The following is a 72,089-nucleotide window of genomic DNA, read 5'->3' on the forward strand; positions in this document are numbered from 1 at the left end:
CTACAAGGAGGGTTTCAAATCATCAGTCTGATTCATAATGAGCATAACAAAAGCATAACCCACAACAATAACCACAAGAACACCACCACAAAATCCACTATGATCAAAAACTTTTTAGTACAATGCAACAGAAAAGGGAAAAACAATGTAACAAAAGAAACAAAACTCCAGAAGCTCGGCTGCATGCTCCAACTACGGCGAGACTATGGCTGCGACTGCGTCCTGGCGTCACCTGCACGCATCAATCATGCACAAGCTTATAGAAAGCTTAGAGGGTGGTGTAAGTGTGTGTGCAATGTAAGTATGCTCAGAACGCAAGGTCAGAGGAATGCGGAATCATGGTGATGAGTACATGAATGCAATCAGCCGTACCAAGGCTATGCGGTGCAAGATATGAATGCTATCGGTCATAACACGGCCATGCGATGCGAGATGCAACTTAAGCATGCCAAACCTCATCATTTATCAGTACAGTTCTCATTCTGGATAATCACCGGGGTTCAATACACTCCAAATGGCACTGTCGCTCTCCTAGCCGCACAGTCCAAGTGAGCGTAAGAAACCTCACTATCCGCCTGGCCAATAGTCTGCCAATACCTATCCGGCACGTCGATAGCGGACCCATTCGCGAGCTGGTCAAACTCAGCCTAGTATTGCCCCCTACCCTCGGGCGAGTAAGGCCACACCCCTTTCCAACCGACCACGACACAGTGGGAGACGCGGCCTCCTGGTATTCGGCCCTCGTGCGCTCATATATCTACTCGGTCTTGACGTTGGAGTCATCCTCTAGTACCATCGGGTTTAGAAATTTTCACCCAGGGACGTCTATGGCGCCCGTATGCTAGAACCAAATATTTTCGGTATCCAATCCTGCCATCCACGATGTGTCTGTGGAGGCTATGGCCCTGATGTCGCTAGGGCATACAGTAACTACAATCACACAAATGCAAGTGCATGAGTCACACTATCAGTCATGCAACAGTCCTGTATATACCATGCACTTATATGAGGTAACTCCGCCTATCAGGGAGCCCATAAACAGTCTGTCCAAAGGCATATGCTATGATCGGTCACTCCTCACATCAGGCATACATATGGTGCGAATGATCATGAATCATGGATCTATACTAAACATGTATAAAGAGATGGGCTCGGTATAATGGAGATGGCCCTAGACGGCCTACTTACCACAAATATGGGCCTATCAGTGGGCCTTAGGGAGAGTTATAATGCAGACATTTAACCAACATTATCCATTCCCAGCATTGCTCCCAAGGCGTGGCCTGCTACAAAATCAATACAAATACCATGGTGGAATTACACTACATTGGGCCTTATGTACATCCTAGTGGGCCTTGATCCATGGGCCTCCAGTACCACAAATGGGCCTCATAATATGGGCCTAATACAAATCAAGGTGGGCCTCAACAAGGACCACCAATACATGAAGATAGGCCTCCACAATGGGCCTTAAATTATCTCCAAAACGGTTGGACAGTCGAATGAAACACATGCATCCTGATGGAGCCCATACTAATGGAGGGTGTGGTTTACAATACTTACATAAGTGGGGCCCACCATAATGCTTATTTTCCACCCAGCCTAAGGCCCAATATAATGTTTATTTTCCACCCAACTTAAGGCCTGACATAATGTTTATTTTCCAACCAATTGTTCATAAGGTCATGTGGACCAGGGTAAGGCCCACTGTAATATTTATTTATCATCCAATCTATTCATAAAGTCACTTGGGCCTGGATAGGGCCCATTGTAATATTTATTTTCCGTCCAAAATGGGCCCACTGTAATGTTTATTTTCCATACAACCTGTTGGTGAGGTCACGTGGGCAGGGAACCCACCGTGGCACTTTTTTTTTTTTTTTCTTCTTACGTCCAACCTATTTATAAGGTCACCTGGACCTGGCGGTAGGTGTGGGGCCCACCGAAATGGAATTCACAAATCCAGTCCACCCATTATGTGGGTCCCACTTGGCTGACCGTTCAGACCAAGTTTCAGCTGCATCCAAATTTCAGGTAGGCCCCACCAATTGATTTTATATGTTTCAGCATGTCCTCACATGATTTTAAATGGTATGGCCCACCTGAGTTCGGCTGATTTTTGGGATGGACGGCTAGTCCGTGGGGACCCATCAAATGCACGGTGCTGATGGTCGAACGCATCAAAGTGGGGCCCACAGCTGGGGCCGTGAGCCCCAGCTCGTCCGTTCGTCAGCGGCTAGCACGCAGTGGCAGCAGTAGCATCAGCGCTGCTGCCTCCCTTGTCTGTTTTTTTTTTTTGAAAAACTGTTTTTTTGTGAATTTTCTATGGTAGGGCCCACATCAGTCCGATCCGACCCGGCCATAGGATTCTACGACTCATGATCGACGAAATGAGACCAATATGCAATGTGTTGTTGGCGAATGGAAGGGTCAAAGTGGGTTTCAATGGTGATATGTCTATTTCTTATGGTATGGCCCGCTCGAGAACCGGATTGATTCCAAAATTTGGCTCAACGCCTAAAATAATCCGAGGAAGAGGATAGATGGGTTGGATTTGACTTATACATCAAGGTAGGGCTTGCATGAGAGGCCCACCACTTCTTTCTCCTTTTTTCTTTTAAAAGTACACACCCATGCCAGTTAACACTTCACTGTTTGCAACGTCCAGCGTCCAAGGACGCTGGACGACTTACATATTCACATCATTGTGGTGGGTCCCACGTGGATGTGGCCCACCAATATATATATATATATACATATACATATAATATATATCTTATATATATAATACATATTATATATATATATATATAAATACATATATTATATAAAATATAACATATATATATACATATAAAAAGATGCATTGGGCCCATCCAAACAGTGGATGGTGTAGATCATCACCTGTAATAGAGTGGGCCACACCATCTGATGCAGATGGACGGGGTAGATGTAACACATATTGGTGGGATCCACACCATTACAAAGAAAGAGAGAGAGAGAGAGAGAGAGAGAGATAGGGAGAGATATATACGGTGAGATAGAGGAACCCCGCCACTATGGGCCCTCTTGATTAAATCACATACATCCAAATGGGTCCCACCAACAAGTGAGCCCTAAAATTTAAAATAATGGCAAATCACCCACCTCGTTGGCCTCCTTCTTGATCCCTTGGCTTCAAATGCACCTTGCCTATGCCTTGGATGGTGGATGATGGGAGATTAATGGTGTGGATGAGAGATGGGAGGGTGTAGATGGAAGATGGAAGGTGGACCACACTTGAGAGGGAGAGGAAAGCTTGGACGTTTGAGAGGCTTGAGTTGCTTGGAGATTTTGAGAAATGAGAGAGAGAGAGGGGTGATATGGATGGGTGATGGTTTGGGTTGAAAAATTGTAAAAGGGGTATGGTTGTTGTTGAAAATGGGAAAAAGAGGAGTGGTGAGGTGGAAAGAGGGTAGACTTTTGAAAAAGGAGGGAATGGGTTGTAGTACTTGAGGTATGGGATGCATTTATGGTTGATTGATGGGACTAATTGTGTAGAGATTCCCTCGAAATCCGCAACGCGTGGTGTTTCTTCGGAATAAATGCAGATCGACATCTTCTTGCTAGGGTATCGGTTCGGTGCGCGAGTCGCGACGTTAGAACCGCGGCGACGACACGGTTGCCAAGACATAGGTTTCGGATCGAGCCGACGTCGGTGTGCGGGACCTGGCTTAAGATCGCGCGCAAACGTCGGATATGGTGCGAAGGTTGCCGAAATTTGACCGGAAGAACCGCGGAAGCCAACGGAACGGTACGGATTAGGACACGGGTCTTACACACCGGATCGAGTCAGATGTGCCTAACTATAGCTATATCTATTTTCAAGGAGAAATTTACAACTGTACGACCCATTTATGGCCCATTTATATTTTTAAGCCCACTTCTTTTTACCTCGCAAGAATAACCCCCCATATGTACGGATGACTTGCCAAAGGTCGAAAATGCCCTTGCTTTTTCCATAATGTGATTTCTAAAAGCTGAGGTTTCCTATGGCTACGGATTATAACCGTAGCCATAACCACAGCCCCTGCTTTTTCAATATGTCCTTTGATATGTATCGAAGATCTTTTGACATGTACTTTAATATGTATCGAAGGTCTTTCAATATGATAAAAAAAGGTCAACTGTCAAGCGAGTTTGCCTCAAAAATCCTGTAAATTTCAAAGGTGATTTTCCTTATGGCTACAGATTATAACCGTAGCCATAAATGTAGTCGGTTACAATTTGTGCATTTTTTTAATTTTTATTTATTTATTATTATTATTTTTTTTACATGGAGAACTTTATTCTACCTAAAATTTTCTCTAATACATATTTATATAAATATGTATATATAAGCATATAAAAAAAAATTTCTCTTTTTTTTTTTCATTTATTTCTTTATTCATTTAACAAGAATATCTTCTAAACCAAAATTAGTTACTTGACGTACCATATATGATTTTGGGGTAGGAGAAGCTACTTTAGCCAACTAACCTAGTCATTTTCATAGATTCCATCAGGTCGATGGTCGAAAATCCATTTCATTCACTTCGTGATCAACTTCAATCAGTTTGTGGTCAATTTCATTCATTCCATTCACTTCACGGTCAATTTCATTCACTTCGTGGTCAATTTCAATCAGTTCGCGGTGAATTTCATTAACTTCGTGGTCAATTTCATTCACTTCGTGGTCAATTTCAATCACTTCACGGTCAATTCCCTTCATTTCATAGTCAATTCCATGCATTTCACGATCAATCCCGTCAATTCCCCTTCACTTCACGGCCAATTCCATACATTTCACAGTCAATTCCCTTCACTTCATGGTCAATTCCATGCATTTCACGGTCAATTCCGGCGATTCCCCTTCACTTTATGGTCATTTCAATTCATTTCACGGTCAATTCTCTTCACTTCATGGTCAATTCAATTCATTTCACAGTTAATTCCCTTCACTTCACGGTCAATTCCATGCATTTCATGATCAATTCTTGTGATTCCCCTTCACTTCACGATCAATTCACTTCATTTCACGGTCAATTCCCTTCACTTCACGGTCAATTCCATGCATTTCACGGTCAATTCTAGTGATTCCCCTTCACTTCACGGTCAATTCAATTCATTTCACAGTCAATTCCCTTCACTTCACGGTCAATTCCGTGCATTTCACAGTTAATTCCCTTCACTTCACGGTTAATTCCATGCATTTCACTCCATTCACTCCCTTACAATCAAATACACGTCCGAACTTATCTCTGCCATCCCTATGGAGATTTAATGAAGAAAATGGGTGAAAAGAAGGAATAAGGATGGCAGAGATGAGTTCGGACGTGTATTTGAGTGTAAGGGAGTGAATGAAGTGAAATTGATAAAGCACCGGCATTTTTAACCTGTGAAAAGCTGTCTGGGAGTGGATGCGTCGTAGAGAAAGAAGAAAATAGAGTGGACGCGCCGTGCTATAAATACACGCGTTTCTTCGACCGTGAAGTAAAGGGAATTGACCGGGTCGACTGGGTCCAGATGGGGTCGACCCCGTTCCCCCTCAAAGCTCTTTGGGCCATACCTGAGTTATAGATTTATTCTGTGATTATGGTTTCTACCCAAACTTGTTGAGGAAACTATAGATTCTTAATTTACGGCGATTCCAAGAATTTAACATTAGACCCTCCGAAATTATCTCACATACATCCTCTGCATTGACCTTCACGCCAATTGCTTTCAATGGGTCCCGGTATAAAGAAGAAGTGGAGCCCAAACAGCTTTCAGCCGAACGGGGTCGACCCCATCTAGACTTGGTTGGCCCCGCGAAATGCATGGAATTGACCATGAAATGCATTGGAATGACCGTGAAGTAAAGGGAATTGATTGTGAAATGCATTGAATTGACCGTTAAGTAAAGGGAATTGACCATGAAATGCATGGAATTGATCGTGAAGTGAAGGGGAATCGCCAAAATTGACCGTGAAATGCATGAAAATGACTGTGAAGTGAAGGGAATTGATCGTGAAATGCATTGAATTGATTGTGAAGTAAAGGGAATTGACCGTGAAATGCATGGAATTGACCGTGAAGTGAAGGGGAATCACCGGAATTGACCATGAAATGCATGGAAATGACCGTGAAGTGAAGGGAATTGACCGTGAAATGCATTGAATTGACCGTGAAGTAAAGGGAATTGACCGTGAAATGCATGGAATTGACCGTGAAGTGAAGGGGAATCGCCGGAATTGACCGTGAAATGCATGGAATTGACCGTGAAATGAAGGGAATTGACCGTGAAATGCATGAAATTGACCGTGAAGTGAAGGGAGTTTGACCGTGAAATGCATGGAATGACCATGAAGTGAAGCAAATTGATCGTGAAATGCATGGAAATGATCGTGAAGTGAAGCGAATTGACCGTGAAATGCATTGAGTTGACCGTGAAGTAAAGGGAATTAACCGTGAAATGCATGGAATTGACCATGAAGTGAAGGAGAATTGTCGGAATTGACCGTGAAATGCATGGAAATGACCGTGAAGTGAAGGGAATTGACCGTGAAATGCATTGAATTGACCGCGAAGTAAAGGGAATTGACCGTGAAATGCATGGAATTGACCATGAAATGAAGGGAATTGACCATGAAATGCATTGAATTGACCGTGAAGTAAGGGACTTGGCCGTGAAATGCATGGAATTGACTGTGAAGTGAAGGGGAATCGCCAAAATTGATTGTGAAATGCATGGAATTGACCGTGAAATGCATGAAATTGACCGTGAAGTGAAGGGGAATCACCAGAATTGACCGTGAAGTGCATGAAATTGATCGTGAAATGATGAGAATTGACCATGAAATGCACGGAATTGGTCGTGAAGTGGAGGGAATTGACCGTGAAATGCATGGAATTGACCATGAAGTAAAGGGGAATTGCCGGGATTGACCGTGAAATGCATGGAATTGATCGCGAAGTAAATGAAATTGACCGCGAACTGATTGAAATTGACCGCGAAGTGAATGAAATGGATTTTCAACCATCGACCTGATGGAATCTTGGAGAATAACCAAATTGGTTGGCTAAAGTAGCTTCTCCTACCCCAAAATCATATACGGTACGTCGAATAACTAATTTTGGTTTGGAAGATATTCTTGTTAAATGAATAAAGAAAGAAATGAAAAAAAGAGAGAGAAAATTTTATATACTTATATTTACATATTTATATAAATATGTATTAGAGAAAACTGTAGGTATAATAAAGTTCTCCATGCAAAAAAAAATAAAATAAAATAAAATTGCACAGACTGCCACAGACTACATTTATGGCTACGGTTATAATCCGTAACCATAGGGAACATTGCAGGATTTTTGAGGCAAACTCGCTGGACAGTCCTGGACCTTTTTCGATCATATCGAAAGACCTTCGATACATATCGAAGTACATATCGAAAGACCTTCACATATCGAAGGACATATCGAAAAAGCAAGAGCTACTATTATAATCCGTAGCGATAGGAAACCCCCAGCTTTCATGTCACGCCCCAAACCCGGAAATCGGATTCACAGGAATCCCGATCGCCGATTCCGGTGTCGACAACCTCCGTAGTACCCCATTCTCTGCTCCTAACGTTCATATGCCAGATTCCGATCCTGGGATTCTACAAGGAGAATTATTTTTTTGTACAATTAATTCATAATTAGCATAACCACAAGATTACCCAATTCATAAAGGCAACATCATCATCACATATCCACTGATATAATCATTTGAGTACAATGCTGAAAGAGAAATACATAAATCGAAAATCAAGCTCCAGAAGACTGTTGTACGCTCCAAGCTCAAAACTACTGCAACCTAACATCACTTGCATGCATCTATCATGCATAAGCTTATAGAATGCTTAGAAGGTGGTGTAAGTGTGTGCACAAGGTAAGTGTTAAGTATTCAATACAATGCCATAATCATACAATATCGGAAATACTGGTAATCCATAAATCGTATAATGTCGGAATAAATAGAAATGATAAGATCATGAATTATCAGAGTAAATAGAAGTACTGACAAGATCATAAATCATACGATAATAGAGTAAGCGGAAATACTTACAAGTCTATGAGTCATACAATATTAGAATACGCAATACAAATCAACAATGCAAATGAGGAATCATAGAGAGCCAAATATCAGATGCAGAGGATGTAACGCGATATACATTTCTGATGAGTAACACAAATAGCATCAACCATACCTAGACCATGTAAATGTAAAAACACAATAACCCTAATTGCCATATGCCGCGGATGTAATGCAACATGCTGTGCTAATGGAATGACCATGCTAGGGTGTGAAGTCGGGATGGTAGTATGTAGTATCGCAGGCTATGGGGTCCATCACAATGGACTTCTATCCAAACTAGTCCCATACCTAATTTGGATAGTCAGAATCAATGTGGTAAACTCTTGATCTCAGGTTAGTCGCACGCCCCAACCGAAATCCTGGCCATTGCGAAGGTACACATAACAAATCGTTGCGCATCACCAGCCCGAGTGGATAGTGAATGAATGAGTATGCAACTCCTGCTCAATAAGTCCACATATCAGTACAATTAATCTCTGGGATCACCACCGGGGTCTAGTACACTCTCCACCAGCTTACTGCCCCATCAAGTGCACAACTGGGTAAGTGGAATAGACCTCACTATCCGCCTGGTTAGCAGTCAGCCAATATCTACTCGGCACGTCGATAGCGGACACATTCACAAGCTGGTCAAACTCAGCCTAGCTATGCCTACTCCCTTAGGCGGGTGAGGCCACACCCCCTCCCAACCGACAACGATATAGTGGGAGACGCGGCCTACTGGTATACAGCCCTCATGCGCTCATATATATCCACTCGGTCTCGACGTTGGGGCGTCCTCTGGTACTAAGAGGGTTTACGGATTTTCACCTAGGGCCATCTATGGCAGTCCGATGCTAATAACATATTTTCAGTGTCCCATCTAACCATCCATGATATGCCTATGGAGGCTATGGCCCTGATGTCGCTAGGGCGTATAGTAATCATAATGCAAGATGCATAAGTCATACAATCCAGTTATGCATTAATCCTGCACATACCGTGCACTCATGTGAGATAACCTTCACCTATCAGGGAGTCTCATAGCAACCTGCTCAATGATATATGCAATGGTCAACCACATCTCATATCGAATATGCAAATGATGCATATGGGCATGCATCATGATGCTATGCTGTCACATACTCATAATCGGTATCGGTAACCAACATTGATAATCAACATCAATAATCGGCCTAACAAAGGGCCTAAGGGAAGGTCACAATGAGGACTTCTAACCATCATTGCCCATCAATGTGGACATTTAACCAACATTACTCCCAAGGAGTGGCCCATACAAGGGATTCATACATAGGGTAACGGTTCATACATACATCGCATTGGGCCTCAACCATGGGCCTTGAATACATCACAATGGGCCTCATCATATGGGCCGAAAAATACATCACAACGGGCCTCATCATATAGGCCTCGAATACATCACAATGGGCCTCATCATATGGGCCTCGAATACATCACAATGAGCCTCATCATATGGGCTGGAAATACAGCATAATGGGCCTCGTCCATGGGTTTCAAATACACAATAGGTGGGCCCTACACATGGGTCTAATATATATAATAGGTGAGCCCTGTACACATGTCAAATGAGCCCCAACAGATGGACAGCGTGTGTCACGCCCCAAACTCAGAAATCGGGCTCACAAAATTTTCGATCGCCGAATCCGGCGCCGATAGCCTCCGTAGAACCCCATTCTCGGCTCCCAGCGCCCATTCGCCAGGTTCCGATCTTGGGATGCTACAAGGAGGATTTTCAACATCAGTTTGATTCGTAATAAGCATAATCAAAGGCATAACCCACAAACAATAACCAAAAACTCCATCACATTTCCACTATGATCAAAAACTTTACAAGTACAATGAACATAAAGGGAAATACAATGAAGATGAACAAAAACTCTAAAATGATCTGCCACGCATCTAAGCCTCAGCGCTGCTGCGATCCAACGTCACCTACACGCAACGGTCGTGCATAAGCTTATAGAAAGCTTAGAGGGTGGTGAAAGTGTATGCTCAAGGTGGTAATGCAGTTATGCAGTATCAAAGTAATGCGGAACATGCTGATGAATGCCAAGAATACCATTAGCCGTACCAAGGCTATGCGGTGCAAAGGATGATGTCGGCCATACCAAGGCCATGCAATGCGAAATGCAACTCAAGCATACAAATCCTCATCTAAGTCCACATATCGATACAGCTCAAAATCTGAAATATCACCGGGGTCTAGTACACTCCAAGCCAGATTGCCGCCTCATCACGCGCAATAAGGTGAGTGAAAAAGACCTCACTATCCGCCTGCCAATATCGGGCTCGGCTCGTCAATAGTGGACCCATTGCTTGAGCTGGTTAGACTCAGCCTAGTTTTGCCCCCTCCTCTCGGGCGAGTAAGGCCGCACCCCCTTCCAACCGACCACGACATAGCGGAAAGCGCAACCGTCTGGTAATCGGCACTCAGCGCTCATGCACCCACTCGGTCTAGACGTTGGAGCAACCTCTTGGTACCATAAGGGTTTAGGGACTTTCACCCAGGGATATCTATCGCATCCCATGTAGAACAGTATTTTCGGTATCCAATCCTGCCAACCACGATACGTCTGTGGAGGCTACGGCCCTGATGTCGCTAGGGCGTACAGTAACCATATCACACAATGCGAATGCATGAATCACACTATCCAGTTATGCAACAATCCTGCGCGTATCGTGCGCTCATGTAGGGCAACACCCCCTATACGGGAGCCCCTAAATAATCTGCCCAAAGGCATATGCTATGATCGATCATTTCTCATATCAAGCATACATATGATGCATATGATCATGAATCATGAAACTAAACATGTTATATGGGATGGATGATGTTCATAACAAAGATGGGCCTAGATGGCCTACACATAACACGTACGGCTTATAATGAGCCTAAGGGTGAGTCATAATGCGGACATTTAACCAACACTATACTTGCAATATGGACATCAAACCACCATTGCTCCCAAGGCATAGCCCGACGTAAACATCATTACATAACCCATGTTGGGATCACACATTGTAATGGACCTTAGGTACATCCCATTGGGCCATAAATACATCAAATGGGCCAAATCACATGGGCCTTATATTCATTAAGTGGGCCACATCAATGGGCCGCACCAATAGGCCTTATGTACATTGCAATGGGCTATAACCCGTGGGCCTTAGAGTACATCAAATGGGCCTACTCACATGGGCTCTATATGTATCAAATGGGCCTTGCCAATTGGGCCCCATACGTGCATCAAATGGGCCTCAACCCATAGGTCCTAATGCACCTTAATGGGCCTTAACCCATGGGTCCCAATGCACCTTAATGGGCCTTAACCCATGGGCCCCTAATACGCCAAATGGGCCTCAACCCATGGGCCGTACATATAAATCCAAGTGGGCCTCAACCATGGGCCATAAGTAAACTGCGATGGGCCTCCCATCACCAATAAATTATATACAATCAAATATAATATATATATATATATATACATTACATAAAATATTATATATAATATAATATTTTATATATATATATATATATATACATATATATACACACACGCACGCACACACCCACCGTCCAGGACGGTGGGGTAAAATACAAACATCACAGTGGGCTCCACCGTCAGGCGGACGGTGGAAATAAAACATATACATCACTGTAGGCTCCATGTGGGGCCCACCACAATGTTGATATGCCATCCAACCCATTGATAAGGCCACGTGGGCCTAGATGAAGGGTGAGAACAAATTTCACGCTGATCCAAAACTTCTGTGGACCCAAAAAGGGTTTCAAAGGTAGAGGTTCAATCCCACTGTTTCCTATGGTGTGGGCCACCTGAGTCTTGGATCAGGCTGATTTTTGGAGTGGGCCCACGTCAGGGAGTGGCCCACCCTATGAACGGATTAGATGGCAGATAAACATCAAGGTGGGGCCCACGGCTACAGCCGTGGGTGGCTGCCCGACCGCCCGTCCGCTGGACGCTGTGCGCAGGCAGCGCCTGCTGCCGTCTGACACAGCAGCAGCAGCTGCTGTGTTATGTTTTAATTATTATTTTTTTTTATTTTTCCGTGGTTTTCGCAGGAGGGGTCCACATCTAGGCGATCCACTTTGTCCAATGGCCCTCCATGGCTCCAGACAAACAAAACAAGCCCGATATTGGGCATATTTCGGTGTATAGAAGCAATATGAGATATTTCAATGGTAAACCCACTGTTTGCCATGTTATGGCCCGTCTAAAAATCTGATCAGTCCCATCTTTTGGCTCAACGCCTAAAACAAGCTTAGAAAGGGAATGGACGGCGTGGATTAAATACCTACATCAAGGTGGGGCCTACATGAGTGGGCCACCCCAAAGCTTGGGAACAAGCTGATATACAGTTTGGGTCTATCACAGGCATTAAGGTGGGCCCTGCTTAGGTGGGCCACCCAATGGAGTATGGTGGGGTACATTACACACAAAGTGGGCCTCACTTGTAGATGGCTTGGATAGAGTACATACCTCGTGGTGGGGTCCATTCAAGTGGGCCACACAACCTCATTATCATCACAAAAAAAATAAAAATAAATAAAAGAGAGAGGGATAGAGAGTGGGACCCGCGTGATGGAGGGACCCCGGCACTATGGGCCCTCCCTTGTACTAAATCATACATCAAGTGGGTCCCATTTCATGTGGGCCCATTAAATTAAAATCCAACGGTGGAGATCCCTTCTCCATTAAATTAGACGATCTAGATGACCCTAAATATGCAAGAAAATAAACATCGTGATGGGGTCCATGGAGAACGGCCCCATCATGGAATGATCATGATGATCCAAGTGGGCCATTGGCCACATCTTAGGATCCAAAGTGAGATCCAAACCATTGATCGGTTGGCCTCACTTAGCCCATCTTAAAAACATCAAAAACTATCCTATCAAAGCACCCACCGCTTGATCTTCTTGCTTCCTTGGCTTCCTTAGCTCCTTGTGCTTCTCTTTGATGGAGCAAGATGAGAAATGAATGGTTGAGATGAGAGATGAAGGGGGAGGAAAGGTGGGCCTCACAAATGCATTTTTCTCTCCATGGAAAATGCTTGGACGTAAGGAGCTCTTGCTTGGATTGGATTTGAAAAAAAGAAGGAGAGAGAGAGTTGTAAAGGGAGAGAGAGAGAGAGTGATGGTGATGGAGTGATGGATGTGGTGGTGATGGGTGTAAGAGCCCCTTTTTGACTTTTGTGGCTAATGGTGTAAGAAAAGCATGGGTTGTGTAAGAGCTTTTTGACTTTGGGGCTTGCTTGGGAAAAGGTGAAAGGTGATGTGTACTTGACATGATGGGATTGATGGGATTGATTGATTGATGTGACACCTTGTAGAGATTCCCTCAGAATTCGCACGCGCGGCGTTTTCCTCGCACTGAACGCTGGCTCACATCTCCCAACCAGGGTATTGCCTCGGTGCGTAAGTCACGGCATCGGAACCGCGGCGACGATGCGGTTGCTAAGGTATAAGTCCTGGGTTGAATCGACTCGGGTTAACGGCATGAGAATCAGGGTCGCGCGCAAATACCGGTTAAGGGTCGAAGGTTGCCAGAATTCGACCGGGAAGACTGCGGAAGCCTATGGAATAGTACGGTTTAGGATGCGAGGCTTACAGCGTGCCTACTATACACCCATCAAGGTGGGCCACATAAGTGGATGGCATGGATAACCATCCGCTGCCAAAATAGACGAATGGTACAGATATAAACTACATGCATCATAGTGGTGGGGTCCACATCCTAGCTAGACAAGATGGCATGGTTAAAACACAAGCATTAAGGTGGGTCATATGTCCATCAAAATGGACAGACGATGTGGCTACAGAATACATGCAATCAAGGTGAGCCCGTCTTAAAATGATCTGGAAAACTGGATGGACGGCATAGATGCAAAACAGGTGGGTGGCATGGAATACACCACATAATTCAAGTGGGCCCCACGGAACTTACTAACGTCAATACCTCAGCTATCAAGTTGGTGTGAGGTACTCCAGCCAATCCGCATCCACTGTCCACAGATTGGACGGTGCGGATGCAATACATTAAATCAAGGTGGGCCTCAACAACGGGCCACAAACACATCATGGTGGGCCTAGTCACATGGGCCTCATATATATCAAAGTAGACCCAACAACGGGCCACAAATGCATCAAATGGGCCTAGTCACATGGGCCTCATATATCAAAGTGGGACCATCCTTATGTATGTTTGAGACCCGACCTATCCACAAGTTAACATAGAGATGAAGTGAAAACCAAGATATAGGCTTGATTGGGAACTACTGTGGCCCTTAGAAGTTTCAACGGTGGACGTCACTGTCCACAACTCTAAATGGTGAGGTCCACTTGAACATTAGATCTGACTTATTTTTAGTCTCCAGCCCATAAGACAAGTTTGCCAAATGGTGGACGGTTTGGATGCAACACATGCATCATGGTGGGTCCCATAGATAGACCGTGAGGATGACACTGGTGGGACCCATGGAACTTGGTGACGCCACTCCAGACGCCACTACAGCAGCTATGTGGTGAGGTACACTAGCCATTCCACCTCTCCATACGTGGGGAGGTGTGGTATACAATACATATATCAGTGGGTCCCATGTGAGGCCCACCATAATGCTTGTTTTCCATCCAATCTGTTAATAACGTCACATAGATCGGAATGAAGGGAAAAAAATAAATTTCATAACAATACAAAACCTCTGTGAACTAAAAAGGGTTTCAATGGTAGATGTTCAACCCACACTGTTTGTTATGACATGGGCCACCTGAGTTCCCCCAACAGCTGATTTTTGGGGTGGCCCATGGTCAAAGGGGGCCCGTCGAAATGCACGGGGTTGATGTTCTAACACATCATGGTGGGGCCCACGGCTGGGACCTGTGGTCCAACAGCGTCAGCGTTGCCTATATATATATACTATTTGGGTTTTCTTAAGGTTTTGTATAGGTGGGGGCCCGCATTAGGGAAATCGGACCCGGCCATTAGTTTCCATGGCTCTAAACAAACCTATCAAGCCCAATATTGGGTATATTTTGGTCTTTAGAAAGGTCAAAGTGGATTTTAACGGTGAAATCTACTGTTTTCTATGCTATGGCCCGCCAAATAATCGATTGGGTTCATTTTTCAGCTCAACGCCTAAAATGAACTTAGAAATGGAATGGACGACGTGGATTAAATTAATACATCGTGGTGGGGCCTACATGAGTAGTGCACTCAAAAGCTTTATTTTAATAGTTTATTTTATTTTTTTGTTTTTGTCACTATAGCCAACACACCACATCGCCAGTTCATTCTTCACGCCCCGGGCCACGTCCAGTGTCCCTGGACGCTGGACGGTTTGCATGCACACAAGCCTCATGTTGGGTCCTACATGGACGTGGCCCACCATGCATGGATATATATTAATATATATATATATATATTAATATAATGTACTATATATATTATATAGACGGAAGATCTCCTCTAAAATGCGGTGGGCCACACCATTTGATGGATGGAGTGGATTTAACACAAATCGGTGGGGCCCACTTCATTCTAGGTGAGGATAAAGAGAGAGAGAAATAGAGAAAGAGAGACGTGAAAGGGGAGGGGCCCCGCCACTAATGGGCCCTCCCTTATATAATGCATACATTATGTGGGTCCCACTACAAGTGGGCCCTTAAAATAAAAAACAACGGTAGATCACCCACCTTATTGGCCTCCTTCTTGCTCCCTTAGGCTTGTATGCACCTATGCTCAATGTTTAACGGTGGATGATGAAGTCTTGATGGTGGAGATGAGAGATGAGAGGGTGGGCCACACTTGTTGATTTGGGAAAGCTTGGGAGGGCTTAGACGTTTGATACTTTGTTGCTTGGGAGAGAGTTTTTAAGAAATGAGAGAAATGGAGAATTAATGGATGAAAGGGATGGATGGAGTGGTGGGTGTAAGGAAGGTGATGGGAGATATGGGTGAGATTTTTTTGTAAAAGAGGAATGGTGAGGGGAGAGAGAGGGTTGACTTTTGGGAAAAGGAGGGATGGGTTGTTGTATTTGGGGTATGGCTTGTACTTGACATTGATTGATGGGACATATCGTAGAGCTCCCCTCAAAATTCGCAACGCACAGCGTTTCTTCGGAATGAACGCGGACCCACATCTCCTGGCCTGAGTATCGGTTCGGTGCGCGAGTCGCGGCGTTGGAACCGCGGCGACGGTGCGGTCGCTAAGGTACAAGTTTCGGATTGAGCTGACTTCAATATGCAGGACCCGACTTAGGCTCGCGCGCAAACGTTGGATACAGGTCGAGGGTTGCCGGAATTCGACCGGGAGGACTATCGAAGCCTACGGAACGGTACGGACTAGGACACGGGTCTTACATTTCAGAAATCACATTTTTGAAAAAAGTAGGGGCATTTTTGACATTTGGCAAGTCGTCCAGATGTATGGGGATTATTCTCGCGAGATAAAAAGAAGTGGGCTTAAAAATGTAAATGGGCCATAAATGGGTCGTATAGTTGTAAATTTAGGGTTTAGGGTTTAGTGTTAAAATCATGCACACGCAAAACTCATGTAAGTCATATGATACAATGGGTGTTGAATCCTTCGGTGATAAAAGTTTTGTATCATGATGATATTTGTGCCTACGATTTATCTGAGTGGTAATAACCCTATGGACGGTTTGGATGGCATATGAACATTATGGTCAGCTTTAAGAAGGTTTCAATGGTGGACTTTTTGTTCCCACTTTTTCATTTTGCGTGGTCCGTTTTGAGTTTTGGATCTCCCTAAGTTTTAGATTTATGTCTTATTGTGGTCTTTCAAAACAGATGAACAGTGTGGATTTGTCACAGACATGTCTATGGGCCCCACACATAACCAGGCATAGGTATATCTCTATGCTGAGGTCAGAGCGATCTGCCGTCCAAAACGAATGGCTGATTGAAATTGAGAGAGAGAGAGAGGAGTGCGGATCGTCAGCGTCGAAGGCACGGGAAGTAACAGTGCCCGTGCTCATTGCCAACGTCATTTCGGATGATTGCTAGCTCCACAACCTAACTTGTAACATGCAGAACTTTTTGGTCCCATTATAACTTTTTTGTTATATGTTGTCCATCAAAAGCATGAGCTGAAAAATGAGTTACACCCAAAGCTCAAGTGGATCACACCACATGACCATGTGATGATTCAACAAACTACCATTGAAACTTTCCTATGGCTAACGGTAACACTTATTTTTCATCTAACTTGTTCATAAAATCAAACATAACTGAATTAAGTTAAAATACAAATATCAACTTGATCAGAGCCTTCTATGGCTCAAAAAAGTTTTCAATGGTAGCATCAATTCCTACCGTTTTCAGTGGTGTGGTCTATTTTAACTTTAGCAGTCCTTTGGCACTATGAATTTGGAGAGATTTGAGGGGATTTCAAATACCTTGGTTGTTTGGCACCATAAGGGCGTGTTTGGCCAGACTGATCCCATGGGATTAGGAGGTATGGGATGGCTTTTAAGGTAATGATGGCAGTGTCAGTGGATGGTCAGCCATCTTCTGGGATTTTCATATCCCTCTACCAAAACATGTGCCTGTTTGGTCCGTCACAGCCATCCTGGGATCACTGACGTGATCCTGTTTGGATGGAGATGGGATTCCATTTTAATCCTTGCGATCCCACACCCACAGCGTGAGGTGGCCTGACTGCTCTCACCCAACATGCTTGTACTTCCACACCCAATCCAAACCGTCTAAAACCATGGCCGAATCTCTGTGGGACCCACATCGATGTATCTGTGTCATCCAAACCATCAATATGTTGTATTGTATCATCTGAACCATCCAGAATGATTTGGATGGGTAGAAATATGAAGGCCATGACCAGGCTTATCATTGTGCGTACACTGTTTCCTATGTATGACTGTCCTGTTCATGATCTGGGTCAAGCCACCTAATGCCAGGGAGTGGATTTGCTGCCACCCGGTCTTCATCTCATCCATACACAACATGGGATGATTTTGTTTGTGCATACGTCTGGATGTTTAGGGAATGAGATCTAATTGGATGATTATGATATCAACTCCTAATGCAAGATGTACTATGACTATAGTATGTCATGAAATCATCCATCAATGTACCAATGTTAGTAAAACATACCCAACAATATCTATAATTTTATCATAATATACAATGCGAAAAAAACAACCATTACTCCAATCAGGAGTACCAATAATCTCTCTGCGGCTGAAGGGGGGAGATCATCAGTAGACGTGGGCCTGAAAATAGTTACCCGGGCTGTCCGTTGGATAGACAACACTGCAGAATGATGGACATCAACTGCATCCGTTGAAGCTGCCACATCTCCGGATGGAGCTCCACATCCATGGGTCGGTGGTTCAGTTGCCAAACCGAAAAAACTGTCCCAGTATGCTGTTGCATCTCTCCAATTAATAAATGCTCGATGGTAGCTCTGATTGTATCCCTCCACCTCGACTCGTGCATCATCCCATGTAAGATAAATACCTGGCCGATGACCAACCAGGACAACATAGTATTTTTTCTTTGCCATCTACCAAGAGAGGTTCAATATCGCAATGAATAACAACAAATTGAAAGTGATGCCTTTACATCGCAAAGAAAAAATGTTAATCTAATAAAACCATATGATGTCAGTTTGGGGAGCGTACCTTCTCTCCGTATGAAGTGTGAGGTCCTATCAGTAAAATACTTATACAAGAAAAGCTACAACACATCCAGAAGTATATTGAATAATTACATATCAAGTATATGGAATCCAAAAATATAAGGAACATAACAAAATAAAGAAGTTATTACATGCCCAAAAAAAAAAAAAAACATCCGTTCACCAAAAACCACAAAACCCAAAAAGAAAAAGAGTTTCTTGTAGCAAGTGCTCTGCACCTCTAAATACCATATTAACGGTACCCCACTTGCAAAGTTTTTAAACCCCAAAGATCAGCAACAATCAAACAGAACCGCCGCCATCATTACCCTTCAAATCAGACAAAGTTTTTTTTAGCCAATCAACACGACGATCCGGCCGTAGGGCAACAAAAAAGGAGGCAAGCTCGTGATCTTTATTCAAGAGCTGACCAACCTCAATAAATTCAGCATTGGCTAGCCCCTGAACCTATTCCAGTAGGTCTAAGACACATTGTGTTCGGTTGATATCCTTTCCTATAGAGAAGTTACGCATAGCCTCTACGACACTCGTGAGAGATATGCCCACGACATCACATGGTCGAGCAGGTCACATCCTTTTTGTTGTTGCACTCTCACAACTACTAGTATCGGAATCAGTTCTACGGATGAGTGTCTTGAAACGGCATATTTTCCCTTGTTTGACTGTCCGTTGATTGGCCATATATGCCAGGTGATTCAGAGAGGTTTTCCTCAGAAAGGTCCACGGTAGCATCTGTGTCATCGTCTAGCCCTCTCCACGGTGTTTCCAATCCACGGTGTTTCAAATCCCCTCGGATAGGGAGTTTGAAATCCACGTCTAAAATCATTCCAATAGTTACATGTGTAATATGTGTGTTACTAGAGTATTAAACTATTGGGGACATGGTCCACTAATGATACCCCAAAGTAACTAGATTATCAATTGCATCACTATAATTAATTTAATATGATGATCAGCGCCGTCCAAACATGGTCCATTTGAATCAATGCTTAAAAATTGTTGGTTAGTCATTCAGACATAATCTTGTACTTATGGCTCATCCGAGACTTCGAATTTCATCATTTTTGAGTAAAATATATATTTCAACAGACTTATTACAACTATCCTGCCAAACACTGCATTAGTAATTAAATTCATATCCCTATGAACACACCATGCATAGATACTTTGAGATTAAAGTTGATTTCCAATCCAGGGTGCCAAACACAATAAGAGGATTTCAAGTAGAAGGTGTTCCAAATCCACACTCCCAAATAGGCCCTTATATCTTCATTGCTTTTGGTGGCATCGTGGAATAGTACGAAAATATGAGTGGACAGTGTGGATCTAGGAAATATATAATCATGGGGCCAAGTAAATTTCACACGGCAACAAATTCTGTTACTTGCTGTGTGTTCAGGGAGTGGATTAGGTGAGACACAGATGATGCAGCCCTTACCATGGGGCCTACCTTATTATGTGTATTCTGTATCTGCTCCGTTTATTTATTTTTCATATTATTTTACAGAATTATTCTAGAAAATAAGAAGATCGAATTATCAGTTGAACCATTCACTAAGAAACAGTGGTGATTGAACACTTTATCATAAAAAAATTTCTTGGGCACGGCATAATGTTTCCGTAGTCTTTATTTGCCATCCATAAGGTCACGTGAGCCCAGATAGGGAAAAAAATAAAAATAAAAATACATCCAAAACTTTTGTGGCCCAATAATGATCAATCACCACCGTTTCTTATGTCATGGTCCACCTAATGAGTGGATTGCCTCATGTTTTGAATAATATCTTAAAATAATCTTTAAAAAAAATGAAAATAAAAGTTGATTGTAGAATAGACACGTAAAGGTGGGCATCAAGGAAAGGGCCGCACCGTCTTGGTTGAGGCCAGTCTCTCACCTAATCTGCTCTCGTGTGCAGCACATTCCAGGTCCACCGAAAAGGACTGGAAGCAAGCGTTGACATGTGGAACTTCTGTTGTTACATAATGGCGTATGTGTTGGATCCACACCATCAATCTATTTTTTCATGACATTTTATGAAATGATAAAAAAGAAAAAATGAGGCAGATTCAAGGCTCAATTGTGCCACACTATAAAAATAGTGGAAATTAAACACCTATTTGAAAACTTCTTAAGGTCATGAGATACTCTGATCAAGCTGATATTTGTTTTTTCTTATGTCTTTGTGACTTAATGAAGAGATTAGATGGCAAATAAACCTTACACTAGCTCTAAGAAGGTTTCAATGGTAGTTGTTCAATCCCCACTCCTTTGTGTGGTGTGGTTCCCTTGAACTTTGTATGTACTTTATTTTTAGGCTCATGCTTTAGAATAATCTTTAAAAACTGATTGACGGTGTCGATTGAAAAAATAATTCATTATGGGCTTCAAAAATTTCATGAAAGAGAGAAATGGGACATCATGTTATACGGAGGTCTTGGTATCGATTCCCTAATGGGGTTGGCTAACAGTGAAGTGTGTTTTATCGTCACCATCCATCTATTTTCTCCTCTTATTTTAGGCATATTTGTGTTTTCCTTCGTAGCCTAATGATCAAACTGGATGGTAAATAAACATTACAGTGGGCCTGGAAAGTTTTTAATGGTAGAAGTTGAATCATCAGTATTTCCTATGATGTGGTCCACCTGAGATTGAGATCTGCCTATATATGTATATATTTTTTGTCTAATGCCATAAAAATGATCCGGTAAAATGGATGGACAGAGTGGATGAAACAAATACATCATGATGGAGCCCACAACACGGACTACTAGAGGGTCACTCCCGAGTCCGAGTCTGCTTGCAGGAATCCTGAGAAATTTAGGACTGTGGACCCCACCTTTTATCCAGCTATTTTTATGAAAAATACAAACTTTGTTTTGCAACTTAGACCTGCTCGTATGGACAGCGAATTTGAGGACGAAAATACCCCTTCTTTCACAGAAACGGATTGGGTACTTCGCCTGCCACCACCCAATGGCGGATGATCGGTGGACTGTGGGCCACACCATGATGTATGATTTTCATCCATGCCGTCCATATATTTTTCCAGATCATTTTATTATATGATACCAAAAATAAGGTATATCTGCATCTCAAATGTACCACATTATAGGAAACAGTGTTGAATGAGCGTTGACCATTAAAAACATTTAGGGGGCCCACTGTGATGTTTGTGAGAAATCCTTCCCGTCTAAGTTCCTTCATAGGGTCACAAAGACCGGGATGAAGAAGAAAAACAAATTTCATAATGATTCAAAACTTCTGTAACCCCTAAAAGGGTTTCAATGGTAAACGTTCAATTCCCCACTGCCTTTTACAGTGTGGTCCACTTGATAGTTAGATCTATCTTATTTTTTGTCTCAAGACTTAATATGATCTCTCCAAATAGATGGACGGTTTGGATATAATACAGACCTCATGATGGGACCCACAAAAGCAACACAACAAAAATGCCGTGGCAGTCTCCTACGGTTATAGCTACAGTTATAATCCGTAGCTATAATGTATCGAAAATTGCACGCTTTTTTAGGCTAACTCGTTAGATAGTTAGGGACGTTTTCGATAATATCAATACAGTATTTTTACCTACAGCTACGAATTACAGCCGTAGCTATAACTGTAGTCTGTGCCAATCTATACAATTTTTATTTTTATTTTTTTAATATTTATTTTTCTTTTTTACATGGAGAACTTTATTCTACCTACAATATTCTCTAATACATATTTATATAAATATGTATGTATAAACATATATAAAAAAAGATTCTTTCTTTTTTTCATTTCTTTCTTTATTCATTTAACAAGAATATCTTCTAAATGTGAAATTCATCGGAGCAAACATGAAATTAAGCGGGGCAAATTTGAATTTCAGTGGGGCAAACTAGATATTCAGCGGGGCAAATTGACGATTCAGCGTGGGACACTGGAAAAACAGTGGGACAAACTGGAAATTGAGCGAAGCAAACTGAAAATTGAGCGGGACAAACTAGAAATTGAGTGGGGCAAACTAAAAATTCATCGAGGTAAACATGAAATTGAGCGGGGCAAACATGAATTTTAGCAGGAGAAACATGAAATTCAACGAGACAAGCATGAATTTTAGCAGGAGAAATATAAAATTCAACGGAGCAAGCATGAATCTCAGCGGGGCAAACTAGAAATTCAGCGGGGCAAACTAGAAAATCAGCGGTGCAAATATGAAATTAAGAGGGGCAAACTAGAAAATCAACAGGGCAAACTTAACTAATAATTTTATGACTTGAGCCCAAAAATCTAAACATATCCAATGTTCAAATGGACCACACCACATGATAATTTTGAATTGAACTTCTACCGTTGATCATTTCTTAAGGGCCACAGAAGTTTTGGAACAAGCTTATAATTGTGCTTTTTATGAACAGGTTTGATAACAAACAAACATCACTGGTGGGCCTTATGTGGTTTTAATGGTGGAAATTATTATTCACACTGTTTCCCGTGGTATGATCTACTTTGATCTTTTCATACGCTTGAATTTGGGGCTAAACCCCTTAAATTAGATAGATAAACAAATGGACGGTATTGATATACTACATACATTCAATGTGGGGTTAACAGAGTTTAAAATATATCTGTAGTGCGTGCTTTTTCATTGGACTCACCATTTTCGAAAGAGGGTATGATTGCTGATGTGTAGGGAGGATGTACTCCAATGCTGTTAAGAAACTGACAATGAAAGCAGCAGTGAAACCAGTGGTGGAAAGGGGTGAAAGGAGAGGAAAGGGGGTGAAAGCAACGGTAGTGAAAGGAGCACTGGAAAAGGAGATGAATAGAAAACAGTGAAAAGGGTCAGAAAAAGCGGACAACAGTGAAAGGGATGGGTATTTTCGTCATGAAATTCGGTTTCCGCACGTGCAGGTCTAAGTTGCAAAACAAAGTTTGCCTTCTTTCGTAAAAACAGCTGGATAAAAGGTGGGGTCCACAGTCCTAAATTTCTCCAGGAATCCTGGCAGTTCCCAGTTGCAGGCAATATTCAAAGTACGGAAAAGTTTTCCTTTTGAAAAGTCATGAAGATGGTAAATAGGTGGAAATCGCAGCAGAGAAAGATAGAGTTGAATGGAAGATGGGACCTCCAAAGGGGAGAGGAAAAGACAAATCGAATTCAAAGGGAGGCCAATCTCTCTCCTCTCCTTCTCCTTCTCCTTCTCCATCAAATGAGAACAAGTACCCTTGTTGCATTCGCTTCCTTCCTCCTTCCACCGTTGCCATTACCGTCCACGCCAAACCCGGCTCCAAGCTTCCTGCCATCACAGGTTCTTCTTCTTCCTCTTCATCTATTTCACCTCTCTCTCTCTCTCTATATATATATATATTGCATTGATTTGTTTGACTTGCGATGAAATATTCAGATATCAACGACGAGGCGTTGGGAGTGCAGATAGACGCACCCGCCAAAGACGGAGAAGCTAACGCTGCCCTCCTCCTTTTCATTAGCTCCGTGAGTCTAATACATATCCCTTATCCATCTTTCGTCATTAACAAGTTATGTTTTTTCTTCCTTTCATTCTACCTCCTCTAACCCAATCTCAACTCTTCTAGATAAGATAAAACCTAAAGGCTGCAACTTCACCCGAACCTGACTTACAAAACCCGAGTTGGTTGTCCAGGTCCTTGGGTTGGGGTCGGATTGAGCAAATTCCGGTCCATTTAGGTCAGCTGGGGAATAATCACATGTATTTGGGTTGGGTTGGTGATGTAAGGCAGGTCGCAGACCTATTCTTGGCACTGATGGACCGAAAGAAGCCTGAACGGAAGTGGACGTAGTCCGTTTGATCCAGGCGTAGTCCTACATGGGGCATGACTTAATTGGGCCCCAGGCACAAGAAATTCATTCCGGATTGAGAGATTATTATTCAAATGTGAACCATAAATCGGCCATAACTTTTGATCCGGGGATGACTTACAGGTCGCACGGCCAATGAATTTTGACTGGAATAGGCTATCCAGGGCCAACCGACCCCCGTAAGCCGGTTGCATTGCTCCGTTTCACAAGAAAATGACTCCTTCCTATTTAAAAATCTTGTTTTCGGAAAACCTACTATTTTTAATTAGTTTTACATTGGACGTATCTCTTTCATCTTAGAGTTTTAGTATGTGATGTCTTCTTAGGATTTGCTTCTTATAGTGTCAGGAATCATCCTGAGTAATTAAAATTTGACTTTCTATTTTTAGTAAGTTTTACTATTTTGGGAAAGTTTCAGTTTATTCAAATTAAGACTCTTAATTAGGGTTGCGTTTTATTATTTAAAGCCTTGTAATCTCGTTTTAGAGACAAACTTCAATCAAATATTTCAAATTTTATTATTTCTTGTGGATTCAAGAGCCATATACCTTGTGGATTCAAGGTTCATAGTCATGTAGAGGAGACTGTTCGTCCTCTCCCTTTTCCATGCCCTTCCTTGTGTCAATTGGGTATAGAGTACTTCTAGTTGGGCACCTCTGGTTGGGTCGGGTTGAGGTTTAGATCCACTTGAGGTTGGGTTGGGCTTGGGTTGATCCTCAACCTGACCTAACCCTCCCAAGTTGCACCCTAAGTTAAATTCCTCATGTTTAAGTCTGTGTCTAACCTTGACCTTTCTTGATAAAGCAGAGGAGGAGAAACATTAATTATGGAAATTGAGGGACACTGCGCCTTCCATTGATAATGCCAATGGATGGAAAGCCAATTTTGCCTTGTTTTTTGAGGGCCTTGAGAAGAAATCACCACTCCCCTAGTGATATAAATACATAGATGATCTTTTGCATTATTGAGGTCACAAATGATTTGTATTGAGTGGTAAATGATCAGGTACTGCCCTTAGAACTGTGATTTTACCGCACTGCAACTTTTCTCCATGTGCATATCCGTATGTGGGGAGTTCCATACAGAACTAAAACATTGTTTTTTGGGGGCTTTAATTAGCACATTGTTTTTTGGGGACTTTAATTAGCCTTTCTAATGCTTCTTAGGATTGGTTTTATTAGGAAGCGTTACCTATGATCCAAGGGCTGGTAATTCGTTGGATTATATTTGTAGGGTTTCCAAGTCACTACTAAAGACTGCTTGTTGCTGTAAATTTGCATTTTTTAGACTTGTAAGCACTGGGTTTTGCTCTAGGTTGTAAATGTAGGGTTTTCTTTCCTTTGCACCATCTCGGCGCACTTTAGGAATACATTTTTTTGTCATTGCCTTTCAAAAGAAGAAGAAGAAGAAGAAGGAAAGAATTGGGTTTTTCTCTTGATTTATCAATGCTTCAAAATCAGATGATAAGGTGCTGGGCATGGTGTGCTGTCAAGGCTGTTACGTAAAAGTAACGGTGGCAACTGTTACACGTTACGGGGTCGTAACGGCCATAACAGCCGTTATGGAAAAAAATGATATGTAATTGCCGTTAACATCCCTAGGATTTTTTTTTTATTTCAATAAAAAAACAGACCGTAACAGCCGTTACGGGGACTGTAACAGCCGTTACAACCCGTATCGTAAAGGTAACGGCGGTGGCCGTTACGGCCACCGTTACCGTTACTGCTGGGTTTACTTTAAGTTAACTATTGATGCCACCCGCATCATCATGATCATAATATTTGATAAGGATGAACTTGTATTTCTCAATTTTCCATCTCTCATGATCATAATATTTGATATCGATGAACCTGTATTTCTCAATTTACCATCTCTCTTTTTCTCATCCTCATTTTTATACAAAGAAGGTAATGCCTTTATTCAACTCATTCCTCTAAAGATTGAACAATCTTTTATTTCTTGTGTAGGTTCTCGGTGTGAAGAGAAGGCAAGTATCAATAGGTTCTGGTTCAAGGTCGAGGGACAAGGTCGTGCTTGTGGAGGAAGTATCTTTACAAAATGTTTTTGATGCTTTGAAGAAAGCTTGCCAGTGCCAATGATGGATGAGGAGGTATGGGAGTAAGGATCCTGCACGTAAACACAAACACCCAAGCCATTGGTTTGAACCCAAGTATCATTCCCAACCTATTGTATGCATAAAACTAAACATTTTCTTACAATATAGAAAGTCATTGACATTTGGAAAATGGGATAGTGAAATTATCTCCTCACTCGAGCCATACACTTTTCTATTTTCATTTTTTTTAATTTGAAAGATACTGCCTTATTATGGTCTAAAGGTCAAAGAAAACAAAAAAATAAGAATAGGAAAAATAGAATACAACAACCAAGGGCAACCAAACCCAAAAAGCTCACAAATACTAGTCTCTCACAAACAAGGTACTCCGTAACGGTAATGATGGCCATAACGGCTACCACCGTTACCTTTACGATACGAGGTGTAACAACCATTACAGGGGCTGTAATGGCTGTTAAAGTCTCTCTCTCTCTCTCTCTCTCTCTGAAAAAACCCAAAAAATGCTTATTGGTCCTGTAACGGGCCGTTACGGGGGCTTTAACAACCTTTATGGGTCATTTTTTCTGTAACAATCATTACTGCCTTTATGACCTCATAACATTTGACAATTACCACATTTACCTTTATGTAATGACCATTACGGCCTTTACCACACACCATGGTCACAAAGGCATAAATCCTACCGATGACCCCCAAAGGGGAACTGCTCTTATTATTGAAATAACGAGCATTCCTTTCCAACTTGATACATCAGAGTGCTGCTAGCAACGAGAGTTTCCTTTCCAATTCTCATTCTTATCTAGGAATATAAAAATAGAAATGATGCAGTGGGGAAGTGTGGAAACCTTCCCATGCACACAATTGTGTTTGGATCTGTTGGCATCCTCATCACCTATCTGGACCGTCCATTAGATCCAGTCCACCCTTCTGTGACTTCATGTAGAAATCACAACAATTGGATGGTCCTAAACATCCTTATAAAGTTTGTAAAGTTTAATAGTAATAATTACTTGCAACTGACTCAATCAATCAAGTTGTTTTTGGGAGGTAGAGAAAAGCTCACTTATATTTTGGATCAAGCTTTTGATCCCAAGGATGAGAATTTTAAGACCCGGACTAAGGAGAACTGTCAGGTTATGATTTGGTTGCTCAACAATATGGAGCCTTCTATGAGCAACTCTGTTATGATTTGAGTATCAACCAAGCAGATATGGGATACCATTCGTGACATGTATTTAGAGGCTTGTAACATATCCCGAGTGTATAAGTCCATTTCAGATAATTGTAAATTCCAACATGATTCCAGAAGTCTGAAGGAATATTTCATTGTATCAAGGGTACGTCGGAAGAGTAGACCGTTATCACCGTCTTTTGTCTCATTGCCCTCAGGATTATGATCTCATTTGGCAATAACGGGAAAAAACTAGGAGTATGCAGTTTCTTTCTTGGCTTAATTTTGAGTGTCAAGGTGTTCACAATCAAATTATTGTTATGGAGTCCCTCCCATCTCTTAGTGCTGTTTATGCTCTTGTTCAGAGGGTTGCTACTTCAACTCTTGCTGCTCCTATAGCTTTTGATAGATCTGCTTACATTGTTGGGGTCGACCTTCTTATAGTCCTAGTCCTAGAGTCTTAGGTTAGGGAACTCATGTGGTGGTCAAGGCAAGGGCTATGATACTGGAAAAGGTGGTCGTGGTTGTGATGGATTTACTCATTTGCAAACTGTGGTGGCACAAACCATATCGTTGACATGTGTTGGGATGTTACTGGCCGCTCTTCACGGGCATGAGCCTATCAAACTAGCTTTGCTTCTGACTTTGGGACTTTTTAGCTTCTTGACTTTGGGACTTTTCAGCCTCCACAGGCCACTTCTACAGTGCCCTAGGTGATGCTTACCTTAGGTGATTTTGTTACTCTATCCCAAGAGGCATATGATGCCTTGATGCAGCTTCATGTTCGTGATACAACTATTTCTAAATCTATTGTATCCCAGTCAAGTACCACACTCTATGCATCTTCTCGTCTTTCCTCCTGAATCATTAATTCCAGAGTTAGTTCTTATATGACTAGTAAGTTCCATCTCTTCAAAATTTATCATTCTTCTACCTAACCACGTTTTGTCATTGCAGCCGATGGCAACTGATCTCTTATTTCTAGAACTAGTTCCATCATTCCTTTTCCCACTATGCACTCATCTTCTGCTCTACATGCACCTAGCTTTCTACTTAATCCATTGTTTGTTAGCTCTCTTACGAAGTCCTTAAATTGTTTCGTAACCTTTTACCCTTCTCATTGTGTATTGCAGGATCTCTAGACGAAGTAGACGATTGGTGGGGGCCATGAGCGTGGAGGGATTTATTTTTTGGATGGTGCCACTACTGGGGCTACTAATATTTTGTCATTAGATAGGGAGTATGTGCCCAAATGGCATTGTCGTTTAAAACATCCATCATTATCTAGGTTGAAGCATAGCTTTCCTTATATTTCTATTACTCAACCTTTATGTTGTGATACTTGTGAGTTTTCTAAACATCACTAGACTTAGTTTTCTCTTAGTTCACTTGAGAGGAAATCTAGGTCTTTTGAGTTGGTCCATTATAATGTTTGGGGTCTTGCAAATGTGAATTGTTCTCCTTGTTATAAATATTCTTTTGTTTTTCTTGATTGATGATCATTTTGGGATGACATTGATTTATCTTATGACATTTAAGAATGATGTATTTGATATGTTCAAGGCTTTTCATAATGAAGACACCACTCAATTTCAATGTCCAATTAAAATTCTTTGTTCATAGAATGATGGTGAATATCTGTCAAAAGCCTTCTTGTCTTTTTTTGCAGGACCATTGTATGTTTGTCTTAGACTTAATGTCCAAGGACCCTCCAACAAAATGATGTTGCCGAGAGGAAAAATCGTCATCTTCTTGGGGTTACACGCGCTCTCCTTCTTGGTATGAATGTTCCTAAATGTTTTTGGGATGATGCATTGCTTACTATTGCCTTTCTCATTGATAAAATACCATCTATAATATTATTGAATAAGCCCTCCTTCGAAATCTTACATCCTTATCACAAATCTTTTTCTTTATCTCCTAAGGTCTTCGGGTGTACACGTTTTGTTCATATTCTTGATGATAGTAATGATAAGTTGAGTCCAAGATCAGTAAAGTGTGTCTTCTTGAGTTATTCTCATTCCCAAATGGGGTATAAATGTTATAATTCTCAAACTTGTAAGAGATGTGTCAACTGATGTTATTTTATTTCTCTCCAAAAGGGCATTTACTGCATGACCCTCTTATTAGTTAGGGGGAACTTCCGCTATGTAACTTTGTACCCTTTCTTTGATGAGGCTTTCACTTCTTCTGGGTCTACGAAGCCTCTTCATGTGTACAAGCATGGGTTGAAATCCTCCACTGATCTGTCCTCCATCATTCTATCTGCTGCCATTGGTGGTTCGGGTATTATCTCTCATTCTTTTGATGATCTTCTTATTGCTTTGCGTAAGCCTACCATGTTTATGTACCAACATCCTATTGAAAATTCTATTTCCTTCTAGTATCTTTCTCCATTTTTTAGGTCCATCGCAACCTCTAAATCCTTATTGGTTCTTCGCCTAAAAAAGTCCATCTATGGCTTTAAGTAGCTTCCTCAGGCCTGGTTTGACAAGTTTAGCTATGCTCTTTTGGATTTTTTTTTTGTTCGCAACCATGCCAATCATTCCTTTTTTGTCTGTTGTTGTTCCATTGGTATTATGATTTTGATAGTTTATATTCACGATATTGTGTTGTCCAGTGATGATGCAATGGGTATTGTTGATCTCAACTTGTTTCTCCAAACATGGTTTGAGATTATTATTATTATTATTTTATTTTATTTTATTTTATTTTATTTTTGTCTTCTTCGTTATTTTTTGGGGATTGAGATTGCTTGTTCCAAGTATGGGATTATCCACTCTCAGCGGAAATATGCTCTTCACCTATTATCAAAGACTGGGATACTTGGGTGTAGACCTGTAGTTACACTTATGGATGCTAATTAGAAAATCGGTTCAATGACGAAAATCTTCTTTCTAATCCTAGCATGTATCATCGTTTGGCTGAGTGACTCATCTATTTGACTATTATGCAGCCAGATCTTTCCTATGTCGTGTGTGTCATCAGCCAATTTATACATGCTCCTTGTACTACCCATCTTATTATAGTTCTTTGGATTCTTCATTATTTGAAGGTGGCTCTTAGTAGGGGTTTATGATTTCAGAGGCATGATCACCTTCACATTTTTGATTACTCTAATGCTGATGGTGCTGGTAGCATTTTTTATCAGCTTTTTATATCCATGTATTTTACTTTTGTGGATGACAATCTTGTCATTTGAAAAAGTAAGAAATAGGTTGCTTGAGTCATTATAGAGGCTAATTATAAGGCGATGACTCATGTGACTTTTATGCTCGTTTGGCTTTGGACACTATTATAGGAGCTTGTCTATCCTTCTTTTGGTCTCATTCCATTACATTGTTACAATCAAACTGCTATTCACATTGCTAGCAATCGGGTATTTCATGAGTATAAGCATATTGAAGTTGATTGTCATTTTATATGGGAGAAGATAGCTAATAAGGAGATTGAGGCACCACTTGTTCGCTCATGAGAGTGGTTGGCCAATGTCTTCACTAAGTCTCTTGTTCGAGACTCTTTATCGTTTTATTGGCAAGTTGGGCATTATTAATATCAATGCTCCAACTTGAGGGGAGTATAAAGAGACATTTTAGTTAGATATTTGGTTTTTTAGGTGCTTCTATATTTTGTTTGTGAGGGGTATTTTGATCATTTTACTAGCCCAGCGGCACTATTGTATTTCCCTTCATTCTCATTAATATAAATAGGTTAGACTAACCACTGCTCTCCCCAAAATTCCTCTCCTATTTTCTCCTTTTCTCTTCTTCTTTACCCCCCTATTTTCTCCATTTTTTTAGGGTTCCTTGAATCTCTAGGCCCATGGCCCACCATAAAGCCCAACAATGATGTAGGCCCACGGCCCTCCATAGAGCCCAACATATGCTGATTTTGGATTGCTTGCTGATTTTGGATTGTTTATTGATAAATTTAGGATCTAAATTTCAATAATTACAATTTACTATTTATGAAAGATATAAGGGGTTGTGATTAAAGATATGGGAGTTGATTTAAAGATGTGATTGAAGATATGGAGGCTAATTTGAAGATTTTGAAGATTGTTTTGAAGATATGGAGGCTAATTTACTAATTTGAAGATTTTGAGGATTGTTTCCTAGATTTGAATAAGTTAGACTGATTTGAAATCAATCTTTTTTGATGTATTGTAAGGAGTTTGATATCGACAAGGTTATTTCTCCCTCTTTACTCAACTATTCTTGTAGGTGCACTCCTGTCCATTTCTTTGTGATTCGGGTGTCAAGATCTCATTGACTCGATAACCGGGTTACACCAATCTCCCCTTGGTTTTTCGTTAGAACATCCATCAGCTTTAAGTTTCATTATTAGAGTGGTAAAAAGAGCCATTGGTAGTTAGTAGTACTAAATGATGTGCACCTTGAGACCGCACAATGAGAACAATGCCAAAAAGGAGCTTTCCCCTTCTTCTCGCAAATGACAATGGGGGACAGATCCTTGCACCAAACAAGAGGAAAGGTGAGTTCTGGCAAGGTGCTGATGGACGATGGGCAACTAATAACAGAACCAACATATCCACGACAGTGAGCAGAGTGTTAGAGATGACAACAGAGATAACAAATATTTCTTGCACATGATAGCGGCAGTGGATGTGCACAGAGAGTTCAGTGCAATCATGGAGCATCGAAGCAAACCAACAAAGAGAAAAGTTAAAGAGGGCTGATTGCACTTCTTGTTCCTTAATTGCCGGCAATGACATATGTGGATCTGGGTTGGAAGATGGTTGTTTCGGATTTTGAAGATGGGGTTTGGGATGCCAGAGATGCTTCTGAGTTTGACATAGATGCTTGCTAAGAAACATTATAATGAGAGATACAACGACAAAAAAATTTAGTAGATTAGCATAATCATTTGTTAGCATCTTGTAGATAGGATTAGATTATCATTTAGATGTGCATACGACCAGTGTTCGAAATATCGGTATCGCTTTATGTATCACATGCTTCGGATATAGATATGTATCGGTTATCGCACGGGATATATTGCTTGTATTAGGTAATTTATCGCACTTTTTGGGAAATATAGGGAAACGTTGGGAAAATGGTTGAATTTTTCAATGAAACTTTAGGGATTGTAAAAAAAGACTTTAATACACACTTTGAAATCATAACATCTCAAAAAAGAAGTGCACATAAGGTTTCCTTTGTATAGGGTCCTAAGCTATGCGTTGTTTGACTGAACTAATGCAACTATATTCAAATTGAAAGTTTAACATGTAGAGTGTATGTGATGTTCATTTCATCAAACACTCCTAAATACTTCGAAATTAGTCTCAATTGACAGCTGATTGAAGGGAAAATTTGGAAAAAAATATTTTAATAATTTTTAATTAAAAAATTATTTTTATTTTCCAAAAACTGATAAGGACTTGATAAATCAGTAGATCAACCCTCATACATGCTTCATTTCATGTTTGGAGTGCAACATTGCGAGCAACTTGGTAAATCAGGAAAATTTTGAATTTTCCCCAAATGGAACCACCGACACTCAAAATTCGAAATTAGAGTGTATGTGATGATCATTTCATCAATTACTCCTAAATACTACGAAATTAGTCTTAATTGACAGCTGGTTCAAGGAAATTTTCAAAAAAAGAAAAAAAAGGAAAAAAAGAAAAAAAGGAAAATGCGAAGAACTAATGGATATCGAAATCAAAGCACCAACTCCATGATTTTTCATGCCAAACATGAAGAACCAATGGATTTATAACCATTTGACACTGATTTAACATAATTAAAAAAAAAAGGATCGGAAATTGAAAATGCTCACCGAATCGAACATGTGGGATATCGGCACTACCCGTGCGTTTCATATCGCATAGGTGGGATCCAAGATATATTGGCCGATATCGTCGATATTTAAAACATTGCATACGACTATATATATTTAGTGGTACATAGGTAACTCCTATGTTGTATAAATACAATTCCACATATTGATGAAAGTTACACAAAATTGACCATGATGTAGCCCCTAAAATAACATGGTATTAGAGCCATAATCTGATGTTGATCCTAATTGTCCATCTTCCTTGTCTCTCCTCAATACCATCCGCCATAGTCATCCTTGCACACCATCTTCTCCCATAGAAAATCAGTCGGCCATTTTTTCTAGCCCCATCTCCATGCATCCTGACCCTCCTAGGGTGGTTTGGAGGTTAGCCATGTTGGCAGGCATATGGGTCCTTTGGGGGGAATGGAATAATTAGGGTTGAAAGTCGGGCGGGTTGGGTCGGGTTGGTGCTCAACCCTAGCCCAACCCAAGGTTCCTATACCTCAACCCTAACCCAACCCAACCCAACCTCGGGTTGGGAATTCTCAACCCAAGCCCAACCCAAGCGGGTTTGGCCGGGTTGGTCGGGTAGATATATGCTAATATTTTCATTATTACATTAGTCTATTATATTTTCAATACAAGTTTTATTTTTTATACCTATAATTTTATTAATTATATATGTAATTATTTATCATAAAGAATATTCTTCTAAACAGACAAGCTAAAATATAGGACAACTACTCCTTTAGAAGTCATATTGTGTATCAAGCAATCTATTTGGGAGAGAGAAATCCAGTGTATCTTGTTAGCTTGAGTCATTGGAACTGACGCAGACCAATGAAACCTGATGGCATTGGAATTTCTTGTGCCTTCAACATAGACAATCTGTACTCAATTATAATTAATTTATAAGGAACTTATATATTGATCGGGTTCAGGTTGGGTCAAGCAACCCGAGACCTCAACCTGAGCCCAACCCAAGTTTTGTCGGGTTGGCGTTTGTATGGCCCGAGCCCGAGACCAAACCCTATAAATCATGCCCAAGCCCAACCCATTGTCGGGTCGGTCATGGGTCGGTCGGGTTGAACCCGCCCAACTTTCAGCCCTATGAATAATTGATGCTTCTAGAACTAAAGCGGGATGGCTTTAGAGGCCTTTATAAGGTCAGTGTTAGATGTAATGGCATTGGTTCAAGCTTAAAGGCTTTTGATAAGTGTTACTTTTCTTCTTTGTCTGAGCTTTAGCCATTGTATTTTGCTTTGGAAGCGCTTTTGTGGCTTCTTTTCTAATAAAATTTTGTTACCTTTCAAAAAAAAAAAAAAAGAGCATCCCAACCATCTTGTGTCATATATGCCGACGATTTCTGCAGCACCTGCTACTCATCTCTGCCAGCCCAAGCATGCTTGAATCAACCAGCTGCATCTTCCGTTCCCTATCTAGATCTGCTTTGCGAACATGTTATTTTAGGGGCTATATTGAATGTTGTGTCTTTCATTGAGGTGTAGAATTGTATTTATACACAATTAAATTTACCTATCGACAGTTGTATATGCAGCTGTATGCATATCTAGAAGATGCTCTAATTCTATCTACAAGATACTAACCTAAGACTATGCTTATCTACTCTAACAAGTTTAAATCACCCCATGGAAGGATGGATCCATTTGGTGATGATAAATTTCGATGGAGGAATATGACACACCTCAATACCTAAAGTAGCCAAAGTAGTCTATTCAACCAATGACCATTCCCTTCTGAAATTAGTCACGCCTCCCAATTCCTTGATCCAATGTAGCACCTTCCTGCAGACTCTGATCAGATCTGGTTTCCTGTGTTCAAATCTATACAGATTTCTCAGGCCAAACGTTCCAACAAGGCTCTTTTTTGTTCCAAGCAACAAATCCCCCCTATTAGATGTTGAATTATCTATCCCACAGTTAACCCGCCTCTAAAACTGTATCCTCAGAAACCTAGACATTTTGAAAGACATTACTGAATGCCTCCTTATTCCAGGATATGAGCCTTGTCTTGAACTGCTTTAATTTCTAACTAATAATAAAAGAAGAAATTGTGTCTTTCCAACTCTTTTCCACCACGCTATAGAATTCACAATGAAAAAAGCACATGTTATGAAATTTGGAGGGCATTGGAGGATCACCTGTATTACTTAAACTGATACCAAGAGAGGAGAATGATCTGAACTGGATCTACTTCAAATAAAGAATGCGAGTAGCTGCAAATTTAGCATTTACATAAAGTTGGAGAGAATTAGATCCAAATGAGTCTAGATGCAATTCCTTCCATTTTGGTTATTAAACAATGTAAACTTGCCACCTTCAGAACCAGCTTTTATATGTCCGCCATATGTAACTGCCTCCTCAAAAGTTGGACATGGCATCAAAATCTGGATTTCCAGCCCCAGCTTCTCACTAGCATTTAAAATGACATTGACATTGAAGTCACTTCTCACGAATCACAGTTTTGACAAAACCATGGAAAAAGAAACATAACTCATGACACAAAGCCCTTCCATCAGTAATATTGCACTTAGCATATAAACTAGTGAGAAAAACACACACCCATCATCATTCGTGTTCTTGGCTTCCATAGTTGAAAGCTGACATGAATCATAACTTTCACATAATTCGAGTCCTTCCGGAAGACCTGAATTTTAGCATTCATATCTACATTAACAAAACCCTCTGCATGCTTATTCTTCTACAAGCATACCCTAACTACTTCAGTTCCAGTATTGTGATAAAAAGCTAAGTAATGCATCCAGATCAATTCTTTAAGTCACACCTTCAGGAGTGATGGGAGTCTTCTTTCTTCCCTTCTTCAGTAATGGAACAAAGTCACCTTCTTTAACGAACATCGAGCCAGCTTCTGCATTGCCTATTGGTATTCCAATCAAAGTACCTTTACCAACACTTTTAGAATCATCTGCTAATCGTTCTTTTGAATGAAAATCATTGTTTTCTATCGGAACATCTGATCCTCTCCAACAATCAAACTTGGATCAGAAGATTTTCTTTCATCAGGCATTTTGTGCGTGGTTTCTTTCTTTCTTTCGGTTAGCTTGTTAGTACACACCCATGTCAGTACACACACTCCATGTTAGCCACCCCCGCTAGGGATCAATACCAAGACCTCAGGTGTTGAAACGAGGTATCTCCACTCAGTCTGCCAGTTGAGCTATGGATCTGGGTGTTGCATGGTTTCTTTGGTTGTTGTTTCAATCACCAATTGAACTTTTTCCCTAGATCCTCCCCCAACTTTCTTGAAATATTTGAAAATTTCTTCCCTATTCATCATATCAAGATGATCCTTCATCTTAACGTATACATACATATATACATACAGAGCTTTGCTAAGCACGCACACACGTGCAATAAAGCTCATGTACACTCTACACATGTGGCAGCATGGCTTATAGGTGCGAGATCCAATCCATCCATTGGGCTGTTCCCCCCCTATACATGTTTTCCCAAAAATAAATCTGGTCCACTCCGCATGTGGGCCCTAATATTGGCAACAGGTGGATGGTTCAGAAACCTTAGCCAAGTTTTTCCAGAACAGTACATTTGTTTTGCAGACTGGGCCATCTGACCAGTGGAACAACCTGATTCTCGGGCTAGGGCATCAATGTAATGCTGCCATTCTAACAGGTGTTGGATCTCGGACGTATCTTGTCATGCCAGCTCATGCGTGGCATGTACAAGAGCTTTATTGCACATGGATGTGGGCTTAGCATAACACATGCCCGCGCCTAGGGTCCAACTAGTTGGACGCGGATTAGCTACTGAACCAGTCAATAGCGACACTTGCTGCTAAAGTGATGCCACCAAGTTCTGTGGGCCCCACCATGATGTATGTATTGTATCCACACCGTCCATCCATTTGGAGAGATCATTTTAGGGCATGAGCCAAAGAATGAGGCAGATCCAAAGCTCAAGTGGACCCCACCGCAGAAAACAGTGAGGATTGAATGCCTACCATTAAAAACTTCTTGGGGGCCACAAGTTTTTGATCAAGCTGATATTTGTGTTTTCCATTCTTCCATGTCTGTGTTAACTTATGAACATGTTGGATCTCAAATAAACATCATGGTGGGCCCTAGGAAGATTTCAACGGTGGGTGTCACTGTCCCCACTGTTTTCTATGGTGGGGTTCACTTGAGCTTTGGATCTGCCTCATTCTTTGGCTCATGCCCTAAAATGATCTCTCCATATGGATGGACGGTGTGGATACAACACATACATCATGGTCAGGCCCACAGAACTTGGTGACATCACTTCAGTAGCAAGATTTGCAACTGACTGGTTCAGTAGTTAATCTGCGACAGACTAGTTGCCTAGTTTAGGCATTAATTAATTCTGATAAGTGTTCGAAGAAGAGAGTTATTACACATCACTTTGGAAAATGGGTAGTAGGTCCCACCGTGGTGTTCATGTAAAACCCACCTCGACCATCAGGTGGTCCCCGCTTGTTAGACCCAGGGCCCGAAAATCAGCCCCATCTGTGGTTTAGGTGGACCACACGATTGGAAGCAATGTACAAGGAAAAGCTTACCCTCCAAACTATTTCCCTTGGTGTGGCTCACTTGAATAACGTATGGGGCTTATTTTTGGGCCCCGACCCTAGCTTTCGTTGTGGCATCTAATGGTTGGAGTGTATTTTACATACTCATCACAATGGGCCATGTAAAAATCAAGGGTGGACATCTCTCTCCCAATTATTTCCCTTGGTGTGGCCCACCTAAATTACAAGTCATCATGATTTTTTGGCATTAGGCCCAACATGGGATGACACATCTAATGGTTGGAGTGGATTTCACATACACATCACATTAGGCCCTGGGCCCCGTAAAAAATCAAGGGTGGGCTAGTTTTGGAGGGATGAAGCTCCCATTGAAAATGTAATCGCATAGGGGGAGATAGAGTATTAAATTAAGGGAGAAAAAGAGAGTGTCTTAAATGAAGTGAGAGCGGGAGGAGACTTGTTCAAAAAGGGACTAATGAGAGAGTTGCACACGAGTGAGATATTCGGGCCATGCACCACGAATAAAAATCTAGTCCATTAATTAGCTTGGGTACCTGTAAGCATGAGCTTCGGGGGGTCTAGGGGGGATTGTGGGAGTTGCCGGGTGTAAGCATGTCAACATTGAAAAGCCTATTAGAGTCATCGTTGCGCGTGAGTTCAGGTACCATGAGGCAGCTAAACAGAACATGAAGCCACACCCACACACTCATGCCGTAGTGGGATTTCACCACCTATGGGTATTCGAACACTTGACCTGGTGTTGAAACTTGTGTGAGTCTACCACCGGGTAAGAGTGAGGACCCAGAAAAGTAGACAGTTAGAAATCCATTCTGACAGTCCAGATTCAACTTGCGTGTGTGGCTCTAGCGATGAGGACAATTTACTAATTTTGGAAGATAACATCTAACTAGTGGGCCCTATTTGATGAATGGGTTGGATCTTTAACACATGTTCGCATTGTGTGTGTGTGTGTGTATGTGTGTGTGTGTGTGTAGGACTTGATGTTACGTAGTGTCTCATGACGGGTCATTACATGTGCATAAAGAAAGTTTTTTTTAAAAATTGATTTATTCTTCCACCATTTAATGCGCAACTAGTTGGACAAATTTGAAATATCTAACTAGTTGTGCATGAGTATTTCTCACACATGTATGCACGTATGTATGTATGTATGTATGTCTAGAGACATAACGCTTGACACTCTTTTACTGATAACCTTTCCAAGCAACAGGAGAATCCTTGGGATCATTAATCATATTTACTGATGTTTAATGGTCAATGGTGATGGGCTTTCGTCAATGCCACGCAACTGCAGACTTTCCAAAATATCAATATTGTGCACCCTATTCTCCACCATTTCAAGTGACCATTGGGTCGGTCTTGCAATTTAATATGGTTGTCATTGTTGCTTAACGATCATTTTCTTGATTCATACTTTCATCTCTCACCATTATACACGTCATTAAGAGCGATGTGACCTTTAGGGCTTTTTGCATCCGGGATTCAATGAGGAAAGAGATCTGCTTTCCTATGATGTGATGGTTCTCCACAGTTGGGATGGTTTTCATTTCCTCAGAAAAGGGTCATTTCCTTTTCCAACCTAAAACCTAAGATTTTCAGATTTCAACCTTTTTGGGAGACAATTCTCACTTTTTAACCATTGACAACACACATTTTCATTAAAATCATGTATGTTAAAACAAAAAAGTTATGTAAGGATTCTTTCTATGGTTTTTCTAAGGTGTGACATTTTCCTTTCCTCATCTACTTTTTAGTTTCCACCAATCTAAACAGGCGGCCCCTATGATTCCCTTCCAGAAAATGTTTTCTGCATCCATGGTTTGAATCATCAAATCCCTATTAGGATTAAATCTGCATACTAGCCTGTCGTATTGTGACCTTGCCAACAACAAGTTAGACAGTATTTTGGAATGTTTTCATATAAAATCTGCTGCCATCTCTCTTCCTATCGAGTTCCAATTCAAAACTTCTCATACTGTATTTGGTAAGATCTAGTTGAACACAACCTTAACCATACTCGACCTTGTTCTAGATTTCTTTGGAGTACAGATAGATATTCTATACTCTCCCAAGGTAACCTGTGAATTGTGATTGAATGTAATGATTCACTAACAGATTGAAAGACAATAGTGGAAATGAAATCTACACTGTTGCTAAACCAAATTCCTTGTTCGGATCGAAATCATGGCACCATCTTAAAATTATGTGCAGGTAAAATGCCCACAACCACTTTCAAATGTAAAAACCAAGAAGACCTATATGCTCCCAATAGCATCATAGAAAGCCTTCCTATTAAGAGCTTACCTGTCAAGCTGTCAGATTGAGAACTCGAGAGAAAAATATTGTAAGAGCTGGTAGAATTTGATTCCAAAGGGGTCGGATCTACACTTGTGTTATTCTTAACAATGGATGAGGTCTTCAATAAGAACCCTCAAGAATCAATCCCAAAGGGCTCTCTATGAAAGGCATGGAATGATTCAAAACCTCCTCCCGCCCTCCCCAAAAAATAAAATATCAGTATCTCTGAGTCCCTAAAGAGAAGTTGTAGTGTTAGGATTCCAAAAATCCACAGCTACAAACCCCATGTTTTAGTATAATGAATTTGGACAGTCCATTTTCTTGGTGAATCACCTGACCAAAGTGGTTCTTGATACTTATTGTTAATAAAATGTATCACCTACATTATAGAAGGCCCATATCAATGATTACCTTTTTCAGATAAACATTTTAGAGCATCAATTTCCCTGGCTAGCTACTGTCAGTCAAATGTGGGGCCCACGTGATGGACGGCCAAAATTGGTGACATGACCATCTCCATTATAATCAATCTATACTGTCCATTTCCTGGCCATTATTCGGTTAGAGTCATTGGACCAAAGTGGTTCTTGAGAGGCAATCAAAGGTCGGCATTGCATGACTGGAATTCCTGATAAATGATCTATTGTTCTCCTATTTAATTGATTTTACCCATTCATTTTATTGGCCATTGATCGGATGGTTAGGATGAATCTCATGATCCTATGAAACATGTGCATCACTGTCTTAAGTAAAAAAAAGGTTAAAAAAAATTAAAAAGGATAGACCAAATTGCATTTTTTTATTGGAACTATTAACCAGAAGTGAAGATCAAATTGATATTCGGTGAGGCATTGGGCCAATGGCTGAAATACCATTTGCAATCGACTTTCAATTTTAGACTGGTCAAATACTATTTGAAACTTAAAACACTTTGTATTTATGAAAATTGCACATCCAAACTTTACCAAAAATTTCAATTTTTGCGGGAATCACCTAACCATGTTGGCAGCATGGTACACATGCATATAAATAAATTTTAAAAATAGGAAACTATCACAATTGTTCCCAAGTATGTTAATTGCAACACGTTTGAGCTATGTGGGGCCCACCCCTTATATGTATGTGGAATCCAAACCGTGCATCTGGTGCAAATCCCCGAGAACACCATGAATTGCAAGAATCATACCTATCAAAAACTCTGGTGGAACACACTAGGAGGAGCAGTGTACAATCACGCCTAAAATCTATATATTTGCTTGTTGTGGCACATCCAAGTTTTGGAAAGGCTTGAGTTTTGGTATGCCCCTTTATCCTGGTGGGTTGCACTTGATGAATGGATTGGATGACATGTATACCACATGGTGGACCCAAGCTTCATCTTGAAGTTTCTAAGGTCAATTGTCCCCCTCCCTAGTGTCCCCCTATATTTTCCTTTGGTTGTGGCCCAACTGAGTAATGTATTAGGCTGGATTTTGGAATGTACGTCTAATATTGAGATCATTCCCCTTTGAAAAATAAGGATGTGGCAGGTTCCTTTCATGCCATAAATACCAATGGACAAATATACTTTGATACTCTGGCACAGTGTGATAGATGATACAAAGGCACATATAAATTACCAAGAAACTGCGTGAAATAGTTCAAGTGATTCAAAATAAACAGTCCAAATTCTGGCTGCCATTCAGATGTATCATGAAATAAAAGCTTCTTCTTTCGGTTATCTAACTTTTAGATGGCTGGGCATTTATTGGACCGTTAAAAACATTAAAAAAAAATAAAAATCCAATGGTCTTATTTCAAAAAACAAGTGTTCAACACAAGTTAGAGTTGTTAAACCAATTTGGGTTTTGTATTGTGTTTCCACAATTTGGCGGTTTAGTTATTAATATCAACTGCTTACATGACAAGCTTGGTACGCTGGCATAGATATAAATAACTCCGCTATCCAAGGCTGCTCCCGAAGACACATACATACACATACATGTATACATACAGATATACATAGCTTCGTGGTATACATACTTAATAGTTTAACACTAAGATCATGGGATCGAGTGCCCATGCAGTAAGGGTGTGTGGTGTGTGTGTGTATGTATGCATGCCGGACTGGTTAAGATATTTCTGCAAGAAAGGTAAGGTAAAATTTTCTACCGCGTGATGGACCCCTTCCACAAGACCCTGTCTACCTCCAAATTGAGAATAGGAATAGGATTATAGGATGGACAGTTTGGTCATTTTCCTTAAGCTTGGTACTCCTGTTTAATAATATTTTGGAGCATGTAAAATGTAGAAACTCAACTGCCAATCCGACGTGGCACGCGTTCCTCTATAGGGACGGATTCAAAGGAGCAACTGTATTGAAAGCTGATGGCCCACATCATCTATCCTATATTGACTGTCCACCTATCAAATTTGACCCCATTGATCAGATAAGAAATAGGGTCATCCGATGGTAGCGATAAGTCTTTTGTGACTCAATCCACGGCTGGAGTGTAAATTTGATTGACTGGGTGGATTTACATGTGGGTCTGGTCTGCAACTCAGTTGAGTTGGGTCTGGTTTGAGGGTCAACCCACTCCAACCTGAGGGTGCCGTGCCCTAAAGTCCAACCAAAACCCAACCCCACTCAAATATCTGTGATTATATCCCAAACCAAATCAACCAGAACTGAGTTTGATAAAACTCGAACCCAACCTGATTTCAAATTGGTTTGAAGTTTTCCAACCCTGACCTGGCCCAATTGGGTTTGAGGTTGACCTAAGTTACATCACTATTCAGATGCAGGGCATGTGTATATGATGCACCTAACTCCAGCAAACTATTATACCATTCTTCAGTTGAGAGAGAGAGAGAGCACGAAACCGGCCTGACCCAAATTTTTAATAGGAGAGAATACTCGCTTATTGTAGTTTGTTAATTTTTTTAATCCTTAATTTCCATTGACTAAGTTGTGTTTTCCTTATTTCTTGCTTCCTTCTTTATATTCATTCATCTCAGTATACATATATGCCTTAGATTCTTCTCTTTGTTTCTCATCTCTCTCTCTCTCTCTCTCTCTCTCTCTCTCTCTCAATTTATGGTGTTCAAGTGACATATCTTGGTCATGGACTCATCTGAATTCCCCACCGGGAGGCCGTCGCCCAGGCGAGAGCTACAGGGCCCTCGGCCAACACCTCTCAAAGTCCGCAAGGACTCTTACAAGATCAAGAAGCCACCGATGGCACCTGCTCCTTCTCAGCCAACACTTCCACCACCCCAGCACCGGCCGCCTGTCATAATCTACACCGTCTCTCCCAAGGTAATTCACACCGACGCTAGCGAGTTCATGAAATTGGTGCAGCGTTTGACAGGTAATTCTTCATCATCAACCGCATCTACGGCCACATCTTCTTCTACTTCTTCATATGCTAATATTGGGAGCGGCGCAATTTCTCCTGCGGCCCGACTAGCATCAATTGAAAAGACTAAATCATTGGATGGAGGTCAGAAATCAATGATGGCCGACACAGATATGGTGGATCAATTTGAAATCGACACACTTCTTGATCGAGCTGGCCCATTCCCGGGTATCCTATCTCCACTCCCAGCTTCTCTACCACCCATCTCACCAAACTTATTCTCACCCCCAACAGATCCAAGTTCTCTCAGCTTCTTGCATGATTGGAGTCCAATTTTCCAAGCAAACAAGAACTACATGGATGGTGCTTTAATTCATAGTCCAAACACATTCCTATCAGCTCCTATAACTTCTCCCACTCCATCTATGGATTTCTTCAATCATTTCTTTGACTTGTAGAAGGGAAAACTTTTAAAGATGGAGAAGAAAATAGAGGTAGAAAGGCATGAATTGGCAAAGGGAAGATAAAGAGTTGTGGAAGCTTTAGCTACACAAGTTTTAGTAAAGGAGGAAAAAGTCTGCATGAAGACAGAGAGAGAAGGCTTTCTTTAGTGGGGCAGTTGGGAGTCTTTATTTGGCCTTTATTTCTGGGCCATCTGATTGTGACATGGCCCAATGTGGTCTCATCTACTTTGGCATCGCTCCTTATCTTTATGTAGCTGCCGTTTTGTACTATTTGTTTGACTTTGTAATTTCCTACCTTTCTCCCCCTCTTCTTATTTATTTATTCATTTTTTTTTAAAAAAAATTATGGGTTTTCTTGTACCCTCTTTTAATATTACTCAGGATTAAAAAACACTTATATACTCTGGCGGAGTTCGATGAATAATATGTGGCTGCTTTTAGAATTTTGCAAACTAGCATACAAGTAATTCAAATTAAGCTGTCCAATTAATGGGTCCCAGTTTGTATGTTTTGATAATCAAGAATTAGGACTATTTGATTATCTGACCGTTGGATTGGTGAACATTGATTCGATTGTTGAGACTTTGGCTTGCTGAATCGTATATAGAATGGGATGTTTTAGATGGATCAGTTATAAATTACTTCCATTTATTATTTTATTTTACACGGGTAAGATGATAAAAGATCAAATCATGGTTCATTCAAATCAAATTATGATACTCCTGATGGATGATAGGGAGGGTTTTTTTTCTTTATTTTTTAATTTTGACTACCTGGCATACACATAGTTCAAATTAAGTTATCCATTTAATGGGTCCCACTTCATATGTTTCATTAACCAATAATTACTTGGTGAACATTGATTGGACGGGAAAGACTTTGATACTCTGGTGGAGTGTGATTGATGATTGGGAAGCACTTTTAGAAATTTGCATGCTTGGCATGCATCTACTTCAAATTAAGTTGTTCAATCAATGAGCTAAAAGTTTATATGTACCATTAACCCAAAATTAAGATTATTTGAGATGGGTGGAAATTGATTGGATGCTCAGAATGGAAGATATCCGATGGTCCTGATTGAGCAAACATGGGTCTAATCAAAGGTTATGATTATTCAATAGTTGATATACATGCACTTTGGAAATTACTTCAAAATTGTATGCATGCATACATGCATGCATGCAATTAAGGCAAACTCAACCATCCAAAGTATAGTTGTCAGTTTTTTTCTTTATCCTTTTATTGATTGTCTGCCTGTCTGTCCATCGGAGTAGTTTGACATTTATTCAATGGTTGAAATTGGAAATCATGGTTCATGTTTTCTATGAACAAATGTCCCCCTAAATCAGATATTAGAATCGTTTAATGATTCTGATTTTGGGACTATAACTCCGCGATACCAAGTCCCACATATTAAACGGTTTAATTAAGTTGATTTTATGCCACGTGGATGATTTCCAAGTGCCCGTGTATCAAGTATCATTGTCCTGTTACATACTCGTATTTTTCAGATAAAAACTTTGATACTCTGGTAGAGTGTGATGGATGATTACATGTGCGCTTTTAACGTTGCATATTTAGCATATATCTAATTCAAATTAAACTGTCCAGATGATGGGTCCCTATTCAGTTGCATCATTCACCAAAAATTTTTAAGATCATTTGATTATATGTCTGTCAGATTAGTGGACATTGATTGGACGGTTAAAAATGAAAAATATCAAATTGACCTGTTTTAGAAAACAGTGTCTACGAATCAGCATCTAGGATTGTTTAAGCAGTCTGATTTTGGAATTTTGAATCAGCGACGGTAGGTTCCACAAATTGTTCGGTTAGATTGAGTTATTGTATGCGGCGATTGGAATTTCAGGGTGACTGCGTATCAAGTGTAATCGTCTGCAAGTGTAATCGTCTACAGTTGTAACTTTTTCTAGAAAGATCGGTGACTTATGGCAGCTATCGTGGAAATAGGATTGCGTACTGAGTTACTCAGTACGACTTTATCGTAAACTCAGTTGGAGCTACTATGAATGTATGTCGGTTATCCACGCCGTCCATCCGTTTTTACAGATCATTTTAGTGGTTGAATTTAAAATACAAGCATGCCCAAAGGTCAACTGGACCACACCAAAGGAAACAGTGGGAATAATGACTTCCACCGTTGAAACCTTGCTAGGGCCGACGGTGATGTTTATTTGTCATCCAACCTGTTCATAAGAACACACAGACATGTATGAAGGGAAAAAACAAATATCAACTTGATCCAAAAATTCTGTAGGCCCGAGAAATTTTCAATGGTAGAATTTGAACTCACACTTTTTCCCGTGGTGAGGTCCAATTGAGAGTTGGATATATTTTATTTTTGGGTTCAATCCATAAAATTATATTTTAAAATGGATGGACGGAGTAGATAAAATATATAGATCACGGTGGGCCCCACAGAGTTTACTCAGTACGCTTACTGTACTGAGTTACTCAGTACGCAATCCGCTCCCGCCATCGTGACATCTTCACAACGTCATTATACTCATTACTCACGTCTCCTACGCCCACACACGCATTTGCATTTGAGATAATGCACACGCTGGCACATGTGCCAGCCTGGTAAATAGATGAAATATCCAAGCCATCCATCATAGCAGTACCCTTCTGATGAATGGCTTGGATATTTCAGGTGTCTGACAAGCTGACATACGAGCTGGTGCATTAGCTGAAATGCACGCGCGTGTGAGCTTAACAAGGCTCGTCATTTGTTTATTAAATTTTTTATTTAAAGATTTTCACCGACGGAGTGATTCACGGGGGATTCAAATTACCAAATTACCACCTATATATATTTGTTTTCTTTTAAAAAATAAAGTTGAGAATCGTGGGGTCCGAGAGATATTAGTGCATGACATCAACCCGCCTAACATAATGGGCTTGTTGGGACCTCGAAAGCACGTGGAGATAAATCCTGGAGATTAATCCAATTGCACCGAGCAAACATGAAAAGTATATCAAATTTAATGCGAAAAAAATCCTCATGGCATAAAAATTATAGTAGAAAGTTACATCACAAAGTTACAAATATCATTATAAAAGTAAAAATTACAAAAAAAAGAATTCATCTAATTTGAACAACCTTGAATCAACCCTTGCTACACTCTTGAAACCCTCTACATGAATTAGAAACCCTAGGATATTCTCTCAATCCCGCTTTCATCCATATTTCTAAGCTAAGAAGAAATCCCAAACGAAATCGGAAACAAATCCCACAAAATTGCGGTTTTGTGTAAATATGTGCCAATCAATTTGATGGCATTGAACACACTTCGATGCCATTAAAACTTATCATTCGATGGTATCAAATTAACACCCAAACTGTCCAAAGACCAAACTAGAAAATTCGATTTTCTCCGATTGCATCGAGCCATGTTCGATAGCATCGAACAACTACCATAAAAAAAGATGCCCAATTAGTCCAGCTACCAATTAGAGCAAATTCAAAAAATCTCGATGGAATTGAGTACTATTTGATGCTATCGAAGGTGACATCGAACAGACTGTCGATTGCATCAACGGGCCCTGTAACTGACTTGATTTAAGACATCAATTACAACAGAGCACTCGAACAAAAAATAAAAATCTTGTTGATCAAATTGTGGATGCACTACATGTGAATTTGATTATTCCTTGGCAGTATACATCAATTTCTATATTGTGGTCCACCTTTTAGGTGGATGGGTTGAATGTTATATGTTGGGATTTTTGGCCTACGGAATCACACAGATATGGATCTAGGATAACAATCTAAGAGCACCAAGCAATCATAAGAAACACAGATATTTAACGTGGAAAAACCTTTCAGGAAAAAACCACGGCACAAAGCGACAAAAAATTCTACTATGAAAACACAAATTACAAAGATAAAGGACTTACTCGGCTTGAGCAATCCTCAAACCTTACATTTTCTCTACATCTTGAAACCCTAGAGCCCCTTTAAAAACCCTAGAAACCTTTTAGAAATACTTAGACATCTTAGAATACCTCCTAGTCCCGCATTCACCCCTATTTATAGACTTAGAAATAAGTGGAAACGAAATAGGAAACAAAAATCGCGGAATCAGCTTTTCTGCAAATGAATTTGCATAAACCTTCAGTGATATTGAAATAGTTTCGATGTCATTGAAAAATGATAAAAACTAGAGGCGGGCATCGAGTCGAGTCGGACCAGATTGGGTCCAACTCGAATCGATGAGACACTTTCAATGCATAATCCGAATCGGATCCGATCCGGGACCAGATCCGGGTCCGTGGACTCGATTCGATCCAGTTTAGTACTGGCATTACCCGAACCGAGTCCGACTTGGTCAAGGAAATCGAGTCGGGTTGGGTTGGGTACGGTTTATGTCGAAGTTTTTATTTTTTTTTACAGTGTGGTCCACTTGATCTTTAGATCTGTCTTATTTTTCTGCTAAGGCCTTAAGACAAGCCCGCCAAATGGAAGGACAGTTTGGATATAACACATACCTTATGATGGGACCCACATAAGTTGCTCACGTCAGTACAGAAGCATGTACATAGTACACCCGTGTAACGTCTCGGAAAAATTCGTACGAGGACCCGAGTGTCACCTCAGGCAAAAATCACTCAGGACCAAATCCTTTAAAAATTAGACGAGAATTAGCTAGTGCTACACTAGAGTACCTGAAAAATTAGCACTAATCACTTTAAATATGATCTGCAAGACCCAAAACGTGCAGAATCATTGACGCTACTTTACCTTGAAATATAGAATCAATCTCTAGATTCGGTTGCTCTCGGGAGTACCTTGAAACTCCGTATCGGACTTGGACTGCACGTCGAAAGTCCGATGACCGCGAAACTATACAAATATGACCACTTTACTGGGCTTGACAACAATCTCGGAAATCAAGTCCTAACAGTGTCCAAAAACGTACAACTTGAGCTCGGAGCGAAGTGTGTGAGAATTGCGAATATCTTTAGAAAACGAACCCAGATTTAAGTGAATTGAGTCATTTGCTTGCAGGCCAAATTTAAAGATTCAGACCGTCAGAATCTAACCCAATTACACCCTCGGATCAGGAAAAAATTTTAACTCATGTCGGTGCACTTGTGGCCCTGATCGAGTACCAGTGACCGTTGAACTGAAACTGGTCCGCTACGGTTGATTTGTAAATCCGATCAGACCGAAAACTCAGTTTGACCTAGATCCAATTTTAAGGAGCTTAAGTCTGATCGCATGTTGAAGGGAGGCCACCAGAAGTGCTCCGTTGGATTGAAACAGACGCCCTTTAGATATAACCTAAGTATACCTTGGCCCTGGGGCCATTTCTATCAGTCCTGGGCCTATATAAAGGCTTAAAACCCCATCTCTCTCACTCCATACGAATTTGCTAACCTAGGTGAGGGAAGAGAAAAGAAAGAGAAGGAAAGAGAGAGAAAGTGTGAGGGAAGTTAGGGTTTTGCTACAGAGATCGTTCCCTGCCGCTCTAAGTATCGAAACACCGCTACCATGTCGTTATACCGGCGATTCTGGTTTAGTTCTTAGGTAAGAAATCCTAACCCTAATCTGTTTTAGGTTTCCAAATGGTGTATTAGATGAAATAGCTAACCTATTTCATGTTATAGGTTGCCGTTGTGCCGTAGGCAAAGGCTTAGTGTTTAAACTGAGTTCGTTACGAGTCTACCAGCAAAAGGTGCGGACTATAAATGTTTAGGTTATGGTTTTCAAGGCTTTCAATGTCAGTTAATGATTTATGACTAACTTGAATGCTATCACATGCTTAGATACAATGTTTCCCGCGCTTTACACATATATATGAACTATGTTGAATGTAGTGTACTCCAAGTGTTTGTTGAAATGACTGAATGAATATGGGATTATGATTTGTGCCTGCCGTGTCTACGGAATGCAAATACATGATTGTTGTGTATGTGACAACTCCTTGTTGGAAGGATCTGTCCAAGTATATGTTATAATCAAGATATGTTATGTATATTGATATGTGTAGTCTAAGTGTTTGTAAAAATGTCAGTATGAGTAAGTATTTGGTGCATTGTACTTTATACGGGTGTCGAGATAAGATTCTCAACTACCTTAACTGTGTGTATAAATCTCTCTATGCAACCTACACTATATTGTCTATTTTACTTATGCAATGTGTATGTGGGAATCCATGTTTATGATGTATTTCATAAAATGCTAAATGGTTGTAGGATCTGAATTGTTTGTTCAATACTGCATTTACTATTTCATGTGATTACTTATTGGAATCGAGTGTGGTTGGGACTATGAAATAGTCTAGGCAATCGGTAACACATCGTGATTTAGCGACCGAGGTTGTTTCGCCATACCAGATACGTTCGAGGAATTCGAGTCGTACGCTGCTAGTCGACAGTGGTTAGGCCACGCGGAGTGCTTATGCGCTCCATGTCGATCGGCTCGACGTATGCCCATACCAGTCGAGCTTGTCAAGAAACCCGATTGGCCCGATGTATGTTCACCATGTATGGACGCTACTGCTTGAATCTAAGATACCAAACTCACCAGTGGAAAAACCGTTTAACTTTAGTACCTCGATCTGCTAAGACTCATGAGCCGGACATGGTGGTATGGGACACCGTTGTCGAGTTGTCGAAGTACGTTTGGGTGATGAGCCTCCCCGTAGTGACCAGTGAGCAACACCGCCTCGTGACCTGAATACGGTAGTATGAAACACTGTATTCGAGCTGTTGGCCTACACTGATCAAGTGACGAACCCTTTGTAGTGACCTCGAGCATACTCTGAGACTGCGTTGAGGTGACGAGTCTTTCCGTAGCAACTAGAGTATAAACTAGGCCTACACTGATCAGGTGACGAGCCCTTTGTAGTGACCTAGAAACGCAACATCGTATGAGATTTACTAGGACTGACGACCCTAGAATGGATCATTGTTTGGGAATTGATATAAGGGAGGTACCTTAGCTTCCCAACCCTGCTGTATGAATAAACCTAAGTAAGAACTTAGTTAACACGATCATAACATTGCATTGCATGGTACTTTGGCGAGGAAGTAGCATGTTTTTGGAGTGGTGCATGTTGCGACTGTGAGATGAAGTTCGCAGAGGGAGTGCAGGCGAGGGCATGCATCATATTATACCATCTTTGCATTAACAAGAGTATTTAGGGCTTGATTATTGTATTGCTTTATCATTTCTGCTTGATTGAATTGATAACATGTTAACCTTTGCCTTATAGCTCCATTGAGTTGATCACTCACTCCCACGTTCTGGGACGTTATTTTAAACATCAACCAGACTCTGTCTTAGTTGCAAATGGCGACGCAACGTATGAGGTGGAGCCTGACTTCTACGATGAGGAAGAGTTCTCTTATATATAGTTATTAGGCGGGTTTACTTAGACCATCCTGATCGACGGGGGCTACAAGGCTTATCATTTATAGTTGGACTATCTTTAATATTTTGTATTTTGAACTAATACATGTAATTATTTGACCTGGCAATGTATTCATACTCTGGAGACCGACAATGGTCTATTTGTTCCATATATGCTTATATACATCTCTCAGTCATCCGCTTGCGTTATTTAACCGCCTCTGGAGTATGATATATTGATTTGGTATAATCCTACTCGTGTTTAATGCACTAATATAGACAACATTCAATCATCATCATATATGTTTCATAAGTGATGTTTTGGGACTCGGGAGCTGGGCTCCTGCTCGACCTCCGATTTTCAGGGCGTTACAAGTTGGTATCAGAGCATGATTTGGATTAAAATGGACCTGGGTTATGGTCACACGATGCACACTGACGTAGTTTGACTTAGGAGGGAGTGACAAAACGTAGGAACAGACATAGGATTCCCAGTTTCGCCAATTGGCGAAATTTACCTAAATCGACCACTAAGATTGGGCCAGTACACACCCGTGATCACTTAAGGCGATCCCGGATCACTTTTAGACCGTCAATCGACGGGTTTAGATGAAGATTTAACCCATTCCAACCTTAAACGACCCAGAAAATGCGAATGTACATGAGATAGGACCCAAAATGACTCGAACGGGCTCTAGGGCCAAAATCGTACAAATCGGGGGGACCCAGAGTGGATCCCCCATGTTTCTTGCACCCCGGGGGGGGGGGGATGGCATCATCCAGGGGGTGAGCCATCGTTGGGACCTCCGAGGACCGACGATGCCATCATCGGTAGGGCGCACCGAGCCTGTCGGGCCGGCACGGGCCGGGCAGGCCGATAAAGGTAGGACACTGTGGGACCCCCCCTTATTTGTTCCATTTGCTCCCCCACTTCATTACCCACCCCTCCAAGCTTCCCTTTCTCTACAAAAACCCTTTCTTCTCTCTCAAATCTTCCCTCCATCCTCATATTTCCTCTTTTTCCTTCATTTCATATACCCCTCCACTGTTTTCATCAACACCCACCTCCTATCTCTCTCATTTTATTTGATTTGAGTGCACAAACCTTTCATTTGTGACTCATATATCTTCAACTCCTACAACCCATCCTATTTCCCCATATTATTTCACTTCCATGGCTCTTTTCGAGCTTATGGTGGCTATCTTCTCCATTTCCACGCTTCTTTCTCTCATGGAAAAGAAGAGGACTCCTACGGAGGAGGTCGGGCCTAGTCGCCCTACTCGTTCAAGGAGACCGAGAGGCGCCACCGCTAGTGCAAGTCTCAATCGAGAGATAAGGACAAAGCGGGACCTCAATCCCCAGGCTCCCCTCGAGAGAGCTCTACTAGCGGATCTGTCCCATGGAAGATTCCAGGGCCGTAGGGTTCTTTTTGAAGCACACGTGGACGAGAAGCTCTTTGGGGAATATCCGTTGATGGACCGCCTGACCGAGGCTGGGTGGGGTCCCATATTTGAGGGCAAGTCTCGTGCGAATGTGAACACCGTCTGAGCCTTCTACGTGCACATTTGGGAGTTAACACTAGAGCCTTTGCAGTTCAAATTCCCTGTGAGGAGGCGGGATCTCACAGTCAATGTTGCCCTGATAGCTCGAGTTATGCGAATACAGCTTGGCGAGGTCCATGCAAGTGAGAAGAATCTTCGGAGTGCACATGAAAAAGATCGCAGCACGCGATTCTTTTGTGGCCAACTGACCCACTGGAATCCAAACAATAGCCTCCTAGTGACCAATATGACTGACAACTTTCGCCTGCTCCATCACTTCTTCACGCACAATGTGTATCCTAGGTGGAGTAATCGCAGCGAGTGCACACGCCTGATGGTAGACTTTCTGTACCAAGCTGGGTAGGGAGAGAAGCTATGCATGCCTACGTATGTGATGTTACAGATAGTGCAGACTACGCGCTCTTCCAGGACGTCCATTTCACTCTCATTTGGCCGACTTATATGCAAGCTTGAACGTGAGTTCGCCTACAGACTTGGCGCAGAAGTTCCTGTGCCAATCCATTTCATCAATGACACCACTCTCAACAATATGGAGATTGGGCCGTGACAGCGTCAAGCCTGACTCGACGAGAGTGAGGATGAAACAGAAAGTGAAGAGGAAGAGAGTGATGAAGAAGGTAGAGATCAAATAGAAGAAGAGCAGACAGAGGAAGAAGAGGAGGCCCAAGACACTGATGAGGGCTCTCCTCCTGCTGTGCAGGGCCGCGATGGTGATTGGGCTGCTATACAAGCCCGCTTGGCTCAACTTGAAGAGGGACAAGTTGCCCTGAAATAGGAGATCACACAGACCCAAGCCAAGGTTGAAGAGACTCAGGCCTTCATGAAGCGAAAATTTAGCAAGGTGTCTCGTGCTTTGAGGGCTATCCTGTGCTGTGTGCAGGACAAGGGTGCACCTCCACCATCGCCGAATTCTGGCGACTATTCGTGCATACAGTTGTCTTTTATTTTTCTTTGTTTGCTTGTTTCTGTATGTAGTCTCGATAGGCTTAGTGGTGTGGTAGTTTGGTAGTATGTTTTAGTGTTTGAAGCCTTGATTGTATTAGCTCACATGCATCTTCTGTCATGATTCATGTAACGTTGTATCTCATATATTATGACAATTTTGTTAAATGAAATGCATGAAGTTTCTTTGAGCAGTAATGTGAATGATGTGTAGTTGAGTTGTGAGTATGCTGAATCTGACCTGGGTTGCACCCTATGTTGTATATAGGGAATGCCACCTAAGGCCGCTCGGAGTACGACACATCTCACGCTGGGCGAATCGTTTGACGGGGCTCCTCCCCTAAGCGATAGCCATATGGACCCCAGCTTGGGCCCGACTTAAGAGACTATGCCAGATTCTCAGCCGGCCACTGGCCCCACTAATGGGCCGACACCTGCTGCACCATCAGTTCCTGAGCAGAACTGTGCATCACCTCGATGCCTCACATGCCTCAGACGGCCCCTCCTCCAGATAGTTAGAGCAGATGATAATGTTGATGTAGCAGCAGCAGATACAACAACAATAGCAGCAACAACAATTTCTGGCTACCATGGTGGGGGTCTTTGCCCAGAGTATGGGTGTGGCTCCACCTACATCACCTGTGCACCCTGCTGGAAATGCAGGTACTAGTAGCCATTTTGAGTGATTCTAGCGCTTGCGGCCTCCTACTTTCGCGGGTACTCACCGACCCAAGGAGGCCGAGTATTAGCTTGATCGCATCTCTAAGATGCTTAAGCCGCTGCACTGCACTGAGGCAGAGCAGGTGGAGTTGGTCACCTTCATGTTTGAGAAGCAGGCCAGCTTATGGTTGGACAGTATTCTCCGCATTGTTGCGGTCAGACATGTATGGACGTGGGCAGCCTTTAAGACCTACTTTCATGAGAAGTACTCTCTCCTCACTTATCGCCATGAGAAGGAGAGTGAGTTCCTTCGCCTCCGACAAGGAGGGATGACAGTGGCAGAGTATGAGAACTGGTTCACGGAGCTGGCTAGGTATGCTCCTCTGATACTTGCCGATGAGCCGATGAGGATGCGGCGATTTTCTGAGGGTCTGCGACCCGAGATTTGCTCGAAGATGTGTTGTGCTAGCATACCCACTTATGCTGAGCTAGTACACATGTCTTTGCGAGTGGAGCAGGATGGGGATAGGTTATCCCACACTCGCGTGCCTATGATTCCTAGGCCGCGACCAGACATATAGAGCAGGCCATTCCTCGGCAAGAGGCCGCGTACAGATTCACCTCCTGGGCTTGCGGCTTCGCCGGTTCAGCTGCAATGGGAAGATTTGTGGTGTAGCTATTATAAGAGGCCGGGCCACGCAGAGGTAAATTGTTTCACTAGGATGAGGGATAGCAGGTTCTCACCGCCTCAGAGGATCAACCGCTCGATGCCTCAGGCTATTTCTGCTCCACCTCTACGGACAGCACCTGCACACCCCTCCTTTCGACCGTCTACAGTTGTAATTTTTTCTAGAAAAATCGGTGACTTATGGCAGCCATCATGACATCTTCACAACGTCATTAAACTCATTACTTACGTCTCCTAAGCCCACACACGCATTTGCATTTTAGCTAATGCACACGCTGACGCATGTGCCAGCCTGGCAAATAGATGAAATATCCAAGCTATCCATCATGTGGACCACTCTTTCTAGACATTAATTCGAAAAAATAAATATGGCCCACTTATTAGGTGTGGCATAATAAGAGAAATAAGTGGATAATTTAAAATACTTGTTTTGATTTTTCACAACCATATATTTGTTTAATTAATTGTTGTCTCATCTGACAGACCGACCAATCTGATTCTATCCTAGGGCATCTTCATAGCAGTACCCTTCTGATGAATGGCTTGGATATTTCAGGTGTCTGACAAGCTGACATATGAGCTGGTGCATTAGCTGAAATGCACGCGCGTGTGAGCTTAACAAAGCTCGTCATTTGTATGTTAATTTTTTATTTAAGGTTTTTCACCGAGGGAGTGATTCACGGGGGATTCAAATTACCAGATTATCACCTATATATATTTGTTTTCTTTTAAAAAATAAAGTTGAGAATTGTGGGGTCTGCACGATATTAGTGCATGACATCAACCCGCCCAACATATGCACCCTACCATGATAAACTCGTTGGGGACCTCGAAAGCACATGTAGATAAATCCTGGAGATTAATCCATTTGCACCAAGCAAACACGAAAAGTACATCAATTTTAATGTGAAAAAAATCCTCACGGTGTAAAAATTATAGTAAAAAATCACAGCACAAAGTGACAAATATCATTATAAAAGTAGAAATTACAAAGGAAAGAACTCATCTGATTCGAACAACCTTGAATCAACCCTTGCTACACTCTTGAAATGCTCTGGATGAATTAGAAACCCTAGGATATTCTCTCAATCCTGTTTTCATCCATATTTCTAAGCTAAGAAGGAATCCCAAATGAAATCGGAAACAAATCCCACAAAATCGCGGTTTTGTGTAAATCTTTGCCAATCAGTTCGATGGCATCGAACACACTTCGATGTCATTAAAACTTATCATTCGATGGTATCAAATTAACACCCAAACTGTCCAAAAACCAAACTAGAAAATTCGATTTTCTCCGATTGCATCGAACCATGTTTGATAGCATCGAACAACTATCGATGGCATAAAAAAAGATGCCCAATTAGTCCAGCGACCAATTAGAGAAAATTCAAAAAATCTCGATGGGATCAAGTACCATTCGATGCTATCGAAGGTGACATCGAACAGACTGTCGATTGCATTGACAGGCCCTATAACTGACTTGATTTAAGACATCAATTACAATAGAGCACTCTATCAAAAAATGAAAATCTTGTTGATCAGATTGTGGATGCGCACATTTGAATTTGATTATTCCTTGGTAGTATACATCAATTTCTATACTGTGGTCCACCTTTTAAGTGGATGGGTTGGATATTATATGTTAGAATTTTTGGCCTACGGAATCACACAGATATGGATCTAGGATAGCAATCCAAGAGCACTAAGTAATCACAAGAAACACATAAATTTAACGTGAAAAATCCTTATAGGAAAAACCACGGCACAAAGCGACAAAAAATTCCACTATGAAAGCACAAATTACAAAGATAAAGGACTTACTCGGTTTGAGCAATCCTCAAACCTCACATTTTCTCTATATCTTGAAACCATAGAGCCACTTTAAAAACCCTAGAACCCTTTTAGAAACACTTAGACATCTTAGAATACCTCATAGTCCCGTATCTACCCCTATTTATAGGCTCAGAAACAAGTGGAAACGAAATAGGAAACAAAAATCGCGGAATCAGCTTTTCCGCAAACGAATTTGTGTAAACCTTCGATGATATCGAACTAGTTTCAATGTCATCGAAAAATGATAAAAACATTCCAACGACCGGGGCTAAAAATCCAGAAAAAAGTCGATGGCATCAACCTGCTTCGATGTCATCGAACCCTCAACTGACAGATTAAAGACATCTATTAATAACAATCTCCACCATATCTTCAATCTTTAAACGTGTAGCTTCTTATCCTCTCTTCTTATTTCTACATCGCATCATAGCTCCATCAACGCTTCTCGTGTACACTTGGTCCTTCTTTTACACCATCGCCATGCCCAGAGAATTTGCACAAAATTAGAACTTCTCTGAAGGAACGATCTTGGTGAGCATGTCTGCCGGATCTGAATCCACATACCCAACCACCTTTGCTCCTGTCTCCTCTAAAATAAGACGTAGTCTTCTGTACCATCTCACCGCCACCCAATATTACTTGTTGGAGTATTTTCTCACAACACCGATAGCCTGTGAAATAACCGGTCTAATACAGACCATGGCATGCACCGCCAACCGTATTCAAATAAGGCTCATGAGACATATCCTGCTTTTCTTTATCTGTTTTAGGACATGTCCTGAGGAAAACTTGAAGTGAGTAGCGTAGGAAACGCTCACCGATTTTACCTAGTTTATCATATCCTTAATCTATACCTACATAATGTATTTTACATGTGATTACCAAAATCTGCTCCTCTTCCAGTCTCTACGAATATCACCACCAAGAACCTTCTTTGCAACCCCCGATCCTTCATCTTGAATGTCTTACTTAATCAAGTCTTTAATACATTGATTTCAGACATGTCATGATTGACGATCTACATGTCATCAACATATAATCCTTGACTCACCATCAAGGAATCAAATTTTATACTACCTAGGTGATAGGTCGTTTAACGACTTCCTGCAAACTTTTTTCTCAGCCCCTTTAAACTTCAAAGCCTTTGGTTACTTCATGTAGATCTGCTCTTCCAATTTTCCTTACAGAAGTTCAAACTCCACATCCATCCTTTCTAGTTCAAGATCGCATTGACAACCAGCGCTAATACGGATCTTATAAACACCTGCTATACCACCGATGCGAATATCTCTGAGAAGCTGATCCATTCTCTCTGAGCATAACCCTTCGCTACTAACCTCGTACTGTATTTATGTTATATCCCCTTGAAGATCCACTTGCATCCAATTACTCTCCAGCTCACTGGAAGCTCCACTAGCTCCTATGTGTCGATCTGGTACAGCGAGTCCATCACATCGCATATAGTCACCTTCCACTTTTTAGCATCAGGCCTAAAGCCATCTAAATAGAAGACGGATCCTCTGTGATATTGGAGTTGTCCATGTACCTTGTCGATCACTTGCAATTATGCGGTGTGATTCTTCTCACAGGTGACTACTCCACCTGATTTGTATCTTTGTCTGCGCATCTCAGCCTTCATGCCCTGCTCGCTCATGTGGCCATGCCCAGCATGCCACACACGTGCAAAGGTGGAATCTGTTACAACTACTGTAGCTTCACCTTTTGAAGTGCTCCCGATCAACCTGTAAATATTATCGAGTCGTTGTGCTTTCACGATCACCCGTGCCCTCTTAGATACTTTAAGGACACCATTAATACTTATGAACCTGCACCCTATAGCCTTGAGTGCACCGAGAGAAATCAGGCTCTTCTTCATGTCAGGAACGTGCCTCACCCTAATAAGGGTATGCTCTGTCCGATTAAACATCTTGACATGCACCGTACCAATAGCCACAACATTACAAGCACTGTCATTGTCCATAAATACCTGTCCACCATCGCACTCCCTATAGCTAGTGAACCAACTCCGATGAGGAGTTGTATGAAAAGATGCCCCTGTGTCTAGAATCCACTTGTCCTTATGATCATTGTATGGGCGTCTGATCGTAGACACAGACAAGACATCACTATCACATCCACTCGATCCATCTGACGTGGTAGCATTGGCCTCCCTATACGAAGCCTCAGATTCTTTTCTTTTAGATTTAGGATTTGTACAATCCTTCTTCACATGTCCTTCCATCCCACAGTTCCAGCACTTTAACTTACTTTTACCCTTGCTGTTGGATTTGGACCTAAAGCTCGAAGATCCTGTACCTTACTAAGAATTCATGTCCCTCGTAATCAGTGCATCGGAAGATGTCCCCATGTCGCGGTTACGCTTTCTTATGGTCTTCCCTTGAAAAGCTGAGATAATTGTGTTGACACTCAGGGTTTTATTTACGGTGCACATCGTATCCTTAAATGTAACGCCCCGAGTTTTCGGAACCCGAGTATATGACTCGTTTTCCAAAAACCCAAGTGTTATATATATATATATATATATATATATATATATATATATATATATATATATATATATTCTTTTCAGAGTGAGCATTTAGGTAGAACAAATCAAGCATAAATGGAATCTTCATACACATTCAAATATATGAGCGGTTGCCCATAATGACTTATATAAACCAATGTGTCAATGTTAACAATTACAAGAAATACACAATTTAACACATGAAAAATATTAAAATACATATAAACTTAAGCCGCAAGATGGCACAACTTCTCTTGGCAGATACAGCCATGCATCCTTGTCAATTGTACCCTGCTCTTCATCAGTTTGAACATGAATATTATTTAAGTCACTTATACTACCTGTACGGTTATATATTTGATGGATATGTGGCCAGCTCAATGCGAATTTTCCTTAAGATTACACATCGCCGCATTATGTAGGCATAGTTATAAACAAAAAGGCATTCAAAACATTACATGTTGCAACCTTATTAAGTGTATGGATGTATGAGTACACATCAATTGATGATGCTCATCCAGTTTGCTTTTGGGCGAAACCCATGCATTTGACCGGTCACTAACGAAAGTACATCGTACATGCGTAGTACCAAGCTCATCGAAAGTGGTCCGATAGTCGGTGGTCTGGGCGCTAGCAAAATGATACCCCAATTAAATCCTATATGCACGTACTACAAAGTCTAAACTTAGCCACCTGTCATTGCCCATATGCTGTGAATGCATGATTAGCTCATCCATTATTATTCCATTTACAACTAGTTAGTTTAATAAAACTCAAAGGTCATTACCGGGGGGGGGGGGGGTTCATTACACAGCGTAGGCCGACAACGCAGGCATAGTGTCCCATTCCCACCATCCTTGGCTCATGAGACCTCCACCTTAGGATGTTTAATGGAAGCTCATCGATTAGTGGTCAATCATAATTCACCATATGGAACTTACCATCGTATGGTTATGTAGAAATAAATCATCGAAGCCACATAGGGCAAATACTAAGTTGAAGTCACATAGGGCAAATAACAAATCGAAATCATATAGGAAAAATATCAAATTAAAGCGATAAAAAAGACCATCCTCAAAAGCCACGCAGACAAAATAACCCATGGATGGTAGGCCCACTTCAATATTCACATTATTCAAAGTACCACTAGATCGAGGTCCCATTATAAACACAATCAATCAAATTACATCCCAAGTATGAGTGTACATTTATAAGTGGGGTTTCCCACTAATTAATATACCAGTTTAAGTTCAACAAGTAATCCACAAGCATGAGAAAATATGAAGGATAAATATTGAGCATGTAATCTAGTATTCAATTCCAACAACTAACACATGAAATTATAAGATAAAGATAACACTTAAGCTAATGGGAAAATGGAAAGTTCAAGGGGAAAAAATCATCACCTTATATTTTTAATCGCCAACTGATGTTGCTAAGAAGCGCATGTACCCTTAGAATTGAATCTTACCATGTATTGTAAGGTTGTATGTGAGATCAAGTTTCTATAAAGTATTTATAGTCAAGATTAATATAACCTAGGGTTTGCATTACTTATTTTTAGGGTTTTGATGTAGAATTAGGGTTTCATCTTAGAGTTTAGTTCTAAGCTTAGATTTTAGGATTTGAATGCTAATTAATTTACAGTTGATCGTAATACCAATAATTTCAAAACAACAATTAATATTAACAACATACTTAATATTAGCTAATGTGACACTAATAATCATTGTGATGAAAATAAATAGTATGCTCTAACACCAATGATAACATTTGAGAATGACAAAATAAAATATTAATATTTAATAATGATAATTTTTGTATGTGATAACTAATATCAGTATAGATAATTTACTAACGGCTATTCATATATAATATTAATAATCTTAATAAAATAGTGGTCATAATGATAATAATACACTAAAATGAGTCTAGTATAGGAAGAAAGTGTTGACTCACCTATGTTGACTCGGTTCGACCTACAAGCTCGATCTGCTCCTAACTCGAACCAACTTAGCGAGTCACCCAGGTGAGGTTGGATCTCCACAAGCAGTTGTTGGGTTGCTAGACCGAATCAGCCCCAATCCATGACTCGGTCAGTTTGCCGAGTCAACTTAACAATCACCCTCTCAATCTCCCTTTTTCTTCTTCTTTCTCTTTCTTTTCCTTTCTTACTTTCTCTCTTACATTCCTTGCTGGAATTCCAGCAATACGCAGACCAAACCAACCCTGGCTCGGTCCCGGCTTAGCTCCTCGACTTGGTCGAGTCGAGTTAGTGCGGCAAACAGCCACCACATGTACTTATTCTTCATTTTCTTCTCTCTCTTCCTTCTTTCTCCTATCATTGCCTCCATCTTTCTGGACGAACAAAGGGTAGCTTTGCTAGTCAGAAAGGCCTGCCTAATCCGGTGAGTCAGCGAATCCAACTGAGATGCAGCCCAAACCTAACAGACCCGGTTTGATTCAGGCGAGTCGGGTCACACTGGTGCGATGTAACCACCGCATCCCCTCATCTTCTATTCTTTCTTTCTTCTTCCATTTTCTTTCTTATTTTTCTCTCTTTCTGCCTCTTCCAACGACCCAGCAATGGGTTAGACATAACTTAACAAACTCGGATGAGAGTGCAACAGCGCACCCACTCTCTCTCTCTCTCTTGTTCTTGTTTAACTCTCTTTCTCTCTTGGATTTCCCTTTCTTTTCCCCTCTTACAATGGTGATACTGGTCTGCACTGACCCAACTCAATCTGAACTAACCGGGTCTACTTGGTGCAGTGCAGAACTGAGTTCACTCATTCAAACAGTCCCTCCATTTTCTTTCTTACTCTCTTCTCTTCCTTCCTGATTTTCTGGGTGGGAATCCCGAGACGAACAGTCCCCTTTTATAGTCGAGAAGCACATTCAAAACATCCCAACGAATGGTCGAGATGGGTGCGGCTATACACATGCCCCCATCTTAGTTTCCTGCATGCATGGGTCCAATCTATTGTGAGGGATGAACTTCCATCATCGTGGCCCACCAGAAAAGAAAATTTGATCTTAAAATGGGGCCCATGTCATGATGATGCTTTTTTCATTTTAACGGGGAAGATGATGCTGCCTACAATAGCGTTTTCCTGTTGACTGGCTAAAATGACCATCCAATCCATCTGGATGGATCAGATGGGGCTTGTGATCAATGTGGGGCCCACTTTCTAACTTGAATCTTGTTCAAGTGCAATAAACCGTGAGATATTCCGCCTCCAAAGTTTTCTCGCGAGATGGAAGGCTTCCGTGAGGGAGTCGTTCCTACCTTACAAGGAACGGTAGAGATTGCTCCACGTGGCGTGGCGGGAGGCCTGGATCGTGCAAGTGAGACTTTCCTAAAGCGAAAATGTCTCCCACGCCTTTCCGCTCTGCAGTCGGGTGCCTACCCATTCTTGGCAGTGAAAGGAAGGCGTGGATCGTAGCTCGGAAGGATGGTTGGGATGGAGAGGGGAGGAATGACGTGGATTGCCCTCGTGGCAGTCCCGAAGTTTTCCATTTTTTGGGAAAATACCGCTGCATGCTCCCAGTCGGGCCCTTGTTCGTGTGCATGCACGTTTGCATGGGCCAGATCGATTGTCGTGGATCTGGTCGTTCGGGGTCTCCTTACCTGATGGACGATTTAGATCACGCAGATGGTGGCCGAAGGTGGGCTACAAACTGAACGCTAGTGGCAGCTTGTTCGAACACCCTACAGGCGGGAAAAGAAAAAGGAAGGAGAGAATTCTCGTTTCTCGGCTAGCCATCGGGTCAAACCCGTTTTGATTGGCTGCGCAATACGTGCACTGGGGGTGTTTTCCCATGGAGTGCACATGTAGCTCAAGGTGGGGTCCATATGAATAGGATGTGAAATCTGTTCCGTCCATACACTTTGCATGGTCTCATTACAACCTTGGATCATAGACGAGGCCAATCCATGACTCGAGTGGGCCATATTGAGGAAATTGCAGTCTTTAGGTTTTGGGTTACATTGATCTGACGGCCAGATTCTTTTAATAGGTGGTCACTTGGCGTGATATCGTCCAATGATATGTATGGATGAATAGATTTTCTTGTTTTATGAATGAGGATGGTTCCTACTGTTCGTATTGGTATGGGATTGAATTCATACATTGATCTAACAAGTGGACAGATGATTTGGATTCATTATGAACTGTTATCTACATGTTAATTTTAACCCACTAATCAAGAACAATGGAATAGTCTAATCCTGCTTCCTCATTGGTTATTTGCAATGGGTTCAATTGAGCAGTCAAACTGCCATGCCAATATAACTTGAGTCTTCTTGGACCTTTTAGTTATTATGTGATAGATGAATAGTTTATTTTTCATATTAACGATCAATTCTACCGAAAGTACGCTACTCATGTCTATCCACCACTAATTCATTTAAATTTGTCTTGGTTTAAGGGTAGTGGTTTGATGTCACTAAAATTTCAATTTAAATGGAGCATAGGTTCTCATAATCTTCTTGGGTGAAGATCAACGGTAATTCTCTCCATTCCACAATTAGACGACTTGATTTATGGATGAATATTATTCTCAATGGTTAGATTTAAGCTAGAAAGCTTTCGAATGTTCGCTTAAGCTAGTTAGTATTTATGTTAAGTTAGCTTACACGGTAACACCGAGTACTGAAAAGTACGGGGTGTTATATTGAATGACTCATACGATGCCGGAAGAGAATTCAACAATATACATACTTGTTCTTCATCCTTGATCACTTCCTCCATATCCAGCAATTTACAAACCAATTTATTAAAGTTGCCGATGTGGGCCTCTAGATCTCCACCCTCTGCCATCTTGAAGTGTCACGCCCCAGACTTGGTAACCGGACTCACAAGGAACCCGATAGCCTGTTCTGGCCGCAATAGCCTCCATAGTACCCCATTCTCAGCTCCTGAAGTAGGCTCCGATCCTAGGATCCTATAAGGAGGATTTTCATAATAGTATAATCATTACCAATACGAGCATACCCAAGATCACAACAAGTATATTTGAGAATAACAAAAGCACACATCATAAAATCCACTATGAATTTGAACTTTTACAAGTCTTCATAAGGTCTAACAGGGCATACATAAGATAATAGAAGAAAAAAAGAAAATTCTGCAACACTGGGGTCCTTAAGTTCAGCTCTAATCCAAACTCTGCCGCTACGACGCTTGCCTTGGATCTCCTGCATGCATCAATCGTGCATAAGGCTATAGAAGCTTAAAGGGTGGTGAAAGTGTGTGACAATGGTGTACAGAAGAATAGTAAGAGGTATAGGAAGGGAAACATGCTCAATAACAATATCATTAGCCTTACCAAGGCTTATTATGAATATGATGCAATGAGTACTGGGCGCCTTACTAAGGCGATGCATAAAGGGGGCTTATACAGCCGATGTGAATGCAATGTAAAGTGATGTCAATGCTCATCTTCAATCCACATAATAAGTACATTTTCAATCATAAGAAAATTATCGGGGTCCATTACACTGTTGGATGACTGCCGCTCTACAGACCCCGCACAGTCAAACGAGCATAAGAGACCTCACTACCCGCCTGTGGATAGACAATCACCAGCAAGGCCTGACGGTAATGGACCTATTTACGAGCTAGTCTGACTCAGCCTAGGAATGCCTTCTTACATCAGGCGAGTAAGGCCACACCCTTACCCAACCGACTACACGATAGTGGGAGTTGTGGCCTAACGGTAAAAGGCCCTCGTGCGCTCATAGTTTCCACTCGGTCACAGCATTGGGGTAGATCCTTGGTACCATGGAAGTTTTAAAAATTTCACCTATAGATATCCTATACACCCGGTATGCTCAAGTAATATTTTCAATGCCCACACATACGGCCATCCACGAACGTCCCTGTGGAGGCAAGGCCTTGGTGAAGCAAGGGCAGTATCATCATGAAATGCGATGCCAATGCATGAGTCACACATACAGATCATGCACAAGCTTCAGGCACTGAATGTGCACAAGGAGAAAAACTCCATCCATCTATGACTACCACACAATGCAATCAATTCACACAGATGATGCATATGGGTCACAATGATGTAAGTGTACTACCTGTAGAATATATTCATCCTTCCCAAGGAGGGACAAGGTCTAGATACATAGATAGGTACTCTAAGGAGAAGTAAAGTCCTCTAGTGGGGGCCTAATAATTTAGGGTGACCCACAAGCTAAGAGAGTCATAAAGTCTCAATGGAGGAAACGGTTCTAACAAGGTCCAAGGTGGGCCTTCAACAACCTATAAGGGCCCTATGGGCCTACCTTCGGGCTACCAAGGAGGGCATTCAACCTCAACTAGGTCCCAAAATGCAGCCCGCTACGCATATAAAGTAAGGTCCAAGGCCCATGCAATCCATGGCCTAATGGGCCATATATTAAGCCCAATACCTAAGCAAGATAGTGGGCCCTCAAGCAAGGTTTGAGCCCAACCATTAAGATCGTAAGACTACTCATTGTGGTGGGCCTAATGGGCAGCCCATTATTCAAACATATGGGTAACCCTTATATTTAAAACAAGTTGAGCCTCACATCTCGGCCCAAGTATGGATTTATTTTAATGGGCAAGCATGGGCCCAACTACTTGAATATAAGCCCTAAGGGTCCAATCGGCCTATCAAGAGTTTCAAGGTAATGGGCCTAGGAAAACCCAACAAATAACTAAGAAGACTAGTCCAATAAAAATCCAATTGGAATATGCCTTAAATATATACTAATTAAGTCCAAAAAAATTTAACTAAAATGAGGCAAGATATGTGTAATAATGTCCCCAAATTTGGTGGACCATGCTGCCCCAAAACGTTTATTTATGGGCAACAATCATGAGTCTATTGCCGAAATTCCAGCCTACCCACAATCTGGGCTTGCTAGAAATTCTAAAATAATTAATTCATAAATTTATTTTAGTTCCTGGTGACCCATACATGTCACAGGGGGATCCACCAGATAAAGGGAGTGGATTTAACACATAAATCAGATAGGCAATGCTGCTGGACTGGACGTCCAGCAGCAGCCCAATGGGCTAGGTGTCCCATGTATAGGTAGCTCTATGGGCCTGGGTATATGGCCCAAAAACTCATCCAATGGGCCCCAATTGAATGCTACTGAAGGGGAGGATGATTAAGTCCCCTATGAACCCCACATGGATGAATGGTGGGATATAAAATAATTAAGGTGAGCCCACTAAGTGGCCTGAACGGCCAGCCAAGGCTGGACGCCACAGCTTGGGCATCCCAGCCTAGTGGGCCACTCCAGGCCGTACCACGGACGGTACAGGGGCCCGTTGGCCCTGAAATTGTTCAGATTGGTACTTCCATGGGTGAGTCACACCTCCACAAAATTTCGTGATTTTTGTATAACTAGAAGTATTTTAAATAAATTTAAAGAAAACAGTTTGTCCAGAAAAATCTGTATGATCTGGATGTCCCAATGTGGTGGGCTGGTCTAGCCCTTGCCACGGTGCGCACAGGGATCCGTTGGCTCCAAAAATTGGTAGGTGGGTCCTAGTATGGGTGGGCCACCTCTTTGTAAATTTTCATGATTTTTTAGATACTCAGAAGTATTTTAATTAAATTCAGAATTACAATTTGTCCAGGGTGAAATGTTGCTAGAATTATAATTGTCCCTATGTTTGGGACCACATGGAGTGGGCCTGGACCCACCCAAACCCTTGGAAAATTAGGGAAAAAGGTGGCCTTACATTTGGACAACAAGTGGGGTCTACTGGGGTGACCCATTTCTTCAAGAAAGTCAAGTGAATATAGTGTTTTCTGCCATACTGTATTGCTGAACTGTCCAGAAATTTCTAGACAATTAGCCATTTTTGGCCTAACCCATGGGCCTCAAACATGGGAGGTAGGGTGTGGGCCCCATACCATATCAAAGTGGGGTCCATACACTACAAAACTCCTGAAAAAGTTTAGGATAAAAGGCCTACAAATAGGTCTAAACAGTAACTCAAAACACATGCTTCAACTGGGCCTGAAATCTGGACAGCAATATAGGCTGTCCATATTTCAGCCCATGCAAATAAATCAAAGGGCTCCATAGCCCCGATTCCTCATGTGGGATCCACCCTGATAGGTTCACAAAATTCTAGACCCATCAGAGCTCTCAATCCTACATGAAAATCTATTTTAAAGGCCATCCAAACCATGCATGCATGATTGGGCCTGGACGTCCAATCAAGGTGAGCTTGGACGTCTCATCTTGCAAGGGTCTGGGATGTTGCGGACCTACTTTGGTGGGTCACACATCATCAGAGAATATACAGAAGAAGATAAGGAAAAGGAGGGAGAGAAGGAACAAGATTGGCTATAGGTGGAGGTCCCGCCACTAATGGACCACCTACACACAAATCCACACCATTACTATATCATACACTTACATGCAAGCCATGATACATCAAAATAAGTTGCTGGATAGTAGGGATCCCTTCCCTACATGCATGCAAAGGCCTAGGTGGCCCATGAGATGCAAGAAATAAGAGGAGATAATCATGGTGGGTCCATAGAAAATGGGCCTCCATGGAATGGATTGTGAAGGATGTAGGCCCTTGGCCTTCATCATAGGAACCATATAGGGCCTCCACCATAGATTGGTGGGCCCTACATGCTTCCATGCATATAGAAAAAGAGAAAGGAAGAAAGGGAAGAAGAAGAAGGAGAGATGAAGCTAAGAAAAAGCACCCACCTTAAGATCACTCCTTCCTTCTTCAAGGGCTAACTCCAAAGCTCCAAAGGAAGCAAGATTAATGGGTGAGATGGGTTTTCAATAGAGGGATTGAGAGGAAAAAGGAGGAGAAGGGGCTGAAAAATGGAAGAAGTCCCACGTCTTGCAAGGGAAAGAGAGAGAATAGGAAAGGGAGAAATGAGAGAGAGAGAGAGAGGTTGTAAGAGTGTAATCATCACTCTCTCTCCTAGATAAGAGAAAAATCATCATATCCTATAGTGATATAAATTATATTGCTAGGCTAGAGTAGGGATGGGTAGTGTGTGGATGGTAGCTGGTGTAGGATATGGCGGTTTAGGTAGTGTATGGGTGGTGTGTATTGGAATTTGTACAAAAGAGGGTGGCCATCTTGAAAAATGTGCTCTCCACACTAGGTGGGCCACATGATCATGATCAAAGGTTATAAATGAGATGCACACAACTTATGATTCACACATCGGATGGACATACAAGACGCGGCGTCGGAACCGCAACAACGATACGAACAAGATGGCATAAGTTTCGGCTTGATCCAAGTCGGGTCTATATGACCAGACTTAAGGATGACCGCAAACACTATCCGAGGGTCACGGGTCGCCGAGATTCGATTGGTAGGACCGCAGGAACAAGAGAAACGAAATGCACACTCATACACACACATGCACACATAAACTTGGGTCGGGTCTTACATGAAGGTATACCACTGTAACTTCAAGTGTAGGCGATTTTCATAGGATTTTTCATATAGACATCCTCTAACTTCGCCCATAACTTATCCACAGTTTTCTCCCTCATGACATTGTAGAGAACTTCATTTCTGAGACATAAATGGATGGAGGCTAAAACATTACTATCAAGGGTCTCCCGCTCTTCATCTTTCATAGTCGATTTTCGGTCCTCAAGGGCCTTAACTTCGCCTTGTTTAGTTAATAGACTAATCATCTCAATATTCCATAACTTTAAATTATTTTTGCCTTAGTACTTCTCAATATCAAACTTGGCGTTTCCCATTATTACTAATCCTGCATATTCAGATTATGCCCCAACAATTGCTCTGATACCACTTGTTAGAGTTTTTGGCATGTGAAATCACACAGATATGGATCTAGGATAGCAATCACGACAAACACAAAGATTTAACGTGAAAAGCCCTTGTGGGAAAAAACCACGGCACAAAGCGATAAAAAATTCCACTATGAAAGCACATATTACAACGATAAAAGGACTTATCCAGCTTGAACAATCCTCAAACCTCATATTTTCTCCACCCCTTGAAACCCTAGAGCCCCTTTAGAAACCCTAGAACCCTTTTAGAAATACTTAGACCTCTTAGAGTATCTCTTAGTCCCGTATCCACCCCTATTTATAGACTTATAAACAAGTGGAAACGAAATAGGAAAAAAAATCGTAGAATCAGTGTTTCCGAAAATGAATCTGCGTAAACCTTCGATGACATCGAACTAGATTCTATGTCATCGAAAAATGACAAAAACAGTTTAGTGATCAAGGCTAAAAATCCCGAAAAAAGTTGATGGCATCGACCTGCTTCAATGGCATCGACCCACTTCAAGGTCATTGAACTCGCCTCAATGACATCGAAGTTGGTTGGATGTCATCGAACCCTCAACTGACGGATTAAAGACACCTGTTAATAACATTATACACATGCAACGTGGGCCCATAATTTTTTACTATTAACAATTTTAAAAAAATAGGAAAATTTGTAATTTCATCTACAGACAGACATTTCACCGTATTTTATCATTTAATTGAAGTCATTATTGAATTTTGTGGTAGAGAACCCTTATTTATTTAAAAGAAATAGGTTGGGGTACATTTGGTTTACCGGGAATTCCAACATCCACGTGGAGCTTCATGCCAATCTTTTCAGCCCCAGAAATAAACATTGTAACATCCGGTATCCTAAAAATAAGAAAAATAAAATAAAATAAAAAGAGAAGGAAATGCATGACTCAACCACTTTTGATTGAGACGTCATCCAATCAAATGATTTCTTGAGAGGGATGTACCATTAAAAGGTGAGAAACATGTGCTCAGACTGTTTGTAACAAGGTCAAAGTAGACTATTCATTTTCCTACCCACGGAATGGATGGTTAAGATCATCCAACCAAAGTAATTTTCAAGATGAATGGAAAACATACATGATCGATGGTCCAGAACAAGGATCGTACGGTTTTAGTGTATGCTCCATATGGAAGACTATTCTGTATCCTTTCATAGGGATGAGCAATCAACCGTGGGAACGACATGATGGGTGGTCTGGATTAATGATTGTACGGTTGGTAATATGATCAATATGGACCGTCCGTTGTCTTTTTGGACAAATGGTTGATCCATGAAAACATAAGTATAGATGGTGGGGCCTGTTGGGATGAAATAAAATATCAATATGTTTGGGGTTACGGGCCAACTCATGCTGAATGTCAGATCCATGTATTTTTAGAATAGAGGAGATGTTGATGAGGCCCACTGTTTGCAGTTGGTATGATTCAAGGTCGGCTTACTCCGTGACTTGACCTGGAACTTGCCCTAGTTGACTCGGTTTTTATGGCTCCCCAATCAAAATTAAAATAGAAAATGAACCAGGTACTTTTCTGGACTTTTCTTGTGATTCAATGACATAGACGAGTCACTAAAACCAGGCAACTCGTCAACCCTCCTTTTCCTTCTCTTAATTGTTCCCTCTTCTTTCTGTCATTCCTGTTGTCACTAATTCCTATGAAAGCCGATTAAAATATAGCCTGCAATTTGGATTGATTTGTTTGGTGTATTCGGAGATCTTTGAGATATACAAAGATGATTGTACAATAATATAATTGGAACATATAGGGCAACATTACGTCATCCAATAAGTTGTCGAGTGAAGAATGATTATGCTAAAGATAGATAACAGGTTTAGAAGCAAAGAAGGTTAAGTTGTGCTAAACAGTTACTGCAATCGTCAGAACGTGAGAAATATTCAAATGGCTGGGTTAAGACTATAAATAATAAAAGATTTCAGCAAAGTAAATCGTCTCTTACCAACTCAATCAAACCAAATCTATCTTTCAATCATCTGTCATTTACATTCATTAGTGTAATTTTTTTACTTTTCTCTCAGTCAATTACATTCCGTAGTGTAATCCTTTACTTTCGCATATTGTTTATATTCCTCAGTGTAATCCAAAGTGTTAATTAAGTAGCCGTTGACTTTAGCTATAATTTTGATTTACGCTCATACACTGGATTCAGTTCAAGCATCAATTAGAGTTATTCATCCTAGGAGTTTTGTAGCTGCTCTCCGTCCACTAATTGTAAGAATCATTTTCTTGTTTCTTTTTTATAAAGTCATTTC

At 41.3% G+C, this 72,089-nt stretch overlaps 2 protein-coding genes across 13 annotated transcripts; both read left to right on the forward strand.

Annotated features, from left to right (window-relative positions):
- Window positions 1-23,842: 23,842 nt before the first annotated feature.
- LOC131234302 (uncharacterized) lies at window positions 23,843-40,687 on the forward strand. 12 transcript variants are annotated; one of them, XR_009165670.1, is made up of 7 exons: window positions 23,850-24,147; window positions 24,244-24,332; window positions 26,645-26,787; window positions 29,059-29,165; window positions 29,595-29,704; window positions 40,332-40,372; window positions 40,511-40,687. XR_009165670.1 is itself a non-coding variant. In XM_058231078.1 (4 exons), exons 1-3 carry the CDS (start codon window positions 23,958-23,960, stop codon window positions 26,774-26,776), a joined length of 411 nt encoding a protein of 136 aa, XP_058087061.1. In that variant the 5' UTR covers window positions 23,847-23,957; the 3' UTR covers window positions 26,777-26,810; window positions 29,595-29,814. The 12 variants fall into 12 exon arrangements, 5 of the variants coding, with proteins under 5 accessions (XP_058087064.1, XP_058087061.1, XP_058087062.1 ...); XR_009165669.1 differs by having other exon boundaries at window positions 40,332-40,687; XR_009165671.1 differs by lacking the exons at window positions 40,332-40,372; window positions 40,511-40,687 and adding an exon at window positions 30,882-31,321.
- Window positions 40,688-42,722: 2,035 nt separating this feature from the next.
- LOC131234301 (protein MKS1) lies at window positions 42,723-44,728 on the forward strand. The gene has a single exon (XM_058231075.1). It carries the CDS (start codon window positions 43,701-43,703, stop codon window positions 44,391-44,393), a length of 693 nt encoding a protein of 230 aa, XP_058087058.1. The 5' UTR covers window positions 42,723-43,700; the 3' UTR covers window positions 44,394-44,728.
- Window positions 44,729-72,089: the final 27,361 nt, after the last annotated feature.

Source organism: Magnolia sinica, chromosome 19 (assembly GCF_029962835.1).
Source record: "Magnolia sinica isolate HGM2019 chromosome 19, MsV1, whole genome shotgun sequence".
Taxonomy (NCBI): Eukaryota; Viridiplantae; Streptophyta; class Magnoliopsida; order Magnoliales; family Magnoliaceae; genus Magnolia; species Magnolia sinica.

Bases quoted from the DNA above. Each gene is read 5' to 3' on its own strand.
- LOC131234302 (XM_058231078.1), top strand. From the start codon at position 23,958: ATGGGACCTCCAAAGGGGAGAGGAAAAGACAAATCGAATTCAAAGGGA. The intron at 24,148-24,243 runs GTTCTTCTTCTT...TGAAATATTCAG, and splicing joins CAAGCTTCCTGCCATCACAG to ATATCAACGACGAGGCGTTG. The intron at 24,333-26,644 runs GTGAGTCTAATA...TTTCTTGTGTAG, and splicing joins TCCTCCTTTTCATTAGCTCC to GTTCTCGGTGTGAAGAGAAG.
- LOC131234301 (XM_058231075.1), top strand. From the start codon at position 43,701: ATGGACTCATCTGAATTCCCCACCGGGAGGCCGTCGCCCAGGCGAGAG.